Below are 72,089 nucleotides of genomic sequence, written 5' to 3'. Positions count from 1 at the left end.
CAACCGTGAAATTTTGTGCACAAGTCACATGGTACGATAAGAAGCACATAAATTATACGTTGCATGACTTTTTATCCTGGAAATTTGAAATTTGTTCCGATATCACCAATTCAAAGTTGAAAAATTGGGCTTGTGAACTTCAAAAAGTGACCATTTTGACTTTAAGTCATGCTCACTCAAGCGTGACCTAGTGATATCCACTGAATTTCACATGAAAGGTAGCCGAGAAATACAGCTACATGATCCTGTATTCAGATTTCCTCAGAGGTTCCCGATTCATAGATTACACGGGTTTGTTTTTGATAGGGGAACTTACTTTTTGTTTAGTGTTTATGTATATATATATATACAATGTTTAAATTTCAATTTCAACTTCAGATTATTTTCGTATTTCTCAATGGAAAATATATAGAATAAAAAAATATGATAATAATACAGAATGTCCAGCTTGGAGATATACAAAAAGACATTCAAACATAGTACATAGCGCTCGATGTGTCATTTTCAATCAAAATAAAAGAATGCTAAAGAGAAATACGATGGACTAAAAAGCAAAGCTTATTGAGTGTAGGTCCCAACAAATGGTTTGCATATATACATTGCAGATCGACATTCCAGAAAATGTCAGAGTTATTCGGGAACTATACTTACATTCAAAAGGACTGCAATACTAGCACTAAGCATTCACATCTTTGAATTGTAATGAAATGATAATGTCAGTAAAACATTTACAAACAAATGTGTCTCTACATGTTTGTAACATTTATGTACAGTTCCTCCTGTGATGCCCGCGTGCAGTCAGTCTGGTCTCCTCTTCTTTTATCCACCTTTGCGTACAACTCTTCGCATGGTGGGGGTGCTGTCGATGATGTTTTTGCTGCTTTGTTTACAGTTGCATACAGTTCCTCACAAGATGGAGGTCCTGGTGTGATAGGAACCTGGTTGTCGATGTCATGGATGTTGTCTTTTCTGATAATACTGTATTCGCTTTGGTCGAGACCGTGAGATTTTTCACAATCTATATTGTTGTAAAGGAGGTCTTCAGATTTTAGGTTTCTTGCTGAACTCAAACCCGAACAAGACATAGTTTCATTTCTTCCAGAAATCAACTCAGAAGCCGAAGAAACCGGGCCATGAATCTGTTCCAAGTTGTCATGAGAGACATGGTTGATGCAGTCGTATTCACTGTCCAAGCACGAATTGCCAGAATGAGCAAAGACGAGGTCAGGTCGTTCGCCAAAGTTCAGGGAATTATAACAGCTATCATCAAACACGCACACTCTACCAATGGACTTAAAGTCATCTTTCGTCATACGGTCAGTTCTATTAACAAGGTCTACATCCTGGTATTCACAGTCTTCATAGCTGTTTGCTGCCTGTTTCAGGGATGTTTCTTGCAAGCTGTGGTATTCATGGCCACCTACACTATTTTCTGCAGTCAGCGAAATCGTGCCGGGAGGTTGAGAAACTTCCCTGTCTACCTCCGCAGTGTTCTGGTAGATGTGGTACGGGTCCCCTTGATGAGGTGAAGAATCTCCGAATCTGTTTCCCGCATGGCTTGGTAATGGACGACCCCCTGCGCCGGCGTTATTACTTGAAGGGTCAACATTATTCGTCGCCCTCTGATTCTGAATTGAAGTGTTTACAGGACGCATCTGCAGGTGACCGTCATCAGAGTTGCCAGTTACCCGATTCGAAAGTTGAGTTGTCCCGCGTATTCTAGTAAAGGGAAAGGAAGGGGAAATATAATTGACACGCGATTGTCACGTCCTAGGTTTTGTGTATATTAGCGTAAGAATAAATTCAAGCATTTCTTGCTATTATCGCAATCCATGGATTTGACTTCTGCAGCAAAAGCATGCAAGAAATAATTCCATGATCCTCCAATGTCCTCTTTATTGCAAAATTATGTTTTTGTCATTTTTCTTCTTTAAAGGGTATAAGAAATACGCAATACATAACACATGTGTATAATATACACGTATGACATTATACATAACATTACATAAAGACGCAATAGAAAAGATACGCATCTTTTCACAGATTAATAGTTACCTTGACATCATGTTTACCTAATGTTAGCATTTTAGATTTTGCGTATGAATCTGGTATGACTTCGACAAGCCGATGATGTTCATGTCACTTAATTTTTTGTATCAATAATTATATTTGGAATATGTAAAAATAATATGAATCATAAATGTGTGTATACATACATCTTGTTTATCCAATAGCACCGACCTTCTTAATACCCATATACCCATAACACATGAAAATCAGTCATACTTTGTGATTCACGGTTATACATGAATCATACCATTTACACACAATGTGCACACCATTGCATACTATCTAACTTTATCAATAATGTAAAGCTGTTAACACTTGTATTTTTTTCAACAAAAATATAATAGTACTTAGCTTATGAACAAATAGAACGGGACACACCTCTTCTGACGGTAGCGACACCATGACATGAAAACTATGACAAGGACTAGAAGAGCGACACCCAATAGGGCTCCAAGGATGTACGTAATAAATTCACTTTCAGGAACTCGTGGATCTGTAAGATGATTCAATAGGTTGGTCAATCGTTACCTGGACAAGTAATGTTTACATATCTCTTAACAACAAACACACACACACACACAAACACACACATACACTTTTATATAGTAGATATAATATAATCCAGCAAGACATTTGGTATTGTACGAATATTAACTATTGACAAAGCAATAAGAAGTGCAGGACAAAAAAAAAACCAATTATTTACTGAATGTGTTAGATTTACACGGAGACGCAACTCACTTAAAGAAGACATAGTTGTCTTATGAAATGCCGTCGGCTCCCGGGTAGACTGTCCGTTGTCTGTAAAATGAAAAACAAAAAATACAGCGACATAATAAGCTCTTTTGATGTGTGTGTGTGTGTGTGTGTGTGTGTGTGTGTGTGTGTTGTGATAATTGAACTGTAAACATCAAGAATAAAAGTTCATGAAAAAAATAAATATCTTCGCTATTGATAGCTCCAGTTGAAGCGTCAGATTCTTTGAATACTTGAAGTATTTTTGTCATTGTTTTCATTTTATTTTGATTTTCATTCCTTTTTTTTTCTTATCCAGTTTGTTGATAATAAACACTTGCTATTCTTTCGCAAACCTCGCAGCCTGTCCTTAAGCTAATTCAGAGACAATTGTGATAAAACTCTCTTTAATTGTTAAATGAAGTATTGGTCATATAGTATTTTTGATCAGCAAACTTACTTGTTGAAGGCGCTTCTTCCCGTGTTGTCGAATCTGTAGTATAAGGTATCTTGCCTGCGAACATTAAAATTGTGAGTCAGCATCATCACAGGTTATATGCTATAAGATAATTAACTCTATGTGTAGACAACCTTGCAAAGCAACGTGCACCCATGCCATTTTACTGGTAGAGTAGTCATGCACTTCATTTTTAAATCACCATAATGGTGCTAGGCTTATAATTTATGCTCACTGAAGGGAAAATATAGCGAACGTAGTTGCTACCTTGACGTATTAAGAAAGTGTACCCGTTTTATCTCTTTTTTTTTTCTTTTCAAGTGACATTCCAAAGTAGCACTTCTCCATTCTGAATTTCAGGTACGTGAGAACCTCTAATTTTAACTATATTACTTCATGTTTAAGAGGATTAAACCTAGTAACACAATTGGGAATTGTGCTAGAAGAAAACACTTACATAATTTATGAAAAACATAGGCAAATAAAGATATAATTTCTGAACGTGTAAAGTCTATAAGGACACACAACTCACTTGAAGAAGACACGGTGGTCTTTAATGTCGTCGGCTCTTGGGTAGCCTGTCCCTTACCTAAGTGTTAAAGAACAACGGCATCAAGTAATTTTCAAATTGATAATATTACAAACAATATTTTCCCTGCTGGAAGCAAGCCAACATCCCAATAATTTTAATTAGTGAAGAAAAAAATCAAGAAAGACAAGAAAACTAATATACATCTATGGACAGCAAAAATGTCTTCTGGATGTTCTCATTGAAAGAAAGTTACAATGTTGCACTCAGTAACATGTCGGTTCACCTTTCTCCTCTCTATTTGCTAGTATAGATATTGGTATTGGTTACTGTAATAAAATGATTGTTTTTAACAAATAATGCCAGCCATATGACCTGAAAAGACATGTTTGAACACAAACACAGACAAGGGATACTGTTCTTTTCATTCAAACGTGCAAACAGCAGACTTTATTCGTGTAATACTCACTAGTGGTGTTGATTGCAGTTTGTGTTGTCGAGGTGCTAATATTGACACTATGCCATTCAGTATCTACAAAAAAGTGCATAATGTCACAAGGGTATAAACAGAGAAGAATGAAAAAACAAAATTCATTGAAAAAGACGGTACTGCTATAATGTACCTTTGCTGGACTTGCTGGAATACACAAAGGTTTAATAAAGAAAAATAATCATGAGCATTATTCACGTAAACTCTAATATTATGGCGACAATTAAATAACAAAATTAGCAGCTAATAATGATATTTGGTAAATTAGAATATTACGATATTTATAGCAAACAGGTCGTACAATTTTCAACTGTCATCAACTGTTAAAGGGATCGTATAGTTTTGGTTGAGACATAATTCCAGGTTTCTAACATTTTTGGTGAGATGATGAGAAATATAAAAGAGCATGTAATTCTATGAGGAATTCAACATCTATTTGATGAAAAATGATTTTTAAATGGCTGAGATATCCAAAGAGTGATTCTAATAAAGTGTGGGACCCACACTTTATTACGATCGCTTTGTTTTACTTTGTTTTTGGATATTTCAGTCATTCCAAACCCGATTTTCACCAAACAAACTTTGAATTCCTCTTAAAATGGTATGCTCTGTACTATATCATAAGTGTTTTCTTGGTATCTCGCAAAAAGTTAAAAGCCCAATTCTCATCCCCACCAATACTGTACCATCCCCTTAACTTGTGAACATTGTTAGGTCTACTTGACGGACATAAGAAACAACAAACTAACTTAAAAATAGACTTGTTTGCTTTCTGTATGTCCTGCTTTCTTTTTGTTTCTAGGCTATAATAATGATTCCTGAAAGAAGAGACACTAATATATCATTTTTTTTAAATGCTAATTCGTTCAAAGATGATATCACTAACCCATTAGACCCAAAACTCAAATGACAATTTTTGTTTACGTTTTTATAGAGATTTCCTTGTAGACTATTGTCCCCTCCATTTTTGTGAGTCTGGTATTACCCAAATTTCTTTTGTGGAAATAGAAAATTCAGAATGTAATTTAGGAGGATCATTGACATATCCTGATAGTTTTACGCACTCATTAAGCACATCCAATCAATAATTATACTAAAGTTTCAATGCTGCTACATATTTCTCTAGTATTTTCCTATACCTTATATTTATGTTCCCTTTTTACTACTTTCAGCACATGTGAAAACTAATGAAAACTTTATGTGCAAAAACATTACATACACTTCATTGCGTGCAAACATCACACATGCCGCTTGGATTCTTACTTTCGTCCTTTATCATTTAAAATATGAAAGGGTTATGTTGTAACAGACCAGTTGTTTCACTTTCGACGGGTCGGCAAGAAGGGATTGACGTGTTCCAAACCGGGAAGTAAGTCGACCATCCGGGCAGCTCCACACACTGCAACGTAGCGCTGCCATTGATGACGTAACCTTTGTCACAGGTGAGAGTTATCTTGGACCCATATCTTGTGATATCTGAGTTCCAGTGACCATTCATCACATATTCGGGATGATTACAAAACCCTACCGAAGCTATAAATAGAAGACGAAAAGAGGAATACCTTGAATTATTTTTGAATAAATAAAGGTATCAAAGGAAAGTCTGAAGGAACACAGTGATTTGGATTTTACACTCCTTGTCTCGATGAATTATGATGTTGAGTGAACATTTTTAATCTGAAATTTACACCGAAGGTCCAGTAAAACGAATGACCAAATTGCATGATATTGAGCCGTATCTGGCATGGAAGTGGAACAAATTGTATCGGCGAAGGAGCAAAAATTATTGATAAACAAAGTACTGAATATATTCATGGTACCAGTCATGTGGCAAGAATTGTAAGCATAGTATGTGAAATAACATCTGATTTTTAATAAAACGAATTCACGCGTCAACACACACACATACACACACATACACGCATACACATACACACAAAAACAAACTGCTTAATTTCTATAGAAAAAATATTTGCTTGAGAACTTACCCTACAACTGTATAAATTCGAAATATGAAAGTACAGGTAATTGATACATTGTACTACCATCAGATCCTTTTTGGTAGTAAGTGTATTTATGTGTATGATTCCGATATTTAAGGAAAAAGTGTATGAGAATCCTAGAAAAATGTGAAAACCTTACATTAGAACACTCTTCACACGTGTCTGGGTTGTGGTCATTGAGTTTCCAAAGTCATTTTGTTTGTTTGTTTTTTTTTCAACTGAGGAAAGGGTGAAGTACAATGTATTTGAATAAAACCATAATTCAAAAGCAAATATCTCATTATAAAAATGTCTCAATCCTGCATTTTTCATCGTTTATTTCTTGTGTTGAAAATGTCCGAAATTAATTGGTTGCATTATAATCAATTCAAAACTGAAATCAGATTTTCAATGAGAATTTAATTGAAAAGTAATACTCCTATTTGAGAGTTTATGTTTCCATTGCAATATTTTTTTTTTACGTCATAGATTTTTTTTTTCTTAATTTTGGAACTCACTGTCATATAGATAGTAGACGAAATGACCGGATCCAAGGTCTCCCTGGATAGGACATGTCCAATTGTGTGAATAACCTCTGTCGAAAAATACGTCGATATACGCTTTGGATTGCAAACATACACAAGTCCCTCGGTGTATGAGAGCAATTTCATTGTGTCTGGATTCCCTTCTGCAGGTAGATGTACACTTCTCATCGGAATGAACGTCGAATCCATGTGCAGACTGAAAGGGGAGTGCTTGTTGGTTGCCTTCGTAGCATCCGAGAAATCCAGGCTCTGCTTGAAAACAGAATAATGGTTACTATGACTTGGATAACTCCCACATGATTTATTCGGGGCCGACTGCTGTTACATAAAGTGGGGAGTGTAGCGTTACCCCCATCGCAGTCCCCCCCCCCCCCCCAAAAAAAAAAAGAAAGAAAGAAAGAAAGAAAGAAATATCCACATATATTTTTGCGACCTTCCTACTAGACTTCGAATATTTAAAGTTTACACAGCCACGTGAGAAAAGAAACTCCAGTAACTACCCTATTTTACCATTGCAAGCACTTTATCATATCAATTGCGTATCATTAATAAATGGGAGATCATTTCAATAAGACTAAACACCACATACAACAGCAACATGTCTCTTTTTTTCCCTATGGTCATGGAGATGACATGAAATAGCTTGAAATAAACTTATATCATGTTGTTTCTTTTAGTTTTTGTTATCTTTTAGAACTGTTTTGAGAACTGTTGACATGTGCCTGCATATATATGTGACCCTGCACCTCAAAACAAACAAAAAGTCGCCAGACATGAATTTTTAGTTAAGACCATATTCTAAAAGAACAGACTTTAAGCTTTAAAATGATGTATAACTCAAATCAAATGGACTCTCCTAACCTATCTAAATATTGGAAAGAAAGCACAAACTCAGGAAAAGCGTGAACTGAGAAAAGAGGCTCTGAAGTACAGTGTCTATTCAAGCGCTTAATCTTTACCAAACCGTGCTGGCTGTGCGATGAATGGGACAAAAAACAGGAAGTAAACCACCAGAGTAACAACAATGAAGGGATTATTAGACTAAACTGAAATTAAGCATGCCTCATTAACACATTCTGTCCATAATTAATGCCAACTTTCAAAGCAGTAGCACTATCCTTTCAGAAGCTATTAGAGTTGAAAGTGAAGAGTGTGGACAAGGTTTTTCAGAAATGAAAAAGGGATTCTGAAGGCACACCTAATCACACTATTCTACCAAAAATGTTTGAGATAAACTGCTAAAAAAACACACTTTCCTGCTCGTTTTATGATACCAAATTTTAGCATAATGTAAAAGAAGACCCGCTCTTTCAGAAAATATGAAAAAGTCAAGTTCGGCTAGGTTGACCCATTTCACTTATTTTCAGTCCTCGCGCAAAATCAGTGTGTGCGACTTTATGTTCGTTTTGAGGTGCACTGTCACATATTATATATACATGTATAATATAGCTTTTATAATACATACGAACGTTTATATTTCATGAGGCTTTGAATATGACACTGTAATGTTAATAGCCTTACCTCGGCATTTGAGTCGCACACCGTTGTGCGAGGAACAGTAAATGGATGTCAGGGGGCAATCTTTTAAACGTTGGAACCTGTAAGAATCTGTGCAGTAATGTCATATACTGTAGAGTTAGAAGACATTTGACTATTTTATCAAACCCTGATTACAAAAACGTAACAATAGTATTTTTTTTTTCATAACTTTGTAATATGACAAATGCGTCATGGAAGAAAAGATTTCTAGAAATACATGGCATAGTAGAAATTCTCTTTTCGGAGTATGTGACAAGATAGCCACTAAATGGGAATGTACGTTATTCTATCATCAACTTGAGAGATTTGAAATAGTAATTGATGTTGCAAACCCAGCTTCTAGAAACAATAATTTTGCTTCACCCCATCCCCCTCAAGCCCACTCCGCTTTTTTTTTTCAGAGTATTATACCATTTATTGATATAAAGCTAATTTCGCAATTCTGTTTTAAACCACGTTCATAAAACCATAGTCACCACTTTGATATAGCAATCGAAAGTTCCTTCCCAGCATTCTTTTACTTGATCACATCTGGCAAACTTGTTCATTGTTTGTTTGTTTCCATGATTTTTTAAACATAAAATTAGAATAAATAAATAAAAATTTCAACTTTATTCATCTTCAGTGATCGTTTGTTTTATGAATACTGCATTAATTGCAATTTATGCAAATTATTGAATATGTGTAAATTAACGTATTGGTTCCATCTCCTCATCTCTCTCTCTCTCTCTCTCTCTCTCTTAATCGACTTGCTTGATAATAAAGCTATACCTTCAGGTGGACATGATATGCGCTGAATCTTTCTCCGTGTTGCTGTACTGGGCAAAGACTGAGGCGAAAACTTCTCTGCCGCTGGGAAGCCGAGCTCCCCGCAGACCAAGTCAGCAGCTCTAGTGCTAAAGTCATCGTAGCAGACATATCCCTCTGATCCGAGGGCAACTAAGCCTTCCAGCGGAGAGGGACCATCAACCAGTCTCACAGAGGATGTTTCTTGAAAGAAAATAATGGTTAATGTGATACGGTATAGGAATTAACTTTGATTTTCTTGTGACCGCGCATCACAAAACAAATGAAACTCTCGCCCCTTTATTTTACGTGAGGACTCGAGAAAGGTAAAACGGGACAGCCTAGTCAATTTCGAGTTTTCCATATTTTCTGAAAGAGCTATTCTTCTTCTACAGTATTCCTGAGTTTGGGATCATAAATTGAATGGGAAAGTGGGTTTTCAGCAGTTTTTGTATAACCCTTTTTTGGTAGAGTAGTGTGATCATTTTTTTTTTTGTAGAGGCCCCTTTTCATTTCTTGAAAATCCTTTGGACAATCTTCACTTTCAGCTCTAATGATATTACTGCTTTGAAAGTTGACATTTATTATGGACAGAATGTGTTGATATAGCCTGCTCAGTTTCAGCTTAATCTGATAATCGCTTCATTGTTGTTGCTTCAGTGGTTTACATCATGTGTTTGTCCCATTCATGGCACAGGTAGCACGGCTTATTAAAAAAAAATAAACACTTGAATAAACCCTGTCAGAGCCTCTTTTCTCTGTTCAAACTTTTTTTTAGAGTGTAGGCTTTCTTTCTAATTTATATATAGGTTAGGAGAATCCATTTGAGATGATTTATACATCATTTTAAAGCTTAGAGTCCGCTCTTTTAGAATCCGCCCATAACTAAAAATCTTTGCCTGGTGATTTTTTTTTTTTGTGGTGCAGGGTCATATATGTATGTATTCATGAATTTATGGCCCAATAGAGTAGATTTGGGTGTATGTGCCTTCTTGAACAAATCAATTTGATGATTTCCAGTTTTGTTACATTCAGAACTGCAAGGTACTGAACTAAAAAAAAAAAGTTAGGGTAAAGCCACACTTCTCAAATAAGACACTGAACCACTTATAACAGCAGATTTTTAGTACCCAGCATCAACCCAACATTAGTCCAGTAGTGATGACCTGATGTCAGAACAAGAAGAACCGAACACACACATAAACAAAGAATTTGCGGCAAAAAAAAAAATCATTCTGACATTCATCTCCTTTTCTCACTTCAACTAGCAGCGGGTTTGACAAAGAGGTGGTATTGTATTGGTTGAGGTGAGGATTTATCTTTAAACTCTTTGCGAGGTACTTAGAAACCATTTTATGAAATGTTATATAGTATGCAATTCTTAGAGGAATTCAAAGTTTATTTGATGAAAATCAGTTTTGAAATGACAGAGATATTAAAAAAACAGAGTAAAACAAAGTGAACCTAATAAAAGATGGGTCCCATCTTTTTATTAGGATAACTTTGTTTTGGAAATTCCTCTAGGAATTTTATGCCCTTTTATACTTCACAAGAGGTTTTCTCATTAATAGCTTTTTAAAAATTCGTCACAAAATGCTGGAAAAGTGATGCTTCGTCTCAACCGCACTATTCATTTTTAATGCTTGCAACCCTTGACATTTGGCGTAAATCACCCATTGTTTAACATTTTTTCTAACTTTCTTTCAATAGGGCAATAAAACAAGCAAACAAACAAACATCATGCATATACTGCAACCCTAATTAAAATTTACATGAAATTAAGCACACTAAAACAGAAATGAATTAGACCAAATTGTTTTAACTTTCACACTAATCTTTTTTTTTACTCAAAGTTCGTGTTATCATTCATACTAGTAATTACTTTAAATGAATGCATGGTGATAATCTTTGGCGTTTGCCTAACGGTTCAAGTTATCATTCACATAGGTAATCACTAAGAATTTCATGGTGATGATCTATGCCGTTTGGCAAACAGGGGAAATAAGGCAGAGGTTCGTAACTTATTGAGTCACTAATGCATATCTCCCCAATAAAAAGATGGTGGAGAACAAGAGAGAACGTGAACGAAATGAAAACAACAATTTTGTAAGAAAGTGTACTATAGCTATATAAGCACAGACATCTTCAATCATAGTGTAGCAAAGCATAGGGGCGTGAATGCTTACCATCGTAACATTTTACGCTCAACGTGAAATTTGCAGGGTATATATATAACGTGTAGTCAGCTTCGTCTGATGGGCCAGTGATAAAACGGGCGAAGACTGCACATAATTTACAATGAGGATGTTGGACGTTTCTTTGGCTATTTCATCTAATACTTGGAATCCCATCACTTTGTTATTGAGAGACTCAATCTCAGTTAGAACTCTCCGTCCCATGGGTGCCTGTACAACCCAACCATCATTGCTGGAGGCGCAGTTTTCATCACACGAGAGGAAGCGTTCTACAGTCCCTTCCGTACAATTCAGAGTTAAATCTGTAGGACATAAATAAGACCAAAAAGAGTGCTGACAGTTGCAGTTATGTGGTCTACATGATTTCAAAATGTCACACGCATTTGGACGTAGGTCTATGATTTGTTTCAGTAGGCCTGAAGATACCATTTGCTTCGTCACGTCAACCTGCGCGTTATGACAATTTAAAGCTTAACATTTTGTCGTTAATGAGTGCATAAAGGCTAAGGTTAATCATGTTAATAATTTATAGTCCTTCAGAGCGGCTTTTGTCATATACTATCTAATTCTCTTTGTGCTTTGCACATAGTAAAAGATGGCCATGTTGACGCTGGAGGACCCCTTATAGGAACTCCCTTTCTCAAGGGCTGTTTTGTTTTTTTATTGATTATTTCCTCCCATCTGTTTATTTTCGGTGAAGTAGGAACATTTAATATTGATAAAGATATATCATTGCATAGTGCAGAACATTTTTTGATGTTTTCTCGACATAATAATCTTCTTACGTGACGATATTTAGTTGGTACTGTGGAACATAGTCAAATGTGACACATTTTGAACTGATTAAGGTACTCAAGTTAGATCGATAATCAAAGAATTTTCAGACGCTATGTAATACATAATAAATATGGTATATCATGTCACATCATATGTGACCGTGCACCTCAAAACGAACATAAAGTCGCACACACTGATTTTGCATGAGGACTGAAAATAAGTGAAATGGGTCAACCTAGCCAAACTTGACTTTTTCATATTTTCTAAAGAGCGGGTCTTCTTTTACATTATGCTAAAATTTGGTATCATAAAACGGGCAGGAAAGTGTGTTTTTTAGTAGTTTATCTCGAACATTTTTGGCAGAATAGTGTGATTAGGTGTGTCTTTAGAATCCCTTTTTCATTTCTGAAAAACCTTGTCCACACTCTTCACTTTCAACTCCAATAACTTCTGAAAGGATAGTGATACTGCTTTGAAAGTTGGCATTGATTATGGACAGAATGTGTTAATGAGGCGTACTTAATTTCAGTTTAATTTGACAATCTCTTCATTGTTGTTACTCTGGTGGTTTACTTCCTGTTTTTTGTTCCATTCATCGCACAGCCAGCACGGTTTGGTAAAGATTAAGCGCTTGAATAGACACTGTACTTCAGAGCCTCTTTTCTCAGTTCACACTTTTCCTGAGTTTGTGCCTTCTTTCCAATATTTAGTTAGGTTAGGAGAGTCCATTTGATTTGAGTTATACATCATTTTAAAGCTTAAAGTCTGCTCTTTCAGAATATGGTCTTAACTAAAAATTCATGACTGGCAACTTTTTGTTTGTTTTGAGGTGCAGGGTCACATGCCAACTTTCAAAGCAGTAGCACTATCCTTTCAAAAGTTATTAGAGTTGAAAGTGAAGAAAGTGGACAAGGTTTCTCAGAAATGAAAAAGGGATTCTAAAGACACACCTAATCACACTGTTCTACCAAAAATGTTCGAGATAAACTGCTAAAAAAACACACTTTCCTGCCCGTTTTATGATACCAAATTGTAGCATAATGTAAAAGAAGACCCACTCTTTCAGAAAATATGAAAAAGTCAAGTTCGGCTAGGTTGACCCATTTCACTTATTATCAGTCCTCACGCAAAATCATTGTGTGCGACTTTATGTTTGTTTTGAGGTGCACGGTCACATATATGAAATCATATATCATATCATATCATAATATCCAGTTTACAGTTGAAATAAACTTCTCAATAGCTAATTACAACAGGAAATAGTTACAGTATCGGCAGGAAAATGTAATTTCTAGTTCACTAATGATTATCCAGTTCACAAATGTGTCTAGACGAATTATAAAGGGTATTTGTGGTCATCACAGCATAAACGATTTTGAAAAGAATTGCGATAACGATTATAATGTTAATGCTACTTACATACTGCATCCGTCGAGAAAATTTGGAAGATATAACAGAAGATCACACCACCAACTAATAATCCTTTGACAGTCATCCTGCCTATGATATTCAAAACTTTACCTGGATCTAAACTGTTTTGAAACCGATTTTGATGTTTTACAATTTAACTACAGTGAAGGCATTCGCTGCAGAGGCCTGTGGACAAACGCGGAATGCTCGAGATTTCAAATTAAGACTTCTAGGGTTGTAGAAGAATTAGCAAACTTCACATTATGTAGTGAGGAAGAGGGAGGCTCACTGTGTGAGCTTTATTTTGTCAATCTGAGAGCTCGTTGAATCAATGCCATACAGGAGACACTATATTAATTATCCCAGGGTTCAAATAAGTCACAATAACCACTTCAGAGTGTCACTCATGTGTCCGATTCGTATTAAAAACATCGCAGTTTCTTCTGCAATGTTGTATCTTCAGTTTCATATCCGTGTTCGATAATTGGATGAAAACAATGATATGATATCTTCTTCAGATACGATAAGAGTAATAACTAAATGTAACACTTATCCTCCCTCTTTTCATTACAGGAAGATGATGTCATTCTCAGACTTTTCGGTTTCGTACACTATATTTCAATGAAGAAGAAAAAAAAAGACGTCCGCCAGCAAACACTTCATCGTCATGATTTTTACGTCAGCCAACATTAACCATGAGTGATTATTCATCAATTTAAAATTTGTAACAAATATCTACCTGCCACGGTACTACTTGCTAATTCTATGCATTGTTTCCATTATCTATCTTTCATTTGGTTTATTTTCTCCTTTTTTACCTCCTTCAGCCAATTCTATCTAACGCCCCTTGATCTCGGTATATTGTGCGGCGTGCCTGATATACTTACCTTATGATAAAGTTTATGTCAAACCATCCAATTTGTTGCTTAATTTTCCTTCGTGAAATCGATTGGCTGGAAACAACTTCTTTCGTTATTCTTATAACCTTTTAAGAAGGGAAATTGAACCATCCGTTCAAAAATGTGACTTTTTTTTTTTTTTTTTTTACAGTTTCGGTGCCACCATGGTTGGATGACAAGACCGCGGCAGTTCGTGACGTCGCCACGGGACAATAATACATTATGGAAATTATGAAGAATTAGGTTCAACGTATTTTTGTTGTTTCAAAAATTACGTTTCCTCGTCTTGTTAGTGATATAACTATGTTAAGGGTGAACATTTTACTATGCTTTATTAAAAGCGGTGAGTCTGGTTCTCTTTTATTATGCTAAAAAATAGAAAAGAAAGATAAATTTTCTTTATATTTTTTATACAATTGTTATACTGTGACTTCAATAACTGTTCTAGAAAAAAAAATGAACTCCACTCTAAAACCATGATTGATTCAGCTCCATACGGGTTTCGAGAAAAATCGATCTACAAAAGTGCAGATATATGATAAAATCCCTGCCTTTCTAACAAACCTCTGAATTACGAAATTTGAGCAAAATCCGCTGGCTGATATAGAGAGCACAGAACACAGAACAGGCAAGGGCGCTACCACCAAAAGCGTTACACGGCTATAATGTTCTATATTCATGAATAATATACATACTTCTTAGCATTCATACCCACTCACTAACATCTACTGACAAATGATGTACCAAAAGCGAAGAAACACACGGGAAAAAATGAAATGAACAAGATCAACACACATTTTACAAATGATCTGATATCCCACAGACTGTCAACTCAAACATGTCCTAAACCCTTAAAGTATCTCCGCTTACGAAAAAATAGGTATCTTTAGACATGGTCTCTTAAACCCTGCAGCCATGTACCAAGTCGTTTATGCATTTTTCTCAAATTTCTCGCTGCGTTTTCTTCAATTTATTTGCCTTTTATCCTGGTTGTATAAGATCGCCTTCAGGTTTCGAAAATATAAACTAAATTCTTTGTAACAATCTACAAAGAAGGTATATAACGATTGGACGCAACTCGCATAAAATCTGCAGTATTTTTCTTTTCAAGGAAAGGGAGGGACATATCTTTCATTATTATTCATGAGTCTACATTAATACTAGATATCGCACATTGGCCAGTTGGTACGAATTCCTGGACAGTGAACATGCACCGACTCGTCAATAATGACACACACATCTTACAGCATATTACGCTATTATTATGATATTATGCCCTAAGTTCACAGAATGAACAAACACACAAGTGAATTTATATTTCAAATTAAGATGACTTTTCCTTTGACGAATATGTGTTTTTGTAATCTTTGTGAAATGTAGTTAATATTATGTTTAATATTATACCGTTTTGTATCTTATTTTTTTGTTTCACTTTGCACAAAATTAAACAAATGGTACTGTTCATGAGAGCGGGCCTGTACAACGTCAACACTTAGCATGTGACTACTTGCTTTCAATAGGAAGATCTTATTTTAACGTACCCCTCAATCACTTTGGTGATAGCCTAAACAGTTTATATTCTCGTGTGATACTCTACCGTGATTTGCACTTTTTCATTTCTCACCAAGCTTCCATCAGTCTCTTTATTCACAAAATAAAACAAGTGAAATCAAAGTCACGTACGCCAAAGAAATTCAAAACGTGCATACGTTGTTTTTCTTATTGTTGTTTTTAATTTCCGTCTTTAGATAAGAATGTGCACAAGTTGCATATACATTGCATATATGTGACCGTGCACCTCAAAACGAACATAAAGTCGCACGCACTGATTTTGCGCGAAGACTGAAAATAAGTGAAAGGGGTCAACCTAGCCGAACTTGACTTTTTCCTAATTTCTGAAAGAGCGGGTCTTCGTTTACATCATGCTAAAATTTGGTATCATAAAACGGGCAGGAAAGTGTGTTTTTTTAGCAGTTTATCTCGAACATTTTTGGTAGAATAGTGTGATTAGGTGTGTCTTTAGAATCCCTTTTTCATTTCTGAAAAACCTTGTCCACGCTCCTCACTTTCAACTCTTATAACTTTTGAAAGGATAGTGCTACTGCTTTGAAAGTTGGCATTAATTATGGACAGAATGTGTTAATGAGGCATGCTTAATTTCAGTTTAATCTGATAATCCCTTCATTGTTGTTACTCTGGTGGTTTACTTCCTGTTTTTTGTCCCATTCATCGCAAAGCCAGCAAGGTTTGGTAAAGATTAAGCGCTTGAATAGACACTGTACTTCAGAGCCCCTTTTCTCAGTTCACACTTTTCCTGAGTTTGTGCTTTCTTTCCAATATTTAGATAGGTTAGGAGAGTCCATTTGATTTGAGTTATACATCATTTTAAAGCTAAAAGTCTGCTTTTTCAGAATATGGTCTTAACTAAAATTCATGTCTGGCGACTTTTTGTTTGTTTTGAGGTGCAGGGTCACATATAGTATTAAGAAAAGAGTGGTTGCTCGTTCAGCCATATCTGCAAAATATGGCTGTTCTTCTGAAGGTCCATGGGATGCATGAATGTGTAATTATACATCTACGGCGTTGTTTACCATTTTTTTTTGACATTAAACTTTACAAACTTCGACAAATTGCCCTACATCGACGTAAATAAGCACTAAATTGATCAGTTTTTAGTAGTAACCATGATAAAAGAAATCATACATAACAGGCACAGGACTCTAACCTTCGACCTCCTCATCTCCAGACAGGAGTCATCTCCACTAAACAATCGAGCTTCCGACAGCATGTCTGTTGGTTTTATTCCTTATAGCATGCAGCGGGTACTGCATAATTATTTAACTTCATGTTTTTTTGGTTTTTTTTTTTTTGCAAATGATTGACAAATCACCCTACTCTCTAAAAAAAATCGAGTGAAAATTTTCACTCTAAAAAGAGTGAATACAAAAAAGAGTGAATTTCGAGTGAAATTGGAGTGAATTTTGAGTGAAAATGCTCATTTTCACTCATTTTGGAGTGACGTCAGGGATCACTCGAAGATTTTGGAGTGATCCCTGACGTCACTCCAAAATGAGTGAAAATGAGCATTTTCACTCAAAATTCACTCCAATTTCACTCGAAATTCACTCTTTTTTGTATTCACTCTTTTTAGAGTGAAAATTTTCACTCGATTTTTTTTAGAGAGTACATCGACTTGGAATATCATTTCTTCCCAAAACTAGGAATACCAAGCAATAATCTTTACGAATTTCGTTGTATTTCATGTCAACCAAGACCAGCAGTCAATTCGTCACTTCAAGACTAAAACACCGTTGTTGTGATGTGAAAGTAGGATTTCTCCGACAAAGGTTTTGTGATGCCATTACAGCATATTTTGTGATATTTTACTAAGGTTGTTGTATCTATTTCTGTAAATGCCTGAAGTTCAAAGATTTATATACAATAATGATTTTATAACTCCTACTAACATAAAGAAGAGAAAAAGAAGTGCAATTTAAAGTACATGCATAGAATATCTTCTATGACTTTATGCACTGAGAATTGCGTATTACCCAGTGTACACATTTGTTACCAGCTCCATTCTTTTAGTTATATCAAATCTCACACAACTACAACTCATTTTGATGATTGAATACCTGAATATAAGAACGGTCAAGTTCAAAATTTGGCCATCATCTTTGGAAACTCTTTTCGAAGCAATGCCAGTAATAGGGATAAAGTGACCGGTTTGCATTTAGTTAGTATACATTACATTCCGGTACCTGGAAAATTGATATATCTATATTTATTTGTACATAATGTTTCCATTTTTTTTTTTTTTTTTGCTGGACTTTGGCATTTCTTATATTCAGGTTGTTATAGTGCTACTATTGTACATTACCGCTGAAATCATTTCAAACAAACTTTATTCAGACTTTTTTGTTTCATTCTTTTCTTATTCATGGGTGCGTTGCGTCATTCTGAAATATCAAAAGGATATGATTACCTGTCTCAACACTTATAAAAGGTGAATAACTCAATTACTGACTAACTACCTCATACATTTCCTACGTGTTCATATACATATATACAGTTGTACATGTTTAATACTTTCCCAAATAATCCTGTTTTCACTTACTGACAATATTATTGAGTCTTCATTGCTTCCACACTGGATGTTTTGTATATACTACTGTAATCATAAATCATATTTTGTAATATCAATATCGATCAAATAGAATCGTAGCTTCATAGTCCTCCATCAAGCTTAGAATAAAGAATAGCTTTCAGCACGCATGATACTTGGTAGCTTCTTCTTTCTCAAAAAGGACCATACCCTTGACTAAATATCAAATTCAAGTATTGACTTTAACCTAATTTGTGTTGAATAATTGAAGCATTGCATCAATAATCCAAGGGCCATGTGTTTGCTGTTTGCTCGGATTTATATTGAATGATTTGACATTATGGCAATGGCTGCAACATGTCATTCCAAGGTATCATATCCCACCACCCCCCCCCCCGAAAAAAAGTCAAATAAATAAAGACAAACATTTCAGAAAATTGCAGTGGTACAATATCATACGCAAAAAATTCTACGGTGGAAAGAATGTAACACTTTCGGTAAACATTCGCATCATTAAATAATGACGAATTGACAAAATGTCAGAAACATTGACTAACAAAAGTGCTGTTCCCCCTACTACATGTTAGTAACATTCATGTACAGTTCCTCTTGCGATGGCTGCGTGACTTCATCGTGGTCTCCTCTTGTTTTATCCACCTTTGCATACAATTCCTCTATTGATGAAGGTGTCTTTGCTGCTTTGTCCACAGTTGCATACAACTCCTCGGTTGATGAAGGTGTCTTTGCTGCTTTGTCCACAGTTGCATACAACTCCTTGATTGATGAAGGTGTCTTTGCTGCTTTGTCCACAGTTGCATACAACTCCTCGATTGATGAAGGTGTCTTTGCTGCTTGGTTCACAGTTGCATGCAGTTCTTCACAAGGCTTAGGCCCTGGCTTCAAGGAAACAACGGTTTCTTCATCGTGGGTTTCATCTTTTTTGATAAGACTATACGTCAAATCGACATCGTGAGATTTCTCACAATCTACTTTGTTGAGAGGGTCTTCAGAAGGCACGATTTTTGCTGAACTCAAACCAGAACAAGACATGCTATCAGCTCTTCCAGAAGTCGACCCAGTGGTAGAAGGTAATGGGTCATGGATCTGTTTGTCGTCGTCATGAGTGACATGCTTGATGCAACCGTATTCACTGTCCATGCATACATTGCTCGCTTGAGCGAAAACGCGGTCAGACCGTTCGCCAAAGTCCAGGGAATTATAACAGCTATCATCAAACAAGCACGCTCTAGCAGTGGACTTGAAGTCATCTTTCGTCATACTATCCTTTCTATTATCAAGGTCTACATCCTGGTAATCACAATCTTCATATACGCTCGCCGGTTGATCTAGTGATGTTTCCTGCAAGCACTGGTATCCATGGTAACCCGATGAATTCACTGCGGTCATCGAAGACATGGTGGCACTGCCCATGTTACTGCCTACACTTATAGAGGAGGAGTTCGGATGTACTCCGGTGATTCTAGAAGGACCGTTGCGTACCTCTTCAGTGTCCTGGTAGATATGATACGGGTCTTCTTGATGATCTATGACGTCGCCAAATATGTTTCCAGAACGTCTGGGGATAGGGTGGCCCATCGTGGCAGCGTCAATGCTGGAATAGTCCAATAAATCAACATCATTCGTCATGCTCGCATTCTGGATCGCCGTGCTTACTGGATATATCTGCAACTGACCGTCATCTGAGTAGTTATTTGCCTGGTTAGGCAGCCGCGATGTCCTGCGTTGTCTGCGGAAATGAAATGAAAGATAACCGACACAAATTTGCAAGTTTTTGAAGAGTTCTTATTCTCGTAGTTTAGAATGAATGACAAAAGTACTTCTTGTAAAGCCAAATGCCAAAAACAAACAAACAAATTGTGATGCGCCTTGAACAAGGCTAATACCAATAAAGAGGTCCGCAGCAAGTTATCGCTCTCAAATCAAGACATGGCTTCCCAATCGTGGTCTTTTGCAACATTGTTGTGATGGTTTGGGTGCGATCTGCCAGGAATGGAGCGGAACATTTGATTGTCATGATGTGGTGATTGGGTTGAGTCGTGACAAATTGGGACCTTGTCCGGGAAAATGAACAGACAAGCCGTTTTCTTTCGCATGTTCCATGCGGATTGTGGTGAGGATTCTCACGTCTGGTTGTACACGTGTGCTGTAAGTACGTAGTGTATAGCGTCGATGGTGTATAGGCTCATGTCGTATCGGGCCTATACCAGCTTGCATGTAGGTTCTGTTAGGCCTCATGCGTTTTGGTGAGGATTCTCACGTTTGGCTGTACACGTTTGTTTTTAGTATGTAGACAAGTGTATAGCGTCGATGACAGGCTTTTAATGTATTGGGCCTGCATTGTTTGCATGTTGGTTTTGACAGGCCACATGCGTTTTGGTGAAGATTTTCACGTTTGGTTGTGCACATTTATTGTGTATAACATTTATGCTGCGTAGGCTTTGGCAGTCATTGACTGTGTTTGTAGTTTTTAGACTACATTTTGTGTGAAGGCCTGGTGCAGATTTTGGTGAGGATTCCTCACGTTTGGTTGTGCACGTTGTGTATAACATTTATGCTGCGTAGGCTTTGGCAGTCATTGACTGTGTTAGTAGTTGTATAGGCTACATTTTGTGTGAAGGCCTAGTGCAGATTTTGGTGAGGATTGTCACGTTTTGGACGTTTGTCGTTTTTGCATGAAGGTCTTGTGTAGACCGATTTGGGTGAGGATTCTCACGTTCAGTTGTGTGCGTATAGTGCATAGCGTGGGTATTGCGCATTGGGCTCGCACGTGTTTTGTAGTCGCAGACGGTCGGTCTAGCGCGTCGTGTGTAGGGCTAGTGCAGTTTGTGAGTGTGCGTATGCTGGATGTGTATGTGTGGGGGCTTGCGTACACATTGGCTACGGGTCACGCCGAATTTTCTGGAAGATTAGCCTCGGTTAAAGGCTTTGATATATTTTCCTTGGTTTGCACAATCGTGCTATGTGGTCGTTTGTAGTGAGTGTGTATACTCATTTTATGACCTTAGATCACATGCTAATGTGATGTCGTGGTGTTCTGATTGTATGCCTGATTTGAAGGCTTAGGGATTTTGATGTTTTCTGCTTATCGTAGAAAATTTTTGCCTGTTCTGCGCGTGTGACTGGGTTCATGCGTACATGTGTACTCGTATGCAGTGCATTTATTTTGTTAAGGCTTTGCAGTTTTGTGAGGATTTGTGACTTCTTGTAAGTTTTGATTTTGATATTCCCACAATGGCTGATGTCGTGCAGAGCTTTGTTGATGAACCCACTCAGGAAGGTTTTAATAACCTGAGGAAGGCAGAACTGGTGGAAGTTGCTCAAATTTTAGAAATCCCGATCAAAACATCGGATCGAAAAGCAGAGATCAAGGACACAATTTCGGAGTTTTTTACCAATACTGGTATTTGGCCTGCCTCTTTGTCAGAGGATGAAGCAGGGACAGATGATGGTGAAATTAACACACCTTTGGTAACCCCTGCAGAAAGTGAATTGAAGAAAATTGAGATCCAGCTTCGGATGAAGCAGCTGGAAGTCGAGGCAAAGAAAATAGAACTCGAAATCAAGTCAATCGATGCAAAATCGAATGAACCTTCTTCCGGCAGTTCAGCAAAGTCATCAAAATTTGATGCATTAAGGCAATCTCAATTGGTGCCGAAATTTCGTGAAGACCGGGTAGAAGAGTTTTTCCAGCACTTTGAAAAAGTGGCTGTGAGTTTGGAATGGCCCAAGGAAGTGTGGCCGACATTGATACAGAGCTCGCTGGTAGGGAAGGCCCAAGAGGTCTATGCGTCTCTCACTATCCAAGAGTGTTCTGACTATGAGAATTTGAAGAGTTCCGTGTTAAGGGCGTACGAGTTGGTACCGGAAGCCCACAGGCAACTGTTTCGGAATTATAGGAAAAGGGATGATCAGACATTCGTTGACTTTGTGCAACACAAGCAGACCCATTTTGAACACTGGTTAAGGTCGTCTGGTGTTGATGATTTCCACAAACTGAAAGAGTTGGTATTGTTAGAGGAGGTGAAGAGGTGTGTTCAGCCAGATCAGCGGCAGTACCTGGAGGAAAGGGAAGTGAGTGGTGCCAGGAGAGCTGCTGTCCTCCTTGATGAGTATGTGCTTACCCACAAGGGTACTTTCAAACTTTCTTCAAGCAAGAAAGGAGGCCAGGGTGTGCCAAGAAAAGGAGCTGTTGCTCCGAGCATTCCCAAGCCCGATCTTGATCAAAAGCCGAACAAGGCTTGCTTCTATTGCAAGAAGGACGGACATGTGATGTCATCTTGCTGGAAGTTGAAGAAGAAGTGAGAAAAAGAGGGGATTAGCAACCCCAAAGCATTGCCAGATGCTTTTGCTATCACTCGCACAGAGCATCTGCCATCGTTTGAACGGGTGGCAGAGAATTACAAACCTTTCATATCTTCAGGGTATGTTAGTTTGACGCCTGATAGTGAGCAGGTTCAGGTTCACATTTTGAGAGATACAGGAGCATCACAGAGTCTCCTGTGTGCAAATACATTGCCATTTTCGTTTGAATCTTCTGTGAATTCAGAAGTGTTTGTGAGGGGAGTTGAAGGTGGGAGTGTCCGAGTGCCTCTTCATAATATCGAATTGAAGAGCGATCTTGTCAGTGGCTCAGTTGTAGTAGGTATTTTGCCTACATTGCCAGTCGAAGGTGTCACCTTATTGCTCGGCAATGATATCGCTGGAGAGAAGGTTTTGCCTCACTTTCTCCCAAGTAAGACACCCGTGGTTGACGAAGCCACAGAGAAATTGGTTCAGGATATGCCTGATGTGTTTCCCTCATGTGCTGTTACCAGGTCAATGGCTCGTGAACTGGAGAAAGAGGAGCAAGAGGATATCTTGGCTAATACTTTCTTCTCTAGACTCGAAGAGTCTAGCAGCAGTGATGATGCACATATGGACCATGGTCAAATGCCAGAGATTTCTCGTCAGAGTCTGGTTGAATTGCAGGGCAAAGACCCTGAAATAGTGCGTTTTGCACAGTCACATGTACCTGTCGTTGAGAAAAGGGTGAGTGATGTCAATTACATCATCCTGACACCTGATAGGAGGAAGAGGAGAAGACTCTGTCATGTCAACATGCTAAAGGAGTATGTTGAAAATGTAGAAGAGGCTCAAGAAAAGCCTGTTGCCACAGTTGGAATCGGTTGTGAAGTGGATGGTGAAGACAGTGAGAGTGATGATGTGGAAATTCCGCAGTTGATGTTGAAGAATTCTGAGGTGTTAGCAAATCTATCTGACACATTATCTCATCTTCCAGGAGTAGAGAGAGCTCAGGTGATGGATGTAGTCCATGAGTATGAACACCTCTTCAGTGATGTACCAGGTCGTACTAGTGTGGTGGTGCATGATGTTGATGTGGGGGACCCCTCCCCTGTCAAGCAACACCCATATCGTGTGAATCCATTGAAAATGGATGTTCTGAGGAAGGAAGTTCAATACATGCTTGAACATGACCTTATTGAGCCCAGTAAGAGTGGATGGAGTTCTCCCTGTGTGTTGGTTCCAAAGCAGGATGGTTCTTTGCGTTTCTGTACGGATTACAGGTTGCTCAATTCGAAAACAAAGTCAGACTCGTACCCTTTGCCCCGCATCGATGATTGTATTGATCGCGTAGGGAATGCCAAATACGTCAGTAAGTTTGACCTTTTGAAGGGGTACTGGCAGGTTCCCCTCAGTGAAAGAGCGAAAGAACTGTCTGCATTCGTGACTCCTGACGGATTCTTCCAATACAAAGTGATGCCGTTCGGGATGAAGAACGCGCCCGCTACATTCCAGAGACTCATCAACACCGTCACGTCTGGCTTGGTGGGATGCGAGGCGTATCTCAACGACATCATAGTGTACAGCCATACATGGGAGGACCACCTTCTGAGAGTCAGAGCACTGTTTGACCGCTTGACCAGTGCCAACCTTACGGTGAACTTGAGGAAATGTGAGTTCGCCCGAGCAAAAGTCGTGTTCCTGGGTCATATTGTGGGACATGGTTCCGTCAAGCCTGTTGAAGCAAAGGTGGAGACGATCCTGAACTTTCCCCGCCCACAGAGTAAGCGAGAACTGAGACGATTTCTGGGCATGACTGGCTATTATCGGAAGTTCTGCCATAATTTCGCTGATGCTGCAACACCGCTCACCAACATGTTGCGGAAAGACTCGCAGTTTGACTGGTCAGATGACTGTCAAGTCGCTTTCAACCGGCTGAAGGCAATGCTAGCGAGTTCTCCAGTTCTTGCAGCGCCGAACTTCGACAAGCAGTTCATTCTTATGGTGGACGCGAGTGACACAGGAGGAGGAGGAGCCCTGATGCAGAAGGACGACAACGGAGTTGACCATCCCGTCGCGTACATGTCCAGAAAATTCAACAAACATCAGCAACGGTACTCCACTGTCGAGAAGGAGACGTTAGCGCTCGTCATGGCTCTTCGTCATTTTGACGTGTACCTGAACACTACAAAGTATCCAGTGCTGGTGTACACAGACCACAATCCGCTTGTGTTCCTGTCGCGAATGAGGAACAAAAATGGACGCCTAACCAGATGGGCGCTAGTGCTACAGGAGTACAACCTCGTGATACAGCACGTACGCGGAAAAGACAATGTCATTGCAGACGCTTTGTCCCGTGGATAAGATAGAAGTACACGTATTTTCCACGGATGGGACAAAAGGACACAGATGTGCTTAATGTCCAGAGATAATAGACTGGTGATGACTTGGAAGCACGAACAATACCAGACAAAAGAAATGTGTTTCCATGTTATTGTAAGAGAATTAAGGATATTTCTCTTGTCAAAGAAAGAGTGTTCTTGTTTTGAAATGATGACACAAACATTGTGTACACTGTTTTAATTTGTATCCATAATTTGTTCTTGTTTGCATGGGAAAAGCAGCATGTTTTCCAAATTGTCATTATTTTTGCACCAAAACAGGGCAAAATCATTTCCAGTGATATAGCATGAGTTTTGCTATGTTTTATGCTTTATGTGCTGAAGAAAAGGGTTTTCAGTAATACAGCATATTTTGATACAGTGTATAATGTAGACATTGTATTAATTGGAACTGCAAATTAAGTTGCATTGCTGTTTGCAGAAAGCACACACAAACACACAAAAGCTGTTGTTGCATCTCTTCAAATGCTTAATTTGCAAGAGTTTGGAATATTTATGGTATCACAGAGTTGACCAAGTATACACATTTTCCATAGCATAGATATCGATTGAGTGAAATTATGACATTATGATATTCATAATATTGTGAATGTGTAAGGTTCATGAGACCATACTGGTATACAGTCATAACCAGGTTATATTCATGTGATATCTTGTTTCAGAAACAGAGAGAGTATAATAGGTGTTCATAATTGCATTGTTTTGCTATACTCTAGTCACTGTACATGCATTTATTGTCTTGACGAACAAGGCTTTACAGTACTTGAACAGAAGTGTCAAGAAATTAGAAATGTAGAGATGTTTGTCAGACCAAACAGTTGAGCTGAACGCGTTGTTATGTCAGTTTTCATCAAAGGTCAGATTGCTACAAGCTCACCATGTAAAAATGGTTAATAAGTATAGTGAATGGAAGATTGCTTCTATTATTGGTGACATACACAATAATCACAACAAAAATGTGTGAAGTTCATTATGCAAACTGCATGATTATCAGTGTATGCAGGTTATTCAGTGATATGTGTAGCAGTTTTTCTCAAGCATGCACATCAAGCTATTAAGAGAGAAGTTTGATATGTCCACACTTATGGTATATTGTTTCATGATACAATTACAGTGTATTTTGTTTGGAACCAGCAGCATTTCTTAGACTTCGACTAGGTGTTGAAATGTTTGGCCATTTTATACTCATAAGCATTTCAGGAAAGCTAAAGAGAATACATGCTTCATGATTATGACCAAGCAGAAAAAAAAAAGAAGAAGAAAAGAAAACAAGGAATGTTGTGGTTGTAAAGTTTTGCGCGTATACGCACATGCTTGTTCCGAGCAGGTAGTGGGTCTATATTTAGACAGTTAGCCTACGCTCAAGAAAGGTTTTGATAAGGCTCATAAGTCTGAGCTTGTTTATGTGAAGAATCCACTTTAGTGTTTGAACACACAACTGTGCATTTTGATGTATTGTGTTTCGGAACATGTTTGTAACGACTGTTTGCAGTTTGACTGGAAAGTTCTTCCATAACTTCCCGTCTTAAGGGGGGAGATGTGATGCGCCTTGAACAAGGCTAATACCAATAAAGAGGTCCGCAGCAAGTTATCGCTCTCAAATCAAGACATGGCTTCCCAATCGTGGTCTTTTGCAACATTGTTGTGATGGTTTGGGTGCGATCTGCCAGGAATGGAGCGGAACATTTTGATTGTCATGATGTGGTGATTGGGTTGAGTCGTGACAAAATGCACCTGCAATGCCATTGTTTAGGATAACTAAATCTGTTTTTTTTTCATATTTCTAAAACCATTTTTTGAGAGATACCTTCTTCTTCCTGAAGTACACAAACATTCAAGGTTTATCTACATCCAAACAGACATGCTTCGAGCATACATGATAATAATAGAGATCAATTATCATGGCAAGATATACCATGTAGACATTGACTTCACTTTAACGGACAGGGACTATAAAAGTATCATTGCAAGGTATCTCTGCTCCGCCAACAGGCCGTTAAAGGAAATGGTCTTGTCGTTCACCAACAATCATCAACTACCTTACTGCTAAAATAAAAAAGACTCAAGTCATGAAACTACACCTTCCCTTAGATCATGGGAAAAAATGTGACTTCTATTTGAGGAGAGGTAAATGGGGCAATTTGGGGTATATTTCTTTATGTGAATATCATCATATTTGAGAATCATTACAACCATTTTAAAATAGTCTACTTTTCTCCTATAAAACAATAATGATGTAAACAAACAATTGCTATACTGAATAATAATTAAAAGAAGGCAAACAATTTTAAAAGAAAGCACACCTCTTCCGCCGGCGGTTACGCCAAAGCAAGGACAATACGGCGAGGACTATGAGAACCACACCCACAAAGACTCCAAGAGCGTATGCTATCAGTGTCACCCCAGGCCCTCCAGAATCTGCAACATAATTGGATGGACAATGGTTATGTTGACAATTCTGAAAATGCTGCAACCACATTTAAGTTGTTTCTTTTTTTTCTTATTTGGAAAATAGAGAATAGTTACAGTGTACGTACCTACAAAAATTAAGCTTTATTTTTTTACAAATCATTTCTATTATAATCTAGCAATTATTTTCAGTTGCCTTAATTCTAACACTTCAAAAAAAAATTACTTTTCTGTAGGCAAGATGGAATGAATGCCAAGGCAGGGCACATTGAGTGTATTTAAATCTACCATTCAATGTAGATAACGAAAGAAGAGAGAGAGAGAGAGAGAGAGTATGAACACAATGCAAACTTCAAAATGATGGTGATCATTACTGACTGATACTTAACAAGAAATGTATAAAGGTTATGGTATCTTTTTATTATGACCTCTTTCTTGGACAAATGACTATCGATCTATTATTGAATATATTGTATGATTTTGTAATAATTAAGTTCTTTAAGCTCCATTGTAGTGGCATTCATTATGAGTTCCCTTGTGGAGACATTTATCATCATAACAATTGATATCTTATAATACTGTTTAATTTGTGTAAGATTTATTATGGCTGATTTTATAACAGTATTTTCTTGGGCAAATTATTTTCTTAATAAATGGTCCCATTTTCTCTTGTTTTCCCTCCAAAACTCCAAACAGCAACAGAGAGGATATACATATATGATTCAGTAGATTTTGTAGACAATGATAACCTCATTAAGTAATGAACTCAAATTACTAGCCCAACTTAGCAGTTTGCCTGTGTACGAGATTAAATCGAAGCGCCTTATCTAAAAAATACTCTTTAGATATGGTCCCACTTGCCTCTTGTTTTCTTTCAAAAACAACAACAACAATAGAAATTTTAAACAATTATTAGATATATTTTGTAAAGAATTATAACCCAATTCAGTAATAAACTCACATTATTAATCCAGCTAAGCGGTTGACCTGTGTCCGAGATTAAATCGAAGCGCCTTGTTTGAAAATACTAATTATAATTAATGATTTGGCTAGAATATGATTCGATTTTAATGACAGTGAATGAAGTAGATATTTGTGTATATGAATAGGTCTCTTTATTCATTTATATTCTGCGCCCACAATCACCAATAATCTGAGTATTAAAGACACCGAATCATATTTAAACCCAACACCTCACAATGATGACAGTTTGCCAGATACTGCCAGAAATCTCAACTTTGATTCCTAAAATAAGCCCTAGCGAAATTTCAGAGACTTTAGATATTTTGAAAATCGAAAAATTCATGGTTTTGTTCAGCACCTTAGTATCGTATTTTGAATACATGTACTATCATAATTGTTTGCTGGTCTTCCGCATGCCTTTCACATTTCAACCTTTAATTTTTGTCAGTAGAGAACAAGCGAATATAAACATACACGCAGGTGTTCCATTTATGTGGTGCATGTTCTATACACGAATATAAAATTTTGCACATAGATTATGTGTATTGTATGTGATGCATGATATCAATAGCGAGTTTATTTAGCGCTTTGCATCCAGTGGAAAAGGCGTCCTATAAATGTCTTGTATTATTATTATTATTATTTCGAAAAGGTGTTAACTCTACTTTTGACCGTAAGAAAACACAATAGATTTTCATTTCACATGCTTTAAAGTCTGTTCATGCAATAACTTTATATCCCATAACAGGATAAAGAAATTGGGCCTTGGAAAAAAAAAACAACAACTTTGCGTCCACACTGACTTAAACAAAACATTTAGCGCTGCAATGTAAAACACATAAATGTTTATTATCTTTTAAGAGATTACTGCCAGTATCGGACAGATAAAACGAGTAAATTTCTATTAAAATGACCAGATTGATGAACAATGGATTCAGCACGTTTTTGTTTGGGAGGAAGGGGGCGGCGGGGGGGGGGGGTGATTTGAGAAATTCTTATCCCATTAGTAACTGAACCGCCCGAAACCGCCTGTCCGTTATTTGTGTATAGTTGTTGTTGTTGTGTGCGTGTTTTTTTTTCTTCACTATTTTGATTGTTTTCATATAGAATAAATAATTACGTATCTTGATAGATGTCAAAGGTCAACAAAAGTATGTCAGAATTATTTCTGTGACACGCAAGTCTCTTGGTAAAATGTTAATAGGCTTTCAAATAGACATAACTTACAATAGACAAAAATAAACATGAAGTGATCTATTCTATATAGGAATACTACTGTACCCTCTAGGGAACAATCGTCGATTATATAATTTTTATAGTAATCTTCAGTTGCTAAACGGTTATACATAATACATAATGTATTATGTGCCTCTATGTGCATATGTGACCCTGCACCTCAAAACAAACAAAAAGTCGCCAGACATGAATTTTTAGTTAAGACCATATTCTGAGAGAGCAGACTTTAAGCTTTAAAATGATGTATAACTCAAATCAAATGGACTCTCCTAACCTATCTAGATATTGGATAGAAAGCACAAACTCAGGAAAAGTGTGAACTGAGAAAAGAGGCTCTGAAGTACAGTGTCTATTCAAGCGCTTAATCTTTATCAAACAGTGCTGGCTGTGCGATGAATGGGACAAAAACCAGGAAGTAAACCACCAGAGTAACAACAATGAAGAGATTATCAGATTAAACTGAAATTTAGCATGCCTCATTGACACATTCTGTCCATAATTAATGCCAACTTTCAAAGCAGTAGCACTATCCTTTCAAAAGTTATTAGAGTTGAAAGTGAAGAGTGTGGACAAGGTTTTTCTGAAATGAAAAAGGGATTCTAAAGGCACACCTAATCACACTATTCTACCAAAATGTTTGAGATAAACTGCTAAAAAAACACACTTTCCTGCCCGTTTTATGATACCAAATTTTAGCATAATGTATACTACAAGAAGACCCGCTCTTTCAGAAAATATGAAAAAGTCAAGTTCGGCTAGGTTGACCCATTTCATTTATTTTCAGTCCTCACGCAAAATCAGTGTGTGCGACTTTATGTTCGTTTTGAGGTGCACAGTCACATATACAACTATCTACAATGCCTATTTTATTCATAAGGAAGATGAAACTCACTCAAAGGAGACGTTGATTCCCTTGTCGTCAAATCTTGTGTGGACCCTCTCTTGCCTAGGTACAGAGAAATTGTAAATCAGCATCAACTAAGTAAGTTAAAGTCAGCTGGCAAAGTTAATCTTATTCCATAACTGATATACCCTTCAAAAAACAAAGTATATCCATACCACTATCGATTAAAAAAAAAAAAAAACTACTCATGTACCTTTTTGATGTATATCCTGCGTCAGGTTAATGTTCATTTGTATCAACATAATACGATTCGTATGGTGGGTCAAGCAAATGACGGAAAAGGTGAATTTTCAAATTTATGTCATTTCATCGTTAAGATTCCAAAAATCTCACTGGCGCACGTATATGCAACATATGTGACCGTGCACCTCAAAACGATCATAAAGTCGCACACACTGATTTTGCGTGAGGACTGAAAATAAGTGAAATGGGTCAACCTAGCCGAACTTGACTTTTTCATATTTTCTGAAAGAGCGGGTGTTCTTTTACATTATGCTAAAATTTGGTATCATGAAACGGGCAGAAAAGTATGTTTTTTTAGCAGTTTATCTCAAACATTTTGGTAGCATAATGTGATTAGGTGTGTCTTTAAAATCCCTTTTTCATTTCCGAAAAACCTTGTCCATACTCTTCACTTTCAACTCTAATAACTTTTGAAAGGATAGTGCTACTGCTTTGAAAGTTGGCACTAATTATGGACAGAATGTGTTAATGAGGCATGCTTCATTTCAGTTTAATCTGATAATCCCTTCATTGTTGTCACTCTGGTGGTTTACTTCCTGTTTTTTGTCCCATTCATCGCACAGCCAGCACGGTTTGGTAACGATTAAGCGCTTGAATAGACACTGTACTTCAGAGCCTCTTTTCTCAGTTCACACTTTTCCTGAGTTTGTGCTGTCTTACCAATATTTAGATAGGTTAGGAGAGTCCATTTGATTTGAGTTATACATCATTTTAAAGCTTAAAGTCTGCTCTTTCAGAATATGGTCTTAACTAAAAATTCATGTCTGGCGACTTTTTGTTTGTTTTGAGGTGCAGGGTCACATATTAACATCCACGTGCAAGTGTCTGCGTGAATGAATGATTGCGTTGCTGTACGCTCGTCTATGCATAGAATAATTGTCAATACAATCAAACTCACTTAAAGAAGACGTTGGTTCTCCTGTCGTCAAACCTTGTGTAGACTGCCTTCTGCCTGTTTACATACAGATTGTAAATCAACACCATAGAGTTAAATATGTGACCGTGCACCTCAAAACGAATATAAAGTCGCACCCACTGATTTTGCGTGAGGACTGAAAATAAGTGAAATGGGTCAACCTAGCCGAACTTGACTTTTTCATATTTTCTGAAAGAGCGGGTCTTCTTTTACATTATGCTAAAATTTGGTATCATAAAACGGGCAGGAAAGTGTGTCTTTTAGTAGTTTATCTCGAACATTTTTGGTAGAATAGTGTGATTACGTGTGTCTTTAGAATCCCTTTTTCATTTCTGAAAAACCTTGTCCATACTCTTCACTTTCAACTCTAATAACTTTTGAAAGGATATTGCTACTGCTTTGGAAGTTGGCATTAATTATGGAAAGAATGTGTTAATGGGGCATGCTTAATTTCAGTTTAATCTAATAATCTCTTCATTATTGTTACTCTGGTGGTTTACTTCCTGTTTTTTTTTTGTCCCATTCATCGCACTGCCAACACGGTTTGGTAAAGATTAAGCGCTTGAATAGACACTGTACTTCAGAGCCTCTTTTCTCAGTTCACACTTTTCCTGAGTTTGTGCTTTCTTTCCAATATTTAGATAGGTTAGGAAAGTCCATATGATTTGAGTTATACATCACTTTAAAGCTTAAAGTCTGCTCTTTCAGAAAATGGTCTTAACTAAAAATTCATGTCTGGCGACTTTTTGTTTGTTTTGAGGTGCAGGGTCACATATGATAAAGTCAGATAATAAAGATTTGATTCAATACTTAGAATCCCTTCTACCAACAAAGTATATTTTTTACCCTTTCCCAAATAAAGAATTACTGCTGCTGTCTTTTTTTTCTTAGAAGTTGTTGAGCGTCAGATTTTTTTTTTTCAAGCTTACCAAAATGAGGCATTTGATATTATGCTGTGTCAGGAAATGAGAGAATGACAGTTCACTGTCGCTAATCACCAACAAGCACATGCCTATAGACAAAGCGTATGCGTAACAAATACTCTCCTTGGTTGAATGAATCGATTTTTGAATTAATGAGAGAAAGAGACAAGGTTAAGAAGAAAGCAATTACACAAAATAATGAACAGTTGTGGAAGGAATATTGACGGCTGAGAAAAAAAGTTACTAATGTTGTAAGGAAAATAAAAAAAAAACAGTATTACATCAATAAATTGTCTGAATGTTCTGGAGGAAATGAATCCTGGAATGTTCTAAAATCTTTTCTGCCAAATAACGGCATATCGTCTCATCATCTCTCTTGTGATGATGCATACAGTAAAGCCTCCGAATTTAATGAACACTTTGCCAGGGCCGCTATGAATTTGTTAAATGAACATCAGGTTGAGAAAACTGACGTGACCGAAGTAGACATTATTAGAGAATCCGTATGTTATGACAATATGGACACATTTATAGTTGTATCTGAAGCTCAGGTTATGAACGAAATCAACAAACTGAAAAATAAAAAAAATCGACTGGAATTGATGGTATATTGGTTGAGATTTTGAAAGTATGTGCTGATATAATGAATAAGTCTGTAACGTATTTGATAAATAAATCCATTATTGAAGGAGTTGTCCCAGAGTCATAGAAAATAGCCATGGTAATTCCGATATACAAAAAAGGAGAAAAGTCGAACCCTGATAATTACAGGCCAATTTCCCTGCTGCCTTGTATCTCGAAATCACTCGAGCGCATAGTTTCGTTGCAATTATCACACCATCTTAATGCGAACAATGTCTTAACACCGGTTCAGTCTGGATTCAGGGCAAATCATTCCACTGTAACTGCCCTTGTAAAGGTCACTGATGAATGGCTTTTGGCCATGGATGAAGGTAAATATACTTGGGCGATATTCGTCGACCTACGGAAAGCGTTTGACACTGCCGACCACAATGTAATGTTAGACAAGTTGTCGAGAATTGGTATAAATGGAGGTACATTTCAGTGGTTTAAGAGTTATCTAACGGCAGGAGGATAGTGACTAAGGTCAACAACGCATTGTCTGATGAAATGTACTTAACTCATGGCGTGCCCCAGGGCTCTCTTCTTGGCCCTCTACGGTTTTGTGTTTTCATTAATGACCTGCTTCATATTTTACAGTCATGTCGTGTTCATCTTTATGCGGATGATACAGTCATTTACTACTCCAACAAAGAAGTTAAAGTCTTGGAGTCCATTTTAAACAAAGAAATGCAAGTTTTGGATCAGTGGACGTCACAGAACAACCTAGTGGTCAATTATTCAAAGACCGTCAGTATGCTTTTTGATACGAGATTTATGCTCTCAAGGTGTAATTCACTAGATTAAAAAAAAAATACCCAGATTCGAAATGTTGAAACGGTAAAATATCTTGGAATTCATATCGACGCTGAGTTGAAATGGAATATTCATGTAGATAAAATGTGCCAGAAAATCAGTAGACTGATTGGTTTTCTTGGAAGATTAAGACATGTTGTAAATGAATCAAATTTGAATTTGATATAATCCGTGACCTGTTTTCCGTTATCCGTGATCCGCTATCTGGTATTCCGCTCCACAAGGTTCTCTGTCAGCCCTTCAGAAGCTACAGAATAGAGCGGGTCGTATGATTATGAGAGTAAATCCATATTCTTTTGTTTCTACTCAACATATTCATGATATTTTGGGCTGGGGATCTCTTGAATACCGATACAAAAAGAATATGAGTATGATGATTTATAAGATATTGCAGAATTTTCTCCTTCATTACATGTCTGATAATATTTTTAGAAGATTTGTTAATTATTCACCTCGCTCAAATCAGAATTTGAATTTTGCAAAGCCAAATTCTAATAATTGTACAAGAACTTTTTTTTTTTTACAGGGAAATATCAATGTATAATCAATTGCCCAATGAAATTCGTAACGCATGAACTATAAGATCTTTTCAAATGTTATTATCTGATTATTTAGATAGAGCATTATGGTTAAAAAAAAGACTCAATGGAGTACCAAATGTAACAGCCATTTCTTTGGGGGGGGGAGGGGGTATATGAGTCTTGCCTTTTCTTTTGTAAGTTTGTTCTCCTCCTCTTGTTCCTTTGCTTGCTCCGCTTTTCTCTACCTATCTCTGATTATTGTTGACTCTCACCTGCTCACTATACCAGTTCGGTATATGATTTTCATTATTTTTTTCTTATGTTTTGTATATACAGTGTATTATTCTTGTATTGTATTGTAAATTCGGGACCCTGTGAAAGAACAGACATATTTTGAAAATGTGACTGAACAGGCAATCCCCCGTTTCTTCTGCACGTATATGCAATGTATATGCAACTTGTGATGTGTGTATTTTTATAATATTATATGATATTATGAAGACAGAAATAAAAACAAACAAACAAACTTTGGCAAAAAAAATAGGCATACATGAATGCAAAGATATGCAAAATAAAGAATCATATGGAACATAATTTCCTATACATTGGGCACAATCTATCAAATCGTCACATATACACCAAATTCAAGATTTATCCATCTCGGAATTTTACCGTAAAATCTGCTTGTTGATTGCACACTAAAAAGTAATCACTTACTCTAAAACTACATTAAAATTTTCTTAGGTATAAACATAAGCAGGGTTTCATTGAGGACACCATTACGTCTGTAGTACTAGTAAGCTAGGTCGGTTTCAATCCTCGGAGGGTATCAATATCCACGTATGTTGTTAAATGTTGTTTCTACCCACGAATTTCAATGTGTGTGTATGGGAAATGTTGTAATTTTGTAGTTTTTGTACAGACTTTTTGTCTTCACTCTGTTTTCGGCATATCTACTTTAATGCCAATTATGAGACATGTGGATTTGTAAATGAAATCGGAAAATGAACTCCTAAAAACTTCTAACATGGAAATTAAGGGGTAACACTTCTGTGCGTGTTGAGTTATGGCAAAAAAAAACACCACCAACTAGATAGTAACTTGAGAGTTGTTAAACAAGGCAATATATTTTTCGCTACGCTTGAAAAAAAAGTCTTGCACAATTTGAAATCACTCTGTGTAGCAGATGTCTTTTGAATCTCTAACAACCTGGAGAATCAGTTTTATCCACAACATCTTCAACAGAAAAAAAAATGACAAAAAAGAAACAGTATTTGATGTACATGTAACTTACGTGAAGCAAGCATGGTGCTTGCCTCATGGAATGTTGATACCTCTTGTGTAGACAGCCTCTCACCTGTTTAGGAGTAATGATAAAGATTAGTTACACTGCCTGTGAACATACGTAATAATAGCTACAGCAATTTCTTTCCTGTTACTATAGTCATGCAAGATGTATGTAAAATAGCAAGTAGTTCTTGGGAACATTTTGAAATATTTTGACACTTTTCGATAGTTTTTTTTTTTTTTTAATCCTGCAAAATCTGAATAAATATATAGATTTATCAATTCCTGTATACTAGTATACAGTATGTGTGCATGTGTGTGTGTGTGTGTGTGTGTTTGTTTGTGTGTGTGCATGTTTCTGTTTGTCCCTATACTCTCTGTGTGTCCGGTTACATTTCAGGTTCACATTATTTGTCCCTTCCAGTACATGTAAATGCACTATGGTACCAGCAAACATAAAGACAGTGTCCGGAAATAGTAAAATGGAAAAAAAAACGATTTAAAAAGATTAAGAGACGAACACGCGCACACTCACGTAAAAACAAGGAAAACAATAATTTTTGTTCAAAAGAAAAGGTTGAAGTTTAGAAATACTCACTAAAGGTATTGACTACAGTCTCCGCTGTCGATGAGCTTGTACTAACTGTGTACACCCCAGTGTCTAAAAAGTAGTATATGCAAAGGTAGATATGCAAATATCTAGCAAGGTATGATAGGCAACTAACCAGTTTGATGCTCACACTGACTCATGAATCTCGACGACTTAAAAAAAAAGGTTTATTCAGCATCTGCTTTTGCTACAATACTTTCTGGTTTACAGTTGAGGGGTAAAACATGTAGCATAATTACTAGTCATTCGCGCAAAACGGCTCGAAACCAAATGCAAATATTGTATATTAAAAAAAAAGTGATGACAAGTGATATAGATCAATAACACATTACTAGGGTATTCATGTACACGATGTCATCTGGTTGTTAGGGAGCATCGTAGGTAGCATTATTGGCTAGGAAGCATGATAAAAAGAATAAGAACATTAAGTCTCAAGATGAAGATTATCATTCCTTGTTATATTCTGCTTTGAATTCAACGTTTACGAGTTGATAACTAAAAAGGGCGTACTCAGCTCTCATATGATTATTCCTCAAGAGTCTATATTCCATTCAAACCCAACTTTATATTTCTTAAGAATCGCTTTTGAAAAATAATGATATTTGACATTTAGAATGTAGACCTCCTGATGTCAACTTTTGATTAAAATATGCTTTGCCAAATAAACAAACAAACAAACAAACTTGGGATAAAAAAATCTTTATAACAAGAAATCGTAAAACCATCCTCATCTTGACCATTTTCATATCTACTGAGTACATAACACCAATGATATCGCAAAGTATCAATGCTAACACCGATCATGTTTATATTGATCCATGCTAGTTTCAGTCCCTTGCTGTTTATAATGATTTCGATGCATATTTTTAAAGCATAATTATTGATTGGGCTCAGTATTCCTGTCATTAGATCACTAGAATAAATACACCATTTGCATTCAATTTTGTGGAAACTTTACACTAAAAAATACACACACGCACACACACCCACACAACAGAGGGTACTCTTTTATCTACTACCGACCGTTTGATTCATTTGCGACAGCTCGGCAAGACGCGAATGGCGGATTCCATTGCGGAAAGTAAGTCGACCAACCGGGTACTTCCTTACACTGCAAAGTTGCGGAGTCATTGATGACGTAACCTCCACCGCAGCTGAGAGTAATGTTGGACCCATATTTCGTGTTATTTGTGATCCATTGACCGTTCGTCACTGGACTAGGGTAATCACAATACCCAACAGATGCTTCAAATCATTGAGGAAAACAGAAAAGACAATCAAAGTAATTATATAGATACGATAATAAAAAAAAGGTTGTGCACATTATGAAAGAACTAATATCGTTTATTAAAGACCTGCTTACATTGCCTAAGGACCATCACGACGGCTGTTGAAGAGGTTGATGAATTTTATCGATAAACAGGTAATATCAACGTGGATATTGTGAAATAATGTTATGTTTTGATCGTACCTCGCAAGACCAATCGTGCCATGGCATTCAACTTCACAAAACGTGTGAAGAAAAATGATAAAAATAGGAAGATAAATTACCCTCGGTCACAAAACTCCACAAATGGTCCCCTTGGTTGTTTTCCAGTAGAACTTACAAATCAGAGAAACAATAAGCAACCCTCTTTCTAATCAAACTCGAAGTTCATTGCATTATATTATAGGTTTTCCCGGCCAATTTCGCACTTTTGTCAGTCCAATTCCTAATTGCTGCATTCAATTTAGCAAAATTTAGCGTAGATGACATGTTCGGTAGTGCAATTTTATGATCTCTTCATTCAAATTCATTTTGGAGCATTCAAATTACCTTTAGCCTCATTCTAATTAACACTTTTTCAATTGAAATTCGTAAAACAAGCACCATTTCGTTATTCGTTCATTCAATTTAGAATGATATAGTCACGTGATCACGGACATGCCGCACTCGTTCATTCAAATTCATTATTGGGCATCCAATTTAACATCTTTTGCAGTCAATTTAGCACGCATGTTTATGCTTTGGTTCTTTCTTTATTTTTTTTTTGTCAACATAGTTATTGTTTTGCAAGCGTCATTACATTTCATATTTTCGTACTTATTTTAGAGATTTTGGCAACATTTTTTTTCTTCAATGTGCTTAGTGATTCTTCCAGTCCGAAGATATAGTGCATCATGTGGCCACAACTTATCTGGCCGTTGAGTGCTTTATTCCGAGTGTGTCGGCCAGTTCTAAGAAGTCAAGGTTATGATCATCAAATGTTCCTATAATTCATTTTCTGTCTTCTTGAGCAACACGTCTGTATCTAACTTGTGCTGTCATGACTGTAAGAAGATGAAGTTAATCTGTAGTATTGGTACACGTAGGCCTAACATGACATGTATGAGAGAAATGGGGCTTTACAGAACAACAAACTCGAGATATACATGGTCAAAAATATACTTTTACTGCTTAACAGTACGTGGATGAAACAACAAGTCACATAGAAATACGCGTTTAAATGTTATCACCTCTTCAAAAAAGAAATAACATGACGTTAATTTGAATGAATATGTTAGGAATTTGACTGCCCATACGCGAAATTGAATGACTGAAATACCCCTTTCGGCCAGTGTTGGCGAATTTGAATGACTGAAGAGCACGTGCCAATTCGAATGCTCGTTTTACGAATTCGAAAGGCACATGTGCAAATTTCATTGATCGAAATGATAGATTGAACGACCAACTTGCAATTTTGAATGACAGAATGTGCAGTGACGAGGATTTTCGCTAAATTGAATGAACCTTTTATCAAATGGACTGACAAAAGTGCGAAATTGGCCGGGAAAACCTATAGTTACAAATGATATCGTTGGCAGTTTTTGTTGACGCTTTTGTATTTTTGTCCCTACTCCTTCTGAGGTGCTTAACTCTTTATTTGCCATGGTGGAAACCCCCTATGTGCCACGTTATTCTGAGACACGAAGGTAGTCATGCTTTGCGAAAGAATTTTGTTTTTCCAATCTATATAACTTCTACAAATTTTTGTTAAGCTGGACATAATAGTGAGCAAAGTTGAAGAGGAATGCCAAGCTTTGCTTTGATATGAATTATATGACAAATCTATTTCTATTTATGTTTTTAATGACCAGTTGCTACATTACTGTAAAGGCATGACTTTTGCACATGAAACCGTGAGAAAAACTTAGACTTTACACGCGAATTTAGTTGGGAACACCGCTTGATAGCCAATCAACACATAAAATGCAAGTTGTATTTCAAAGGAACAAAAGCGCGAGAAAAGCTTTTATTGTACCGTGGGATTAGGCAATTTATCGATCGGTTTATGCGGGTTAGTGCGTTTGAGCGGAATATGCCAAGTTGGCACGCCGTCGACTGAGTGGGACGTGCGAACATGGCACATAAAGACTTAAAAATGAGCTTACAATTCCGGTAGTCGTCATTAAAGCAGTTGGTCGAAGCTGATAGAATTTTTAATACGGTGAGTAACCTTGTGTTTTGATATATTTAACATAATCTGTTTTCATTACTTTGTGGGCGGGAACCTTCCATCCTATTAAGGGCTATTTCAAAGCTAAAAATAGGAACCTCTTTTTAGAATGCGATTGTGATAATTTATCTCGGGATATTTTCTTGGGATTTTGCAGGCTCACTTTTGTCTATTGTGCTTCCTGTTCTTATCATTGTATAAACAATATTGCGGGTTTTTTCTCTTTTAAACTCATACTCACTGTTGAATGAATAATGGACACGTTCTTCGGAAATAGGTTGTGCCTGGCTGGGACATGTCCAGTTGTTCGAAAAACTTCCATCAGAAATGAAATCAGCATACGATTTTGATTGGAAACAAACACAAAACCCAAGATGTATGACAGCAACACCATTGTTTCTCGGTTTTTTCCTGCAGGTAGATATACATTTCTCATCGGATTTAGACTCAGACGCATAGTCGAGCAGAATCGAAAGGGCTTTATGGTCACCTTGATAGCATCCGAGAAATCCAGGCCCTAAGAACAAACAAAATGTGAACACGGAGACAGTTACTTGGATAACATCTTTTGATTTGTTTGTTTGATTGTTTGTTTTGTCTTTCAGCTATCAGAAATTTTATGAGACCGATCACAGTTCGGCTAATATTCTGAAGGTTCGTTTTACCGACGAATCCTTATTCCGGTGGGTCGTAATTAAAAGAAAAAACAACAACAAGAACATACAATTCAAAGGTACAGGACACCGTAAGCGAAATAAAGCTCGTAATAACGAGGGTCTTTAGAAGGCAGCTTTTTCATCTTTTTTTTTTTTTAATTTCGGATGAAATAAAAAAGCTTCGGAATAACGAACATCACCCTTCATCCAGGCCAACTCTTGTTCCGCAAATTGCCACCAACAACAATGAGAGATCCTTGAATAGCAAATGATACAAAATAAGATGCGTCGTTCTGTAGACATTAGCTGTGTAGAAAACATGAAATGACCTATACCTGATTATGCTCCTACTACTATGTGTTCATTCAATATCCAAAATTATTCAGTTATATAGTCGGTGTTTACAATTTCCATCGTATCTACAATCTTTCAATGCGGAGGGTTGTTATTGGTTAATAGACACCATAGTTATCCTGTTAATAATTGAGTATATGAATATAAGAACGACCCAAGTCCATGGAAGACCATTTCGAGTAAACTAAAAAAAACTTCATATCTTTTTTGTTTGTCCAATAATATTCTATTTAAATGTAATGGGAAGGCAACATTGTATATACAAATGAGAACATATATTATTATGACAATTAACATTAACATTAATTGTGGAGAGGCCATTTTGTGTGATGGACTTGGGTCGTTCTTTGATTCATATGGACTTGGGTCGTTCTTTGATTCATATACATGATATTCTGCTATAGAGATGAGAGAAGGACGAGAGAGGGCGCTATAATATGAATGTAAGAATGACCCAAGTCCTTCATTCTTACATTCATATAAGATTTAACTCATTTATTTCAGGCACTTCCGGGGGTAATTAGGATTTATCATTTATACACAAGATGAGTCCATGCATAAGCTACAATTTCCCATGTCAAACTGAATTTGGCCAAAAATTGGACTTGGGTCGTTCTTATATTCATATACTCAATTATGTATAAGACATGTATTATAAGCAAGTCCATTTACCAAAAAACAAAAACCAAAAAACGCATGATGCTTTCACTTGGAGATGGAACATGTTTAATTGATAATTTCGCACAAGACGCTTGAAGTACCCTTTATATCTTGTTTTCTCCTTTTTTCTATGAAAATGCACCTCATCTGTTTATCAAATCATTTACTTTCTAAATATGTTATGATGGTTCAATTTATATGATATATTATAACTGTCTCATTTCAAAGCGTAGATTTTACATTTTTAAACTACAATGTAGAAAAGTGAGAATTCATCCAGTCCTTTTTTGTGCGTGGTGCATATTTATACTGTAATAGCAAATTTCACCCTCATCACGAACCACCTTATACCTTATAGTTGTAACACCTTTTGTTTTTCACTTGATTTTTCCGCGTTAATTTTGGTTTCGAGTTATCACTGATCGGAACAGCGAATTGTATTCATAATTGTTGCTGCTAGACATGATATTGCGTTGATTATAGTCTCACCTCGGCATTTCACTCTGACAACCATGTTGGAGGAACACTCGGGGGTTGGGCAATCCCGTAAACGCTGAAACCTGTATGAATCTGTGCATTGATGACGTAGATTTTTTTTTCCACTGATCAACTGTCCGGTCACGTCATTAATCATGAAGCAAAAAATTTGGCACAATGACATGTTGAGAAAACGCTTTAAAGGAATGTTGAATTCTTCTTATCATGATTCTCATCACTAAAAAGAATAAAAAAGAATAGAAAGTAAAATCATACACAATGCAACGATTTATCTGTCAATGGCCAATATTTATTACATCTGTCCTGATGTGAAAAATTATTACCTTTTTAAACTTTGACCTGCCTTCTATTCCCTTGTTTCAAAATCTTAGATTTAGATAATTACTTAAATAATGTACACCTAATTATTTCTCTTCCGTTTTGTTTTGTTTTGCTTTTCCTCCATCTGATAGGAAATAAAACATCCCGTAGAATTTTGCTTTTCCTCCTTGTCAAACCAAGTCTCGAATAATCATTTAAAACTGTAATCTTATTTTTATATACCTTCTTTTATATTACGTCGCTCATTGTTTCTGTTATTCTGATTTGGTTACTAGGTTTATTGGTTTCTGGTTTCTGTTTTCTTTTATTGATATAGATAATGAAGGTATGGTATGTTCATTCAAATAAACACATAACAGAGCACTTACCTTGAGATGAACATGATACGCGTTGAGTTCTGGTTCGGGTTGCCAAACTTGGCGTAGGCTCAGGCGAATACTCCTCTGCCGCTGGGAAGCCTAGTTCTCCACACACCAATTCGGCAGCTTTTGCGGTAAATCCTTCATAACAGGCATAGCTGCCTGACTCCAGGAACACTAGACCTTCCAGAGGAGAGGCTCCGTTAACCAGTTGCACAGAGGGCATTTCTTGGAAGTGAATATTACAAATATGTTAACATGCATTGATGTGGAACGCTCATCGTCCTTTCATGTGCAGTAAATTTTTAGCATTTGTTCCCAATCGGTGTTGAAAAGAGAACCGGAACTTATGCATTTCTTAACAATGAAATCAGTTTCCTTGCGTTGGTATGCTAACGAAAATAATCTTCCTAGAAATAAGACAAAAAGTAAAGATACACTTCAGTCGATTTCCAACTGAACAAAAAACTTTGCCAACCTCCCATCAAAATTAACAACTTCATACAGCCAAAATAACACCAAAGCGTCACACCAAAATTATGCGTCATATTGACATTTGACGTATTTGATGATCAATGATGCCCCTAACATAGTGTTACTCGTCACCGTCACCCATCATCATTCTCCAGTAATTTTGGTAATTATATCGCCTTGGATTTCCCAGTGGACGAGGGTGTCATAATTCAGGAACATATCTCATGCAGGTGGTGGAAGTGTGAAAAGTGATATTTTCCTTATAAAAATCATCGAGGGAGATTGAATTTATCTTACCATTGTTTCTTTTTTTGTCTTTAATTTATCCCTTTTTGAGAAAAGGAATCATATCCGCATTCCAAATTTTCCAATACTATGTCTTGGGTGATTTCGCTTTGATTTGATTTGAGAAAAGAAAAACAATTATAGCAAAGGCATTCTGAATGTCAAAATGATAGCACCACCGTCAATGCAGTGTCATGAGATTAAGAAAAAAACAACAAAAAAAAATAATAAAAAGGTAAACCCTCCTGGACTCACTCAGAGCAGGTAATGTAAATCTGCCAATGATTCGCACCGCACATATCTATACGTATTGGCGGACGAGTTGCAAAACCCGTCTCTGAACAGTGTAAATGTATTGTATTGTAACGATGACTTATATCTGTCGAAGATGGGCAGAATATAACTCCTCTTCTGTAAAGGTCCCAAAATAAAGTCCCGCTATATGTTGAAGGGTATTGCCGAAGGATGCCGAGGGTCAGATAGAAAATACAGTCATTAGGCAGAAATCACGGTTAAGAAGTTTAGTATGGTGAATCACTCGAACACATTTACAGGGATGGATTTTGAGGATGTCTCGCAAGGCATGAGAGGTGGGATGCGGTGAAGAACTTATGACTAACTATTAAATACAAAACGTACATGACTGGGGACCGTTTCTGGACTCTCTGTTCAAACATGGGTTTCGCTCTTAGCTGACAAAATGTTCACTCCATCTCCTCTCATTAACTTCCTCCCAAGCAAGAGAATTCTAAGATAAGCATAAAGTTTGTCTTATGTACCCCTTTTAAACAAGCTCCTCTTGTACGAGAGAGATAGAGAGGACCAGTCATGGAGGTCACGAGATAGACGTTTATCGCGCTGCGGAGTATAGGAGAAGGACGTCTTTGAGCACATAACTGAGGAGCTCAGAGTCATAGGGAAAGCGAGGACACAAGGACAGGAGAAAGTAAAGATTAGAAGCAAGCACAAAGGGCTGAAGGACTGTTAGAGTTAAAGGGGAAAGGGAGCCAGCTGAAAAGGCTGAAGGACAGTGAGAGGCAAGGGCAAAGGGTGAGGACAAGGACTGTGAAAGTCAGGACGAAGTTGAAGTTCGGAGAGCAAGGCAAGAGTTCTGAAAGACAAAGCAAAGTCAAAGCGAGAAGGGACAGAACGAAAGTAATGAAGTGAGAGCAAGGTCAAAGCGAGGGCGGCACGGAATGACTTGTGAAGGTCAGAAGGTCAGTTAGTGAGCACAAGGTCAAAGTGGTGAGAGCGTAGAATGAACTTGTGAAGGTCAGAAGGACAAAGGAAGATGAACAAAAAGAGAACTCCGCTGTATGCAAAGCAGTTTGAGATAGGGCTAACTAAACTGATAATTTGCAATAGCAATAGCGAGACATCCTTTACATAGAGTCGTACAATAATCATGAAAGCAATGGAAAACATGTAATGCTATTATACATAATGTTACATCAAACATCTTAACCAAAATGCGTGACAGTATTACTGAGTTCGGTGATGCTGTTTGTAAGTATATTCATATACATTAAATGTTAGGAAGCATGATTATGAATCATCTTAACTACAATATCACAATCAACATATTACACATATGCCGAAGAGGCTTGACTGCTTTCATGTTGGTCTTTATAAGTGTTACGCTATAAAGAAAAAGATGTTAGTCACTTTGTCGCATTGTCACTTTTAATATACCCACTCTCATTTTTGCCCAATGACTGGTGTTTGTTGCCCGAAGTGAAAAAACCTCCAAAATTCTAATTTCCCAAGTATGAAGGCATATAGTGAAATAAAAACCAGTCAACTCACAAAATGCACCTGCGAAATAAGAAGACAAATCTGAAAGCATAATATTGTATTAAAAAAAACCGATTGATACTTACCATCGTAGCACTTCACGGTCATCTTGAAATTCACAGGGTATATATATATACCGTATAGTTAGCTTCGTTTCATGGCTCAGCGATAAAACGGACGAAGACGGGGAACCGCTTAAAACAAGAGTGCTGAACGTTTTGTTTGCTACTTCATCTAATATTTGGAATCCCAACACTCTGTTATTGAGAGACTCAATTTCAGTGAGAATTCGCCTTCCAGCAGGAGCATGTACAACCCAACCATCGCCGTTGGTGACGCAGTCTTTATCACACGACAAATCACGCTCTACAGACCCATCCATACAGGTCAGAGATAGATCTGTAAGATAACAAGAGGACGGGGTGCGTTTTATGCCACATTGCATCAAAAAAAAAATAGTCTCATAGATTCATTTTACAGTTGGAGAGTTAAATAACCTTATCAGGTATTCTGTGTGTTCTCTGACATTTTTAGATGAACATATTTTCCTGTATTCTTTGCTTTTGCACATTCCTTTTCCATTCCCAGAGGGTTGTGAAGGTAAAATGTTCGTAAAGGTATAGACAGCCAGTTAATTAACCCACCAGATTCTAGGTCAATCACATATACATTCGCCATCAAAACCACACTGTGTTTTGATTTTTACAAAGTGAATGATGGCACAATGCACATTGACGAACGCGTAAATTATTGGGAGTTCCTTTTCGGAAAACAAACGTTTTATGTTGCTTTTTCTCTATAATCCTGGTAAACTTTTGTCAGTTTTGGGATAAAGAGTCATATAATAGTGTATATGTTGACGCATATTGCACTAAGTAAGCTACAGTTAAACTCTTAGAAACCCCTGCTGTTTGCGAAAATCAAGAAGTTATGTCAGAAATGCATGTGGAGATTTGATATCACGAAAACATTAGGTAACGAGTGTTATCATAAAAATCAATATTAAGAATAGTCTTAACAGGTGTAAGCTGAGTTTGCACTTAAAATACCACTTTATTGCCACTACAGACGTGCAACAATTTGTACAGATAAGAACATGATAATGATATTACTTGTAACAACCGCAATAATGATGTTGAGAATAAAATATACTGGGTGGATAATGATAAGAAAGAAAAAAATACGTACATTTTTCAGTTGCCAAGGCGAGAGACGGATTGCTACAGATGAAACCAGCAAATAGCAATGCTAGGGCCGCCATTTTTCATTGGGCTTTCGAAATTGCACCAATCATAAACCAACTGTTTAGAAACCAAGTCCCAGCTCTATGCAAGATATCTATGAAAGCAAGAAGCCAGACAAAAGTTCTTCCAATAAAAAGCTATCACCGAGTCCTGTCTTCTGTACGGATTGAAAAAGGCTGTATGAAACACCTCACGAGCTGTTATGGAATGGACGATTACATGAATCATGTGGGGGGGGGGGGGGGGGAGTGGGGAGGGAGGTGTGACTCATTGCTTGTGCAATACAGAAATTTCTTCGAAGCAGTTTTGCATAAAGGCCCACTTAGGCCTGTCAGTCATTCCTTGAATGCGTGTGAAAGACATCACCATTTCTCAACTAACATTCGACTATTTCAATTTTAGTTTCATATCCGTGCACAAAATTGGCTTTAAGAACAATGGCAGGGTCGTCCTTAAGGTGCCCCAAGAGTAGCCACTTATCCTCCATATTTTCATTACAGGAAAACTGATATCGTTTTCGGTTTGCCGTAGTAGTTGGATGAGAATCACTTCATTGTTGTGATATTGATGAAAAACAGCAGATCTTTTTTTTTTTGAGGAGTGATTAATGATGATCCAAACTTTCCTTGCCGCGCTGATGCTTACACTTTGCCTTTGATAGTTGAGGTTGGCATTACGCATTACATCTACAATTAATCGCTTTGTCAACACAGCCGAATTATTTTAATGTTCAAGACCCACGTATAATAGTCTGTTAACAAATGTTTTGCTTTGACATCTTACAATGTATGTTATTTTCCTGTCTTGTTTTCAGTAATTAGTACGTACTGTTGTCAATTTAGTATTGATCGATTTTACAAAATTCCCAACCCCTTTAATAATGAAGGAGGCTGCGTATTACAAGTACCTGTTACACTTCCCCTTTCCGTAGGACACATTGACATTCCCAGCACACTTCTGAGAAAGCTACTGATTTAAATGACATAAAGGGTGTGTTCTATTGTAATTGTAGAATTACACCACTGGAACATCACCACTTTGGTCTTTAGCTGACTAAGTATGATGAAACTGATGAACTGCCAATTTTTTGTTTAAATCTATAATCAATCTGTGTAAACGATGAAGCAGTTGTCGTTTAGAAAATATCATTGACATCACAATTTGAAGGTGATATCTATGCATCACACATTGTGTTAACCTTTTAACTTGTTTATCTCATATTTTTATTGATCTTTCCCTGTCAGATGTATATAAGTATATATATATATATATATGGGTGAGAATTTTGAACGATGTACAATTGCCAATTTTCGCACCTTATGGCATTTTTTTCCCTTAGAACACGCCAGGATGATCTAAGAAACCAGATTTTTTCATGTCATCTCAAAGATTGGTAAATTTCCTTTCAGGAAATAAATGGTTTGGTTGACTTTTGCCTGATATTTTTTCATTTGACAAGGACTTAAAGCGTAAAAATACGGTAAAAACGCTATCACAATAATTTTTGTTTTTCAAACTAATGATGAGCATTTTTAAGCTTACGTGGCATCTAATATCTGACCATGTTCTGGATCTGACATATCATGGGTATGAACCACAAAATTATAAGAACTTTATGAGCACGTATATAATCACAGAGAACAATTGAAATATCAAAGTCCTAAACAGACGAACGTCCGTGGTGCTTTTATTTCTATCGCTGCTGCAAATTCTACTTTGTTGTCCCAACTGTAATGTATACGAAAATTTGGTGTTCCACCTAATGAACATATCCTGCAAAAATTGTACGTCTGCTGGCTGTGCATGAGACGTAATATTCGTTTATGCAAAATTATACTCAGTTTTCGTCACGGACGTGCTTCCGCTTTTTTCTAATAAAGATCGTATCCCATTAAACGCTATTGGTGATATTGTTCTGAGTCGTAATCAACTAAGATCTAGCCACACGATAATATCTTTGTTTTGAGTTTCTGTCCATCCTTTGTCAAATAGGAACCGAAATTATATTTTTAGACGAACCTCCGAGAAAAAAGGAACGCCCGTGATGATTAAAACGTTTTCGAGTGGGACACTATCTTGCTTTGATGACGAAGGTGCATTTACCTTTGGCTCTCTAGCTGAGGAGCTGCATGTTATTTTTGGAGCGGACTGAGGCTTGTCCGCAGTTTTTGGACCATGCAATTCACCGATAACAAAGCAAATAATTAATATTTTCTCTGAAAATTCACCTCCTGATCCCCCTCTGAGCAATACATATGTTGTAAGGATATCAAATTTCTTATAATTTGCATTGACAATACCATTTCAAATTTTTGAAAGAGTTAGGAAGGCTAGGTACTCTCTGCCGATTAGTTATCCGTCCGGGAACATGACCCTATCAGTAGAACGAACGTCCGTGACAATTCCAGCGAACGTCCGTGACGTATGCAATCCCATCGATAGGGATAACTTGTCCCGAAAGAGTCCTGTATTCTTTAAAACTTTTAGCTCCAATAGCCACAAATAAAGTTTTACAAAGTAAACAATGAGTTTAGGGCAGTAGTTTCAGAATTTTTAAGGCGTTATGTGATCATGATGAAGAAACAGTTGAAAATTTACTCACAATTTTACGCTTGTTTTCCCTCTAATTATACAAAAACAGCTAAACACTGAAAACAAAGTTATAGGAAAATGGAATTTTGCGTAATCTGCAATTTCTGTGCATTTAAATTTCTTTCTAATGAGGATCTGGAGACAATAATTTGTACTGTTACAGGTTCTGAAAGTTTCGCTCACGGACGTTCTGTCCGAGAAAGGAAATTGCTGATAATTACAAATATATCACTGCACATAAAGTTAATGTTAGTTGAAAATATTACCAAATCACCGAGCCGCTCATACCCAAAAGTGAATAATGTTCAGCACTCAATTTACTTGTAATAACAAAAGGAAAACGTTTTGGTCACGGATGTTCGTTGGTAGAATAAGTCAATGGATTACATAGTAGGAGAAAGAGGATCAGTGCCACTTTTAGTGACAGGTGCGCCCAGTGTTTATCTTTTGAGTATGGTAGCTGCCGTCTCAAACAGAACACACCCAGTTTTGGCCTCCATAACGGACGTTCGCTGTAATTGTCATGATATTAAATGTCTTAAATCATTCTTATTTTTCTCTTCATGACGATTTTTCTCTCATTCTCTCAATAGCCTGGACATGCTGCGACCAAACAGAAAACAGAAACAGAAACAAAACAAACCAAAACAAATCCGACAAGTGCTACGTAATCACATGCAGGATAATGACGGAAGAAGTCTGTAATGGGCATGTGTTGAATAAAAAATGGAAGAGTTTCAAAAGGACGTGGAAGCAGTTGAATAAAAATGACTGAGAAACAGAGAAGGGATCGAGCTCCAACCCACAGAGAAAAGAATTGCCAGTGCACTCCCGTTGTACCAAATTCCTCTGGAGAAGTTTTTGTTTGTTTGTTTATGTTTTTTTATTCATCGAAATGCCGTCACAAGCGAACAAAAATAATGCAGTATACAATTATTGTTTGATGAAAACAAACAAATCCTCCGCTTATCATCACATGGTGTTCTTTTATACTCATCAATGAAAAGCAATGTTCATTTGTAATTCTTTCCAAGATTTTTTTTTTTCAATTTACATTTAAGAGACAGAGAGATCGTCAATTTGTTTGTGCTTTTGTGCTTACTTTGAAAACACATGTTAAAAAAGTGATGATTAAGAATAGGTTTAAGGTTGCACTTTGATACGTTCGCTCTTCCTAAGATTCGTTACTCCGATGTCCAAAGGTTTGTTTTTCCGAAAATGAAAAAAAAAAAGTTTGGAGTTAATTAAGGAGGTTTGTTATTAAAAATTTTCTTATTTCGAATGTTTGTTATTCCGAAAAATAAATATTAAGGATCATTATTTTAGGTCCGTTCTTCTAAAAGTGGAAAGGGCCTGATATTCGTTTAGGTCAAAACGGTTATTATGAGGTTTTGAAATTTGAAGGATTTTAGTTGTTAACTTGTTTCTCCACATTTGGATAAGCGAACATGATTTTTCACGTTCCAATTAATAAACCTTTCGATTAACCTTCGGAGATTCCTATCATTTACCGAATAAAAAAGCTTCATAATTATACGAACTCTATCAATTTTCGTATTGACAAACTGTATGAATAACGAGCCTCCGAAATGACGCGCTACAAAATGTTTGTTATAACAAACCATATTGTATAATATCGAAGTCACAAACATCCATCCAAGTAATATGGACTTATTGTGTCTTGTTATGACGAAACTTCGCAGTATCGAACCTATTATCATTTCTGACTAATATAATAATACAAATTCTCCTCGGTAACTGTGTGTAACACAGGGAGCAAACATAGAGGGATTTCTTCCCAACGTATTCGTTTGCCCTCCCCAGCTAAACTTTGTATTTCTATAACGGAGCACATTTCTGTTGTCTTTCTATGTTTCTTTGTCATAATTTTAGCTGTGACCATGTTCGTTATAAGCAAATTTTGCATTGTAGACTTTAGATAACAAATTCAGGACCTGAATCTTTACTTCATGATAACGAAATTTTGATAAATATATTCGTTCTCAAGGATGGACTACGTCACTGAGATTACACGTACGTTTGTACGTTCATTTACGAGAGATGGAAAAATTGTTTTCTTTGATTCCTCAGTATGAGAAGATAAACAAGCTTATATAATTGAAAATTGGTAATATCTGTTCAGGATTTTGCAGAGGAGTTTGTTCTCGACATGAAATGTGCTGTTTGTTGTGAGTAGAATGCGTTTCCAACTCAAGAGAGCTGCATCTTGTTTGTTCCGAACGTCCGTGAGCTACATGCGAACCTCCGTGATGAAAACTATGCTATGTTCGTTGGGTTATAGAGACTGTCTAGATCAGATACATCTTAAAAAGGTATGTTATTATTTGGGAGTGGGGGTTGAAGTATGGGATAGTGAAATAAGAGGTCAAAATATTGAGTTTCTGTAAAATGCGCGTAAAGTGGAGAAAGTGTTTAGCAGAAGAGCAATATTTCAACAGAAACGACGAATTTAGTTAAATCATCAGTTGTCTACCATTACGTACAGGTTAAGAGTACAAGCTTAATATTCTGCAAGCACGTACACATGTCCCTTAAGATATTTTGTTAGGATTTTGAACTGAATCAGATCTTTGCAAACTATGTTAAATGGTATTCAAGTGTATGTGCTGTACTATTCCTCACGGACGTTCGCTGCTCTGGACATGGTAAACTTCAGCGGTGAATAAAAACTTGTTCCTCTGGGAAAATCCTAGTATAATTGGGTTCATATCAAAGCTTGGGTTATACTCTTTCAGGTAAGATGAATAATTTGGAGAATTTCCTACTTTTTAAATTTTGCCTTGTTTTGGCTCAATTGTACATCGTTCAAAATTCTGACCCATATACATATATACACACGCAGATGATGTAAACAGCTAGTGTTCGTACTTTTGCTCCTCTCCGATCATTTATCTACTCGTGTGTTTACCAGCTTTGCCATTGTCAAGAAGCTTGCCGTACAGAAACAAAATGGCGAACATTGAAATCTCCCTTAACTACGTGTAAAATATTTGGTGGATATTGATAAATTGACACAACAAAATCTGCAATTTATTATAGATGTCATGATGAATACACAAAATGTGTGGCCCATCAGTGAGCTTGATAGAGTCCCCCCAACGAGGGGTTAAATACCAGGCTCGAAAGTCCCCCCTCCAACCTCCCTTTACTCTAATCATATGCCCAGTTGTTTTTGTGGTCGTTCGACAATGATCCAAGATTGGCATGAAAACTGAAACTTAATGTAGCTTTATTGCACATACCAGTCTTCCGCCTTTAAAATCGTGTATAAAACTCAAATGCGGTGTTTTTTTTTTGTATTTTACTCGGATGTTTGTTACATGTAAACTCAAAATTTGTTGACCATGATTAAATTTGTTACAGTATAGTTCACCGCAGAGGGCTTAAACCCATGGGTAGAAGACCCCTCTTTGTACTCCTGCTTCACCATTCCCACCTGCTTGGCCATTAGGTCCACAATGTGACGTGCATCTCAAAACGAACAAAATGTCGCACACACTGATTTTGTGTGAGGACTGAAAATAGGTGAGATGGGTAAACCGAGCCAATCTGGACTTTTTCATATTTTCTGGAAGAGCAAGTCTTCTCCATCATGCTTAAATTTCGGATCATAAAACGGGCAGGAAAGTGTATTTTCTAGCAGTTTATCTCAAACATTTTTTGGCAGAATAGTGTGATTAAGTGTGTCTTTACATTCCTTTTTTTTTCATTTCTTAAAAACTTTGTACACACTCTCCATTTTCAACTCCTATAATTTTGAAAGGATTATGCTAATGCAATGGCAGTTGGCATTAATTGAGGACAAAATGTGTTGATAAGGCATGCCCAATTTCAGTTTGATCTAATAATTCCTTCATTGTTGTTACTAGAGTGGTTTACACCCTCTTTTTGTCTCATTCATAGCACAGCCAGCACGGCTTTGTAAAGATTAAGCGCTTGAATAGACACTGTCATAGGCCTACTTCAGAGCCCCTTTTCTCAGTTTACACTTTTCCTGAGTGTGTGCTTTCGTTCCAATATTTAGATAGGTTAGGGAAGTCCATTTGATTTGAGTTATACATCATTTCAAAGCTTAAAATCTGCTTTTTCAGAATATGCTCTTAACTAAAATTCAATGTCTGGCGACTTTTTGTTTGTTTTATGGTGCAGGGTCACATATGATAATAACCACACCCTCCTCTCTTGGATTTCCCCTTTAACCCTATTAAGCCCAAGCTATTTTGACCCCTCGCAGGCCCAAGGGGGGGGGGGCACATTGTGCCCCCCCCCCCTATATAACTTTTTTTATTATTTGATGTATCATCGTCATATTTGGCACATGGGTAGAGTAACTCATACTCTACATGACCGTACATTTGAATTTTCTCAAGGTCACCCATGAAGGGCGCTATTTTCCAAAATATAAAAAAATAATAGGAAATATGCCAAAAACATGATTTTTCTGTATAATTTCTTTATCCCCATTATATATGTCTTATTAAAGACCAATCATTTTCATATTTGTCACAAATGATAAGCAAGTGGAATGTTATTATTTGTTACGGTTGAAATTTCTCAAGATTACCACATGGGGGCGCTATTCATGTCAACATAAGAATACATTATGAGACCTGAGATGAAATGTTTCGGATGGGTACATGTATAATTATGACACTTCATATTTGCATAATAGTGGAATTTCAAGATTGCAAATTGATGATATGATAAACTAATGATATTAGAGGCATAACTTGGGTGAGGGAATCAAAATAACACAAAATAGAAGGGCAATCTTTAGAAAATATTATTTTTTTCAATTATCTCTATTATATCTATTGTTTTATGCCTTTGTCTCATAAAAACAGAGGAAATAATAAGAAAAACTTTCCAGGACCATTATCACTTCAAATTTTGCTCCTTCAACAAATTTCAGCCAAGAAACACCCATTTCATCCACTGTAATGCTGTTAAATAAAATGGGAACAGAAAAAAGATGCAAAATCTGACTGACATGGTTGTCAGTTTATGGTTACCATGGCAACCAGCAACATCAAATATAGCTAAATTATATATCAAAATGTTTGCAATAAGATTTTAGGAAAAGTCACCAAATTTGGTTGAAATCGGATAAAGGGCGAAGGAGTGGCAAATGGAAATCTGGTAGGGGGGGCACAATGTGCCCCCCCCCCCTTGGGCTTTATAGGGTTAAGGGCTTGAATAGACCCCTTTGCTTTCATGACTTTAGAGCCACTTTTCTAAATACACACTTTTCCAGAGTGTTTGCTTCTTTCCAACATTTAACATAGGTGACCATAAAACGAACATAAAGTCGGACACACTGATTTTGTGTGAGGACTGAAAATAAGTGAAATGGGTCAACCTAGCTAATCTTAACCTTTGCATATGTGACCGTGCACCTCAAAACGAACATAAAGTCGCACACACTGATTTTGCGTGAGGACTGAAAATAAGTGAAATGGGTCAACCTAGCCGAACTTTACTTTTTCATATTTTCTGAAAGAGCGGGTCTTCTTTTACATTATGCTAAAATTTGGTATCATAAAACGGGCAGGAAAGTTTGTTTTTTTAGCAGTTTATCTCGATCATTTTTGGTAGAACAATGTGATTAGGTGTGTCTTTACAATCCCTTTTTCATCTCCGATAAACCTTGTCCACACTCTTAACTTTCAACTCTAATAACTTTTGAAAGGATAGTGCTACCGCTTTGAAAGTTGGTATTATTTATGGACAAAATGTGTTAATAAGGCATGCTCAATTTCAATTTAATCTAATAATCCCTTCATTGTTGTTACTCTGGTGGCTTACTTCCTGTTTTTTTTTTTTTTTTGTCCCATTCATCGCACAGCCAGGACGGTTTGGTAAAGATTAAGCACTTGAATAGACACTGTACTTCAGAGCCTCTTTTCTCAGTTCACACTTTTCCTGAGTTTGTGCTTTCTTTCCAATATTTAGATAGGTTGGGAGAGTCTATTTGACTTGAGTTATACATCATTTTAGTTCAGTTCAGTTCAGTTCAGTTCAGCTTTTATTTCTGCATTTCAAAATCAATACAAATCAACAAAATACTTACAGAGTCATTTACAGAGCTAATATTCGTAACGTTTGGATCATACATACATTTTCTTTTTTCAAGAACAAATATTATATATAAAAGGAAGCAATAGGAAATGATAAAAATGAAATGCAGGGGACCATCATCATAAGCTAAGCTTGACGAGGAAGATGGCCCCAGGTAAAGAGATACATAAAGAAAATCTTGCCACTCACTGAGTGGGGGGTAGTTGTGCGAAGGGCACAATAAAGAGATACATAAAGAAAATCTTGCCACTCACTGAGTGGGAAGTAATTGTGAGAAGGACGTGCGGTGCAGTGCGGTGTGCATTGTGTTGGGATGAATCTTGGTTTGTACGTGGAGTGTTATTTTGTGTATTAGTGTGATGAGGTGAATGTTACTTCAGTTATGGCCGTGAACTCATTGTTTAGGGTGTTTGTTGACCAGGTGGTGTGAATATTTATGTGTCAGAAGTATACTGGATTATGAGGGTGTTTTTTAGTTCTCGTTTGAAAATGTTCAACGACGTACATTGTTTTAAATTAGGGGGTAAACAATTCCAAATATCTGGTCCATTATGTTTTAATGATTTTTTAGCTAAAATGATTCTGGGGTTTTCGAGATGGTAATCGGACGACTGACGTGTTGGATATGAATGAACGGTTGAATTTGGAGTGAAGAAGCCATCAAAAATTTTTGGAAGACAATTAAATGTATATTTATACATAAAAACAGCAGTTTGAAAGGTGTGAAGATCTTCAATTTTCAATGTTTTTAGTTGACGAAATAGGGGATTGGATGGGGATAAGTAACGGGAATTGGCAATTAAACGTACAGCACGTTTTTGGAGGGTAAGAATTGGATTAATTCTAGTTGAGCCACAGTTTCCCCAAACGATATTGCAGTATGTGATATGTGGTAATATCAATGCATTATATAGAATAATCAGGGAATTTTGAGAAATGAAGTTTTTCAGTCGATATAAAATTCCTACAGTTCTTGAGACAGACGTGTGGATAATTATGAATGTGATCGATCCAAGTTAAACTCGAGTCAATTGTGATTCCTAAAAATTTAGTAGATCTTACTTCAGTTAAGGATAATCCATCAATATTAATGTTATAACTGCTGTTAATGTTCTGTGAAGCAGTAGGTTTGAAACGTATAAAATTTGTTTTAGAGACATTAAGGGATAATTTATTACATATAAACCATTGGGAGACTTTGTCTATTTTCGTGTTTAGAGTATTAAACAGTGTTTCGAGGTTCTCATGGGAGTAAAAAATATTAGTGTCATCCGCAAAAAGTGTAAATTTAAGAGTTTTTGATGTATTTATTATATAATTGATATATACAAGGAACAGTAGGGGGCCAAAAATTGATCCCTGGGGAACACCACATACAATATTAGAATTCGGAGATTTAGATGACTTAAATAGTACGTATTGTTTTCTGTTGGATAAATAATCAATAATCCAAGAAAGTGCTAAACCACGAATACCATATCTTTTTAATTTGTAAATTAATATATCATGATCTATGGTATCAAAAGCCTTTGATTGAAGCTTAAAGTCAGCTCTTTTAGAATATGGTCTTAACTGAAAATTAATATCTGGCGACTTTTTGTTTGTTTTGTGGTGCAGGGTCACATAGGTTAGGAGAGTCCATTTGAATTGAATCATATATCATTTTACAGCTTGAAACTCTGCTCTTTCGGAAACTGCTCTGAACTAAAATCCCATTTTTTGCACTTTTTGTCGGTTTTGCGATTAAAGGTCACATATTTACGAATAAGGTTACTACAAATTGTGCTAAAATATCATAATATATTATATTCATATGATAAGTTATGTAGTATATAAAATATCATATAAAATATCATATTATATGTGTGTGTGTGTGTGCTTACACTTATTGCTGTAGGAGTCATTGTTTTGTCTCCATCTTCCTCGTTCTTCGAAGATAACAAAGGAAAACTATTTATTCATAATCATGTACTGACATTGAAGAAAAGAGTTCATGATTATGTATTTGATACAGACCATTTAGAGCACTTACTTTGTATATTAAAGCTATTTACTTGAGAACATTGACATTTGTTGCAATCATGGGAATGCACTTGAAACACAAGATTTGTGGCCGTACTGACACACTTTCCCCGAAGTCGACATTTGCTAATGTTTGTGTTTGTTTGGTTTCCTTAATCAATGAACCACACACGCACGTTCTTACATGTAATTTGGTTTCACAAGTCAATGTACGAAGATGTGTTCATACTATTCACTTGCCCGACAATACATTTATGTGTATGTGTAAACAATATGTGTTTGTAACGCGCTACAATCTAAGTCTTTGATTTTTTTTTTTCGATTTTGAGTAGAAATGTTAAAAGAGGAAAAACTTCATAGGAGGAAACGAAAAATCATTGACGTTTCTTTTAATCTTTTTTTATTTGCTTCGAAGAATCATAACTGCATAAACATAGAGTAGTACATACAAATTTTCTGTTTATTCAAACATGGTACCAAACCATTACAATGGGTGATTTTAAGTTCGGTGCTGGGGCTAGTGCCAGTGCTATTGGTGGCCCCAAAATAACAACCTTAAATCGATCTCCAACACCGACGGTCAGATTAACGAGGAGATACCGATCAAAATTATCGATCTCCAGCGCCAGGTGTTGGCATGACAGCACCGCGAGTTCCGCGGGAATCGCGCCACAAAAAAAAAAAAGAAAAAAAGAAGAAGAAGAAGAAGTGATTGCGTTGATTACAGTCAAATATTAATAGATGTAGCCAAACTAATTAGTTATAGACACATAATGAGGAAGACGAATCAAAATACCGAAACTCTCCATCGATTCTCCAAAATGCAACTATCCTAATTTTGCTCCAAGGCTCAAATTTAAAAAGCCGTGTCTAGAATGTTCGAACACTGCATTAGCATAGACTTTGCACGTAAAACGTGCATCTACTTATGGACGTAAACATGGGTCTCGGCACAGCAATGCTAACACCAGCACCGAACTTGAAATGACGGAGATGATAATCCTTTGGGGGCTAGTGTTAGTCAATGGCGAAAAAGCACGTAAATCGCTAACACAAACGACGAAGCTCGGTATGATCTTCAAAACCAAGCCCAGCACCAGCAACCGAAAATAGGTTATAATTTGGAGGTCAACCTCCCAGCACCCACTGATTTCAAGTTCGGTTTTATCGCCGGTGCTAGTGCTGAGATAGCGCTGGCACTAGCTCTAACACCGAACTTGAAATCACCCAATGTTTGATGATTATTGGATAAGCAGGCAAACAAAGAAGATACAAACGTTATGGTAACAGAAAACAGAACAAGGGAAGAGCGGGAAGATACGAAGTATCATGAAATAAACATTAATACACGTTTTTAAGGAACCCCGACAATATGAAAATTCGATTCTTATTTGAATCTAACTTACAGTGACTTAATTTGAAATGATAAGTTGATAATATCATTATATTATAGACTGTACAACAAGATAAAACAGTTTGATTTCAAAGTGAAAAACAATATTGTACCTTTTAAGGATAATCTATTGAAATGGAAAATTACCACAAATGCACAGTGCAAATTCTGTAATGAAAATGAATCGTTAATGCATAATTTGTTATATTGTCCGAGAATAAGAAACATCTAGGCAAGGACCAGTGACCTTATTTTTGAATGTTCAAGAAAAAACATTATCATAGATGAGAACATCATAGTGATCGGGTATGAAATTTGTGTGAAGGATTATTTTGTTATCAACGCAATAATTAATTTCATGGAATATGCAATTTATAAGGTATATCTCATGGAAGAATACAGAAACCAGCGATTTACTGCATCCTTTATTGTAAAAGAATTCAAATATGAGTTTCTGTTATATTGTAATGACATCTCTAAGAAAAGAAGTATTCGAGACATCGATGATAAAATCCGTTATATACAGAATTTGTATTAGATGTAAATTGACTTATGACTACAATTGTCCTATGTTTGTATTGACTTATGCATGATTCTGAATAATTGATTTAAATAAAGTCCCTCAAATTGAGGACAAAAAAAAATATACACTGTACACTATTCTAATTCAAAAATCGAGGAAGGCTATTTTTCCTCAAAAGATTTAAAAGCATATAATGGATCAATTTCCATATATATTGAAATATCTTTTACAATGGAACATTTGTTGCTTTTGAACACATCACCTTTACGACAGACTTCTAAAGTTAATAACTATTGTAAGAAATAACAATCAGGTCACAAAAGGAAAGTGGATAGAAATGAAAATTAGAACAGAATAACATGAAAAATAGATAAAATGAACTTGTAAAGGAAAAAAAATATAGGTAATCTAAATAATACTTATGTCATATTCATATTAACAATATTTTTTCAAGATATTCAACAACAGACTGTTCATAATAATTAGATTAACATCAAGTGGCATGTGTTCAATGCCATTTCAGAAGAAATCCAGTATGTGGTCTGGTATACGCTGTGCAGAACAATTGCAAATGTGCTAAACTAATGCGTTTCTTTACATAAATACTTTATTCACTATTAGTCTCTTTATATCAGCATGCATGTTATCATCATGCTGCGAGACAGCATGCCTGTGTATTGGATATCCATGTGTCAGAGTATAGAGATAAAAGAAAAAATCAGTCACAAAGGACAATATTGTTTCTTTTTTTAAATAGATTATTAACTTGCCCTACAGAGATCACAGGTTAGATACAAAAATGCATTTCTAACGAACAAAATACGTGTCTCTTAATAGTTATGCATTCAAAATAAGAGGAATTATTTCTTTGGAATCAAATTTTAGATTTGAATTTATCAGTCAGCAATTATGACGAAAAAGATACATATCAGGACTGTTAAAAACAGACAAATTTCTTTTATCTACTGATGGAAATTAGTGGTATCACAACAAAAAGGCACAATCAAGTCGCATTATTTGTAGCTCATTCATAAATTCGTCTATCACTTCTTCTACAATCATCTCGCACAATTCGCGATTGATGAGATATCGTGACCTATGGATTCATGGAAACATGTTGAACTCGCAATGCTATGATTTAAGAGGGCTATAAGAGGCCTTGATATTTCAGGTCCTTTCTCAATGCATAGAGGGACCATTACATTTAATTGTTTACTAAGCACTTATACGGTTACAACTATTACTTTATTGTAGATTCTTCTATAATCATCTCGCATAATTCGCGATTGATGAGATATCGTGACCTATGGATTCATGGAAACATGTTGAACTCGCATTGCTATAATTTAAAAGGCCTATAAGAGGCCTTGATATTTCAGGTCCTTTCTCAATGCATAGAGGGATCATTACATTTAATTGCTTACTATGAAAGCACTTATACGGTTACAACTATTACTTTATTGTAGAGACTACACGGCAGATTCAACAACATTATAGTGAATTCTCCGTTAAGAGAACGCTCCTGTTACATTAGCCATGTTCATCAATCTCGGGCTTTTCGCTTGGTTTGAATGGGTATAGGTGTATACATTATAAATCTTTGGCTCGTCACAAGATGGAAACTTTTCCCATTTCTGTATGTATGATATTATACATACATGGGGCATGAGCACGGTTCTAGGATTGTCTCACATAGGTCTGAAGTTATTTCGCCGGCATTTGCTTCCAGAACGATTGAAAGCCAGGTTCATTCATCCATCTCGGGATTTTCGCTTGGTTTGCGTGAATAGATAGATGGATCATTAAGGCTTGTTGCAAATGTTTTGCATTAATATTCCTATACATGTACTCGGGGAGAAACTGCAGTTCTTCTATCAATCTATTCTTTCGGATTGGTCTTGAGTAATAAACTGGCACTTGCTCTGCCATGTTCCTCAATCTCGTTTTTTTTTTCCCGCTTGGTTGGCTAAATAGATAGCTGTTGAATATGATAGATCCGCCACATTTGTTCTTCATTACTCTGTATTTATGTATTTCTCTCGGGGAGAGACTGCGGTTCTTCTATTGCGTCGAATTAGTCTGGAGTTATTGTACCTGAATTTTCTTCAAGAACGAGATAGCCATGTTCATCCACTTCGGGCTTTTCACTTGCTTTGTCTGAGAAGATAGATGTAGAATATGATAGATCCGTTATGCCTGTTGCAAGAGGGACACCTTCTTCATTACTCTCGATATACATATACTCAGGGAGAGACTGAAGTTCTTCTATTGTCTCGTATTGGCCTGGAGTAATCTTACCGGCATCTTCTTCAAGAACAAGATAACCATGTTCATCCAACCCTGGCTTTTCGCTTGTTTTGCCCGAGTAGATAGATGTAGAATATGATAGATCCGTTAAGCCTGTTGCAAGAGGGACACCTTCTTCATTACTCTCGATATACATATACTCAGGGAGAGACTGAGGTTCTTCTATTGTCTCGTATTGGCCTAGGATAGTTTTACCGGCATCTTCTTCAAGAACAAGATAACCATGTTCATCAACTTGAACCTCGGGCTTTTCGCTTGCTTTTTCTGAGTAGATAGATGTAGAATATGGTAGATCCGTCAAGCCTGTTGCAAGAGGGACAACTTCTTCATTACTCTCGATATGCAAATACTCAGAGAGAGACTGCGGTTCTTCTATTGTCTCGTATTGGTCTGCAGTAATTTTACCGACATCTTCTTCAAGAACGAGATAGCCATGTTCATCCACCCCTGGCTTGTCGCTTGCTTTGCCCGAGTAGATAGATGTAGAATATGATTGATCCGTCAAGCCTGTTAGAACAGGGACACCTTCTTCATTACTCTCGATATGCAAATACTCAGGGAGAGACTGCGGTTCTACTATTGTCTCGTATTGGTCTGGAGTAATTTTACCGGTATTTTCTCTACGAACGAGATAGCCATTTTCATCCTCCCCTGGCTTTTCGCTTCCTCGGTCTGAGTACATAGAAGAAGATGGAGTCGTCAAGCTTGTTGTAAGAGGGAAACGTCCGTCATTACTCTCAATATACATATACTTGGGGAGAGACTGCAGTTCTGCTATTGTCTCGTACTGGTCTGGCGTAATTTTACATGTCTTTTCTTCAAGAACGAGATAGCCAAGTTCATCCACCTCGGGCTTTTCAGTTGCTTTGCCTGAGTATGTAGAAATGAATGAATCATTCATGCTCGTCGCAGCAAGATGGAAACGTTTCTCATCAGTATCTCTGTACATGTTCCCGGGGTATGACTGCCATACTTGTATTTTCTCAGATATGTCTGAATTAATCTCACCGGCATTTTCTTCGAGGACAAGGTAGCCATGTTCATCAACCTCGGGCTTTTCGTTTTGTTTATCAGAGTATATAGATGTTGCATATAATGGATCAGTCAGGCTTGCCATAGGAGGGGTACGTTTTTCACAGGTACCGATTTCTATATATTCGGAGCATGACTGCAGTTCTTTAATTGTTTTGGATTGATCTGAAGTAATTCTACCGGCATTTTCTTCGAGAACGAGATAACCCAGTTCATCCACCTCTGGCTTTTGGCTTGGTTTGCCTGAATAGATGAAGGTGGAGGATAATGGGTCATGATGACTCATTGAGAAATGGACTAGGTTTACATTACTGCCATTATGCGTGTCACCGTTGCGTGAATATGGAACACTGATGATCTCTGATTGATCCGAAGTAATTTCGTTGGTTTCCGCTTCAAGCACGATATAACCTTTCTCATCTGCTTCGAGTTTTTCTCTTGATATGGTTGAGTAGATGGCTGTAGAATACAATGGATCATCCGTGTCAGTTTCATTTGCGTCCATATACTTGTCTTCCTCTTCTCGTGGTTTGCTGGAGTAGACATATGCAGAACTTGAATCATCCTTCGTGCTGCTCTTGTTCACTACATGACTGTGTTCCTTTAAATACAGCACATGGAAAAACGTTGATTGTTACCATCAGATTAACTACACCATCTCTTCAGAGACGCGTCTTAAGAACTACGTATATACAAATCTGACTTATGTGTTTGTTGACAACTAACCAAAAATGTCCACATTTAACAGGGAAATTATAACAATATTGGAAAAATCTATATCGTTGATGTGATAATTCAGTTTCCAGTAGTAGTTTGATTCTCAAAACACAAGCAAGGAAGAACAGTAAACCCATTTTGCATTTTGAAAAAAACAAAAATCTGTTCTGGATGAGGACTGCTAAAATTCAAAAGATATTCATATTATCATATTTATATTCAAACGTACAATAAAAGTGAAATCAGAGTTAACAAATAAAGTACTAACTCTTTTGTAGCCACGTTTCTTGATAAACTTTCGAAGAATGCCAGTACCCAGCACCGCTAGAAGAAGAAATCCCAAAATCGGTGCGGACGTTACTACCACTTTCAGCGTGAATCTTTTCCTGCCTGCAATAAACGTAGATGCAAATTTGATTTATCTGGTAAGCTTTGTCAGGAATGATAAAAGCTGTGAAACAATCACCTAACAGTGACATTTTTGTCTGAGGAAAGTCAAGAGCTCACACATAAACGGATGCGAATGGTAAGAAAGATATTCTTTGGTAAACGTAATCGTGAGGAATTTGTATTGAATATGTATTTTACAGATGTTTTCATTTGCGTGTGCATCTTTATTCAAACAACGAAGTAAGGAGGTTCGATATTTTGGAAATACGATAGTAGACGAAACTTACAATGATAATAATGTATCAAGGACAATCGTTAAAAAAAATGATCTGGATCTACAGGGCGTGTTTCTAAACAATATCTTTACTGAATTCCATGCTACCCCACTTTGTTTCAGGTACAAATATCATAATACATGGTGGTATCTCATTTGATTTTAAAATTCTTTCAGTAACAGGATTGAACGTAACTTCATCAACATCTAATTTCAGTGGATTTAAGCGTGTTATGAGCATTTGATTCGATGAGCTTCACATCAATTTAATTTGATAATGTCATGGAAATTGACTGTGATATTATTTTGTGTTGCTGTTCTAACCACTCTATTGAAGCACACAAACATACATAAGTTTGCAATTCATTGTAGATAATGCTATGGAAAGAGAAATAAAGTATAACAAATTTTTAAAACGGTGATATTTTACGGATTGATAATCAACAATAAAGTCAACGTCAATAACCATGATAACTCAGCAGATAATCATGGTGGATGATTTATCATTATTCATTTTTCATGTCTTCCTAACAAAAACAAAAATAAACAGAGTACTCCCATTTAGAGCCATTAAGGCCTGCCTTACAAAGGAACCTTCGACAGATATGATTTTTCTAAGTACGATGCGTGCTCACAGCAATCAAAAAACATAATTATATACAAACCGAATAGAAATCAACAACATATGGAAGCATATACAACAAAATACGCGTAATAGTCATAAAAAAATAGTACCGAAAGCAAAAGGTAGACTGATGTTGCCGGAGACGTTTCTTAAAAAGGATTTAAAGCCAAGGGGATGATTGAACAGATATTGGTAGTAAATTGAACCTTTTACTGACGGAGTATGAGATAGAACGTTGTTTGTTTGTTTTGTTTTTTTTTTGTCTGTTTTGGGCTAAGGTATTAAAGTGTAACTCATATGTCTGGGAGGATATGACGTCACTTGGAGACACGAGTGAACAAAGGTAAAGTGTGGCTTTTCTACCTTATATGCCAATATTCTATATACGTGTACATTATATTCTAGTCCCTGTTCATTGGATTGGGGTATATAAGTTGATGCTTGATAATTTCCATTCCATACCAAACGAGAGTACTTGTTTTGACACCTGAAGATTTAATTTCATTTCTCTTCATTTCTTAAGATTCTTCCTCATTAACGATCCCCACACTTTACATCAGCAGTCGATGTCAGGGATAAACAGGGAAATATTATTGAACTACCATGTCTTTTGTTAATCAATGTTTATTTCTCCACACTATAGCACACACAGTAGCCAAAGCAAGGAAAGTACAGTGAGGACTATGAGGACGACACCCATAAAGATACCGAGAGTGTATGCTCTCAATGTCATCCCAGGCCCTAGAGAATCTGCAACATGATTGGATGGACCATTGTTATGTTGACAATTCTGAAAATAATGCAACCGCATTGAACTTGTTTCTTTTTTCTTGTTTAGAATCATGAATAGGTTACAGTGTACGTGCGTACCATAATTCAGCTTCACTCTGTACACATCATTTTACTATAATATAGCAATTATTTTCAGTTGCCTTAACTCTGACACTTCAAAAAAAAATGCGCTTTTCAGTAGGCAAGTTGGAATGGATGACAAGACAGGACATATTGAGTGTATCTAAATCTGCCATTCAATGTAGGAAACGAAAAGAAAAATGAGAAAGAGGGAGAGACAGAGTATTAACGCAATGCAAGCTTTAAAAAGATGGTGATACTTTACCAGAGATTTATATATGTTATGGTATTCATCTATTATGAACTGTTTCTTGGACATATGACTATTAATCTGTTTATTTAATATTGTATGATTTTGTAACAATTAAGATTTTTTGTACTCATTCGTTGAGACATTGATTATGAGCACCCTTCCGGAAACATTTATTTTCATAACAATTAACATCTCATAATACCCTTTGATTACCTCCACCAAGGGGGAGATTATGTTTTCGTTACCGTTAGTTTGTTTGTTAGTTAGTTAGTTCGTTCGTTCGTTCGTTCGTTCGTTGGTCCGTGTGCAAAATAACTCAAAAAGTAGTTAACGGATTGAGATGAAACTTGCAGGAAAGTTTAGAATGACACAAGTAACAAACGATTAACTTTTGGCAGTGATCCGAGCGTTTTTGGTGAATTTATGAAGGATTTTAAATATTTTGGCAGGTAGGGTCAATGAACTTGAGAGTTCAGGCTGACCTTATTTGAGGTTTGCATGCGCGCACTAAAGTGCGTGCTATAGTGTCTGCCAAAGATAATTCTGCCAGGGCGAGGCGCGCGGTGCAGCTGAGGGTTTATGACGTAACAAAGGCTTCTATATTGGGAAATTGGACGGCTTTCAGCACACAATGCAGTACGTATGGGTGGAAATCAATGATCTCTGTGGAAGAACAAGATCAGTGCGGGTGGAAATGGGCTGCATGCTTGGCGAAGGTCTGCGCTCTCAGAGTGCGTGTCTAGTTTGTTTAAGATCTATTTTGCTCTGATTTGATACATACATAAAATGTGTCAAATTATTTGTTAGATAAAAGGTCCCATTTTTTTCTTCCAAAAACAACAACAGGAAGGTTATACATGAATAATTCAGATTTTGTAGAAAGTTATAACCTCATTAAGTAATGGACTCATTTCAGTTAGCTTATCAGTTTGCCCGTGTCCGAGATTAAATCGAAGCACCTTGATTGAAAATACAGTTTACTAATTATGATTAATAATTTGGCTCGAATCTGATTTGATTTTGATGACAATGAATGAAGTCCAAATGACATCAATGCTCTCTTTAATCATCTATATTCTGCGCCCACAATCACCACTACCCTGAGTAAGACACCGACTTATATTAAACCCAATACCTCACAATGACGAGTGTTTATCAGACACTGTCAGAAATCAAAACTTGTATTCTTAGAATAAGCCCTGGCAAAATTACAAAGACTGAATATTCTAAAGATTCAAATATACAAGGCTTTGTTCAGTTCCTTTAATAGTAGAGTATTTTTAAATATTCTATTATCATATTTTTTTTGCTGTGCTTTCGCATGCCTTTCACATTTCAACCTGTAATTTTTGTCAGTAGAGAACGAGGGAACAGAAATATGCACGCGGTTGCTCCAAATGTAGTGCATGTTCCAGACACAAATGTAAAAATCTTACACATAGATCATGTTTATGTGTATGTAATGCATATAATGATAACAACAGCGAGTTTCTCTCCAAAATGTGTTGACTCTATTTCTGACGGTAAGAAAACACACTAGACTTTCATTTCACATGCTTTAAAGTCTTTCCATGCAATAACTTTAGGTCCCATAATAGTGGGATAATAGTTCATAATATCCATATCCATGATTGGATAAAGAAAATGAGCACTGGAAAAAAATGCGTCCACATTTACTTGAACAAGACATTAAGCGCTGCAATGTAAAACACATAATGTTTCTCATTCTGGGCACAATAATTCCGGTACTTTGAAGAGTTTGCTGCCAGTAATTGACAGCTAAGATGAGTAAAATTGTGATGAAAAATGGATTCAGCACTTTTTTGTTTGAGGGGAGTTGAGGAACTTTTAACATATAAGTAACTAAACCGCCCGAAACCGCCCGTCCGCTTTTTATAGTTGTTGTTGTTTGTTTCTTTGTTTGTTTTGTTTTGTCTTTGCTTTAGTATTTTGTTTGTATACATATATTATAATATATAATTACCTATCTCGAAAGATTTCAAAAGTCAGCAAAACCATGTCAGAATTATTTCTGTGACAGACAAGTCTCTCGGCTTTCAAATAAACAAGACTTAAAATAGACAAAATTAAACCCGAAATGATCTATGTTACATAATTTAGGAATATTGCTGTACCTTCTAGGGAACAATGGTGATTATGAACGGTCTCTTCAGTTGCTAAACGGTTATATATAATACGCTTCTATGTGCATTACGTCAATCTACCGTCCGTATTTCATTCATAAGGAAGATGAAACTCACTCAAAGGAGACGGTGATTTCCTTGTTGTCAAATCTCGTGTGAATCCTCTCTTGCCTGGGTACAGAAAAATTGTAAATCAGCATCACTAAGACAGGTGTTTACGTTAAAGTTAGCTGGCAAAGTTAATCTTATTCCATTACTACTTCACCCTTCAACCAACAAAGTGTGTCCATACCATTTTCGAGAAAACAAAAATACTCATGCTCCTTTTCCGATATATGTCCGGTGCCAGGTATATGTGACCCTGCACCTCAAAACAAACAAAAAGTCGCCAGACATGAATTTTTAGTTAAGACCATATTCTGACAGAGCAGACTTTAAGCTTTAAAATGATGTATAACTCAAATCAAATGGACTCTCCTAACCTATCTAAATATTGGAAAGAAAGCACAAACTCAGGAAAAGTGTGAACTGAGAAAAGAGGCTATGAAGTACAGTGTCTATTCAAGCGCTAAATCTTTACTAAACCGTGCTGGCTGTGCGATGAATGGGACAAAAAAACAGGAAGTAAACCGCCAGAGTAACAACAATGAAGGGATTATCAAATTAAACTGAAATTTAGCATACCTCATTGACACATTCTGTCCATAATTAATGCCACCTTTCAAAGCAGTAGCACTATCCTTTCAAAAGTTATTAGAGTTGAAAGTGAAAAGTGTGGACAAGGTTTTTCAGAAATGAAAAAGGGATTCTAAAGACACACCTAATCACACTAAAAAACACACTTTCCTGCCCTGTTTTATAGTACCAAATTTTAGCATATTACAATGTAAAAGAAGACCCGCTCTTTCAGAAAATATGAAAAAGTCAAGTTCGGCTAGGTTAACCAATTTCACTTATTTTCAGTCCTCACGCAAAATCAGTGTGTACGACTTTATGTTCGTTTTGAGGTGCACGGTCACATACATTCATTGGTATCAACATAATACGATTCGTATGGTGTGTCAAGCAAATGATCGTTAGGATCCCCCAAAACTCACTGCCACACGTATTATATTTACATCCACGTGCAAGTGTCTGCGTGAATGAATAATTGCATTGCTGTACGCACGTCTATGTATACAGGTAAAACAATTTTCAGTACAATCAAACTCGAGATTTATCCATCAGAATTTTACCGTAAAAACTGCTTGTTTATTGCACACTAAAAAGTAATCACTTACTCTAAAACTACATTAAAATTTTCTTAGGTATTAAGCAGTGTTTCACTGAGGACACCATTACGTCTGTAGTACTAGTAAGCTAGGTCTGTTTCAATCCACGGAGGGTATCAATATCCATGTATATGTTGTTAAATGTTGTTTCTACCCACGAATTTCAATGTGTTTGTATGTGAAAAGTAATTTTGTAGTTTTTGTACAGACTTCCTGTCTTCACTCTGTTTTCGGCATATCTACTTTAATGCCAATGAGACATGTGGAATTGTAAATGAATTGTACATGGAAATTAAGGGCTAACACTTCTATACGTGTACACTGCCGAAAAAAAAACAACAACTAGATAGTAACATGAGAATTGTTAAACAAGGCAATATATTTTTCGCTGCGCTTGAAAAAAAAAAAGCTTGCACAATCTGAAATCACTCTGTGTAGCAGATGTCTTTTGAATCGCAAACAACCTGGAGAAACAACATCTTCAGCAGAAAATAACATGACAAAAAAGAAACAGTATTTGATGTACATGTAACTTACGTGAAGCAAGCATGGTGCTTGCCTCATGGAATGTTGATACCTCTTGTGTAGACAGCCTCTCACCTGTTTAGGAGTAATGATAAAGATTAGTTACACTGCCTGTGAACATACGTAATAATAGCTACAGCAATTTCTTTCGTGTTACTTATGGTCATGCAAAATGATATCATTATGGAAAAGAGCGAGTAGTTCTTGGGATCATTTTTAAATATTTTGACACTTTTCGATAGTTTTTTTTTAATTCCTGCAAAATCTGTACGTTTGTGTGTACATTTACATAGATTCATCAATTCTTGTATATACAGTATGTGTGCATGTGTGTGTGTGTGTGTGTGTGTGTATGTATGTTTCTGTGTGTCCCTATACTCTCTGTATGTCCGGTTACTTAGGGGTCACATTATTTGTCCCTTCCAGTACATGTAAATTCACTATGGTACCAGCAAACGTAAAGACAGTGTCCGGAAATAGTAAAATGGAAAAAAAAAATCGATTTAAAAAGATTAAGAGACGAACACGCGCACACTCACGTAAAAACAAGGAAAACAATAATTTTTGTTCGAAAGAAAAGGTTGAAGTTAGAAATACTCACTAAAAGTATTGACTACAGTCTCCGCTGTCGATGAGCTTGTACTAACTCTGTACACCTCAGTGTCTAAAAAATAGTACATACAAAGGTAGATATGTAAATCTCTAGCAAGGTATGATAGGCAATTAACCAGTTTGATACTCACACTGACTCATGAATCTCGACGACTTAAAAAAAAGGTTTATTCAGCATCTGCCTTTGCTATAATACTTTCTGGTTTACTGTTTAGGAGTAAAACATGTAGCATAATTACTAGTCATTCACGCAAAACGGCTCAAAACCAAATGCAAATATTGTAGATTAAAAAAAAAAGTGATGACCAGTGAATATAGATCAATAACATATTACTAGGGTATTCATGTACACGATGTCATCTGGTTGTTAGGGAGCATCGTAGGTAGCATTATTGGCTAGCATGCATGATAAAAAGAATAAGAACATTAAGTCTCAAGATGAAGATTATCATTCCTTGTTATATTCTGCATTGAATTCAACGTTTACGAGTTGATAACTAAAAAGGGCATGCTCAGCTCTCATATGATTACTCCTCAAGAGTCTATATTCCACTCAAACCCAACTTTATATTTCTTAACTCTTTATGTGCCATGGTGGAAACCCCCTGTGTGCCACGTTATTCTGAGACAGGAAGGTAGTCATGCTCTGAGAAAGAATTCTGTTTTTCCAATTTGTATAACTCCTACAAATTTCTGTTAAGACGGGCATACTAGTAGGCAAATTTAAAGAGGATTGCCAAGCTTTCTTTCGATATAAGTTTTATGACGAATCTATTTTCTTTTGAATGACCAGTTGCTGCATTACCGTAAAGGCATGACTTTTGCACATAAAACCGCGACAAAAAACTTAGAATGTACGAGAAAATCTAGTTGGGAACGCCGCTTGATAGTCAATCACCACATAGAATGCAAGCCGTGTATGAGAGGAACAAAGCACGAGAGATGCTTTCATTGTGCCGCGGGATTAGCGGCGATTAGTGATTTATCGATCGGTTTTGGCGGCTTTGTTTGTTGAGCAGAATATGCGAAGTTGCCACGCCGCACAGTGGGCCAGAGAAATACCAAAGTGCGCCAAAAGTCATTTTGGGCACTTGGGATTTTTTAATTTTTGACATGCGCTCTCGAGAGGAAATACTTTGAAGAATATTTCATTAAAATATTTAAATCTGATATGTACATTAAAGGGGTATATTTCCTACCTGAACTAGCAAAATACAACAATTTTAAGAGTTTCAAAGCAAATTGTAACCTCTTTAATAAATAAGCAATTGCAACATGTAGTTTTTAAGATATCAACCTGTAATTTCTCCCACATATTTCTCAGAGTTCACTTTGCGTTGTGAATGTCGTAAAAATGCAAAGAAACTTAATCTTCATAAATATTTTACGGTAAATATCCTTGAAAAGAGGCTAATTATTTGTCTTTTTTAATAAATCCAAATGAAAAGTTTCGATTGCCACGGATTTCCAACTCAATTCTATTACCACCACATTCCCTGATGTCTCAGCTTTAAGCTGATACCAAATTTGGCTGCCACCTTTTGCCACTTTTTGTGTTAGAGCCCATTTTCTGCGGCACATTACGTCTATTTTGGACCTGGCAGCCGCTTAGGAATTCTGCTATCATACGGCGCCGCATGAGGGCGGCATTATTTTCTGATTAAT

The 72,089-nt window shown here is 36.6% G+C and overlaps 1 protein-coding gene across 1 annotated transcript; it reads right to left on the bottom strand.

Annotated features, from left to right (window-relative positions):
• Positions 1-19,095: 19,095 nt before the first annotated feature.
• LOC139718536 (uncharacterized) lies at positions 19,096-46,946 on the bottom strand. Its single transcript, XM_071630011.1, has 12 exons — positions 46,738-46,946; positions 45,636-45,948; positions 43,006-43,224; positions 42,308-42,388; positions 40,390-40,665; positions 37,696-37,917; positions 36,661-36,723; positions 36,070-36,132; positions 31,877-31,930; positions 30,724-30,777; positions 27,527-27,641; positions 19,096-20,266 (listed from the first exon to the last, which is right to left on the bottom strand). The coding sequence occupies exons 2-12, from the start codon at positions 45,655-45,657 to the stop codon at positions 19,096-19,098; spliced, it is 2,340 nt and encodes a 779-aa protein (XP_071486112.1). The 5' UTR covers positions 45,658-45,948; positions 46,738-46,946.
• Between the last annotated feature and the right edge of the window lie 25,143 nt (positions 46,947-72,089).

The sequence above is a fragment of the Diadema antillarum genome, unplaced genomic scaffold (genome assembly GCF_040938485.1).
Source record: "Diadema antillarum isolate AM-2024a unplaced genomic scaffold, OU_Dant_1.0 scf00000008, whole genome shotgun sequence".
Taxonomy (NCBI): domain Eukaryota; kingdom Metazoa; phylum Echinodermata; class Echinoidea; order Diadematoida; family Diadematidae; genus Diadema; species Diadema antillarum.
This window is presented reverse-complemented; position numbering and strand designations above follow the sequence as displayed.

Coding starts and splice junctions, on each gene's coding strand:
- LOC139718536 (XM_071630011.1), bottom strand. CDS start 45,657: ATGACCGTGAAGTGCTACGATG. Junction 37,918..40,389: donor TGTCCATTATTCATTCAACA/GTGAGTATGAGT, acceptor AATGATTTGAAG/CATCTGTTGGGTATTGTGAT. Junction 36,133..36,660: donor GACTGTAGTCAATACCTTTA/GTGAGTATTTCT, acceptor ACTCCTAAACAG/GTGAGAGGCTGTCTACACAA.